Source organism: Zootoca vivipara, chromosome 8 (assembly GCF_965207765.1).
Source record: "Zootoca vivipara chromosome 8, rZooViv2.hap1.1, whole genome shotgun sequence".
Lineage (NCBI taxonomy): Eukaryota > Metazoa > Chordata > Lepidosauria > Squamata > Lacertidae > Zootoca > Zootoca vivipara.
The window spans coordinates 87,057,062-87,125,241 of NC_142591.1; the positions used below are offsets into that span (position 1 = coordinate 87,057,062).

At 50.7% G+C, this 68,180-nt stretch overlaps 4 protein-coding genes across 11 annotated transcripts; 2 read left to right on the forward strand and 2 right to left on the reverse strand.

Annotated features, from left to right (window-relative positions):
• Positions 1–5,950: 5,950 nt before the first annotated feature.
• CATSPERQ (catsper channel auxiliary subunit theta) lies at positions 5,951–14,241 on the reverse strand. 2 transcript variants are annotated; one of them, XM_088676440.1, is made up of 6 exons: positions 14,103–14,241; positions 13,843–14,025; positions 11,399–11,496; positions 9,364–9,556; positions 6,529–6,614; positions 5,951–6,171 (listed from the first exon to the last, which is right to left on the reverse strand). In XM_088676440.1, exons 2-6 carry the CDS (start codon positions 13,967–13,969, stop codon positions 6,010–6,012), a joined length of 666 nt encoding a protein of 221 aa, XP_088532566.1. In that variant the 5' UTR covers positions 13,970–14,025; positions 14,103–14,241; the 3' UTR covers positions 5,951–6,009. The 2 variants fall into 2 exon arrangements, with proteins under 2 accessions (XP_088532566.1, XP_088532565.1); XM_088676439.1 differs by having other exon boundaries at positions 13,843–14,022; positions 14,103–14,233.
• A 738-nt stretch (positions 14,242–14,979) lies between these two features.
• FBXL6 (F-box and leucine rich repeat protein 6) lies at positions 14,980–23,695 on the reverse strand. 5 transcript variants are annotated; one of them, XR_015951700.1, is made up of 10 exons: positions 23,665–23,695; positions 22,041–22,619; positions 21,071–21,226; positions 20,784–20,883; positions 20,125–20,256; positions 19,845–19,952; positions 18,384–18,497; positions 17,667–17,898; positions 16,619–16,878; positions 14,980–15,454 (listed from the first exon to the last, which is right to left on the reverse strand). XR_015951700.1 is itself a non-coding variant. In XM_088676436.1 (10 exons), the coding sequence occupies exons 2-10, from the start codon at positions 22,565–22,567 to the stop codon at positions 15,286–15,288; spliced, it is 1,749 nt and encodes a 582-aa protein (XP_088532562.1). In that variant the 5' UTR covers positions 22,568–22,619; positions 23,665–23,695; the 3' UTR covers positions 14,980–15,285. The 5 variants fall into 5 exon arrangements, 4 of the variants coding, with proteins under 4 accessions (XP_088532562.1, XP_034980507.3, XP_088532563.1 ...); XM_088676436.1 differs by having other exon boundaries at positions 16,619–16,865; positions 20,820–20,883; XM_035124616.3 differs by having other exon boundaries at positions 16,619–16,865.
• On the forward strand, positions 23,688–44,154 carry SLC52A2 (solute carrier family 52 member 2). 3 transcript variants are annotated; one of them, XM_088676438.1, is made up of 9 exons: positions 23,719–23,813; positions 25,766–25,827; positions 26,143–26,270; positions 31,817–31,875; positions 34,675–34,770; positions 36,253–36,391; positions 37,964–38,825; positions 39,974–40,097; positions 41,156–44,154. In XM_088676438.1, exons 6-9 carry the CDS (start codon positions 36,262–36,264, stop codon positions 41,366–41,368), a joined length of 1,329 nt encoding a protein of 442 aa, XP_088532564.1. In that variant the 5' UTR covers positions 23,719–23,813; positions 25,766–25,827; positions 26,143–26,270; positions 31,817–31,875; positions 34,675–34,770; positions 36,253–36,261; the 3' UTR covers positions 41,369–44,154. The 3 variants fall into 3 exon arrangements, with proteins under 3 accessions (XP_034980528.2, XP_088532564.1, XP_034980526.2); XM_035124635.3 differs by lacking the exon at positions 31,817–31,875; XM_035124637.3 differs by lacking the exons at positions 25,766–25,827; positions 31,817–31,875 and having other exon boundaries at positions 23,688–23,813.
• Positions 44,155–46,834: 2,680 nt separating this feature from the next.
• LOC118089764 (riboflavin transporter 2) lies at positions 46,835–55,446 on the forward strand. The gene is made up of 4 exons (XM_035124638.3): positions 46,835–46,970; positions 51,159–52,183; positions 53,134–53,257; positions 54,713–55,446. The coding sequence occupies exons 2-4, from the start codon at positions 51,216–51,218 to the stop codon at positions 54,923–54,925; spliced, it is 1,305 nt and encodes a 434-aa protein (XP_034980529.3). The 5' UTR covers positions 46,835–46,970; positions 51,159–51,215; the 3' UTR covers positions 54,926–55,446.
• Positions 55,447–68,180: the final 12,734 nt, after the last annotated feature.

The following is a 68,180-nucleotide window of genomic DNA, read 5'->3' on the forward strand; positions in this document are numbered from 1 at the left end:
GCCCCAAAAGGTTGGAGAGCCCTGCAGAACAAACACACCCCTCCGAAATGCAGGAAAAGGACATTGCAAGCAGGGAGAAACTGGAAGACGATGCTTTGCTCCCTCTGTCACAACCAGGCCTTTATTCAGAGGGGAATTAAGGGGTACACAGGACCAGCACCTCCTTTTTTGTTGTTAAAAATGTGGCACTTAATGTAACAACTTCATGGTGAGGTCCGGCACCTATTTTTCTAGGAATAAAGCACTGGTCACAATACTACTAGATTCCAGGTTCACTCAGGGCAACTGACTGAGTACATGGCAGATTTTATACAAATAATTTTTATCTGATGGTATTCAGTGCCCCAAGTTGTGGCAACTGCAACCGAAGGGTTTTTTTTCCATTTTAAAAAAAGTGTTAGCAAAGCTTTCCACTTTGTTCCTGCTTGAAGCTCAAATGTCCTTCCCCTCCCCATCGCCCTTTGAACTTCTAGCTCTGAAATGGTGAGCAAAAACCCTGTGTTTTTAAGTCAGCATTTCAGAGCTGCAAATTCCGTGAACTTTCTGTTCGAGGATCTTTAGCCGTGAATTAATAATCCCGAAGACAAGCTAAATGGACCCTCCATGGTCCAAGATAGTCTACTGCTCTGGACACTAGTTGCAGGGAGACAAACAAGGGAGGGGAGGTTTGTTGACTTCACGCCCTACCTGTGGGCTTTCCAAGGGCATCTCCTTGGCCACTGGGGGGAAACAGGACACTGGAGCAGGTGGCCTCTTGGTCTGGTGCAAATGCCCAACTCTCCTGCTGTTTTAGTTACAGGTAGGTAGCCGTGTTGGTCTGCCGTAGTCGAAACAAAACAAAAAAACTCCTTCCAGTAGCACCTTAGAGACACCAGGGTCTGGTGTATCGGAAGAAGTGTGCATGCACACAAAAGCTCATACCAATGACAAACTTAGTTGGTTTCTAAGGTGCTACTGGAATGAATTTTTTTTATTTTGTTTCTCCTGTTGTTTGGATGTCCTGGGAGCTCCAGGCAAGATGGATCCTCCTGGAAGAGGCTTCTGTTGATAATGCTCACACACAGGCAAGAATTTCTTTCAATTCAGTCCCCTGTGATGGTGATGTGATGGGGGCAATGGTTGTACCTGGGCAGGAGTTACACCTTCACACACACACCCTCAGGAGAGCAGAGAGAGGAGCAGAGGCCAGGCAAACACACACACACACACACACACACACACACACACACACCTACCTGCAACTCCAAGCCTGATCACACCCCCTTGACCCCAGAGAGCAGGGGTTGAAAGATGGGTGGGTGAAGTTGGCCGCAGCGGTAAGGCTAATGAAAGCAGGAGCCCAGAGAGAGACTCCTCTCCTGGGAGCACCGGGAAGATCTGGGGGACTAGAATGCTGAAGGCCTTGGTCTGGCCTCCACAGCAGACAGCAAGGAGAGTGAAAAGGAGGTCCTTCTTCACGTGGCACACAGTTAACCCGTGGAACGCTCTCCCTCAGGAGGCAGGGATTGCCACCAAATTGGACTGCTTTAAAAGAGTACTGGAAAAATTCACAGAGGGGGAGAGGGCTGCTGATGGCCCCTAGCCAGGCTGGCTCTGTTCCGCTTCCACAGTCGGAGGCAGCCATGCTTCCAAAGGTCTGTTGCTGGAAACCACAGGAGGGGAGAATCATAGAATCATAGAGTTGGAAGAGACCACAAGGGCCATCCAGTTCAACCCCCTGCCGAGCAGGAAACACCATCAAAGCATTCTTGACATATGCCTGTCAAGCCTCTGCTTAAAGACCTCCAAAGAAGGAGACTCCACCACACTCCTTGGTAGCAAATTCCACTGCCAAACAGCTCTTACTGTCAGGAAGTTCTTCCTAATGTTTAGGGAGAGCTGCTCTCGTGCTCAGGTCCTGATTGCTGGTTCCCCGGAAGAGGAATCTTAGGTTTTAATGAATCACAGAAACAGAGGGAGGGAGGAGGGCTCTCGCGCTCAATTCTCGTGCTCAATTCCTGCTTGCTCGTTTCCCATTGAGGCATCTGGTTGGCCACTGTGAGAACAGGATGCGGGACTAGGTAGGCCATTGGCCTGATCCAGCAGGCTCTCCTGATGTTCTTATGCGCATGGAATGATTCCTAGGAAGGGAGTGGAGGTGGGGCTCCTGGGTCTTTTAATGAATCAACTTTGACACCACCTTTGCTAGGATGTGGACTGGCGTTTTGGAGGTTCACAGTCTTCTAACCCCACCCCCTGTGCTCCATGTACATCCAAACTCTCAGAGTCTCTGAATGAGCCCATCTGTCGTTTGGGAACACAGGTGTCCCTAGTGGGGCAGAGGGCCTTCCAGCAGCTTAAGCTGCCTAGACTGGGACAACCTGCCCGCAGCCGCCACCTTTGCTTTGGTAACCTTGAGGTCGGATTCCTGCAATGCGCTTTCTGTGGGATTGCCTGGGAAGTTGGTTCAGAAACTGCAAGTGGTGTGCAATGTGGCCGCCCAATCACAGGCAGGCTCAAGGCAAGCAGCTCCTATTTCACCCATCCTGGCACAGCGGAGCTGTCTGTCTGGAGGTTGCCAAAGCCAATTCAAGTGCTGGTTTGGACCTATGAAGCCAGGTACGGATCAGGACCCCAGTATCTTTCAGGGCGCCTCTCCCAGTAGGAACCGGCTTTCATACCTTTATCTGAGACCTTCCTCTGGGTGCCTCCTCTGAGGGGAGTTTTTTTTGGGGGGGGGCTCGCTACTAATGGAATACCCTCTTCAGTGGGGTCCACCTTGGGCAGCTGCTCCCAAACCTGTTTCCCCCAAACCACCAGTCGGAGAAATGGCAGGGGGGTGGACTCGTGCCCTGCTCCCGTGCAAGGAGAAAATTAACTCGGTGGGGAGATTTTGTTTGGGGTAGCCTATCTAAGCCGCAGAGGAAAAATTCAGGGGCCCCATCCACCACTGCTCTGAGCACATTCAGAGCCTCCCTAACCAGGCTATATTTGAGCATTTTAAACAAACCCTCCCGGTCCTAACCTTCAGTAACTCGCTTCATCCTGCCTCCCACCCGCTCTAGTTTTCCAAATTCCACAGTTTTTAAGCACGGCGCACATGTGCCGGGCCGGGGGCTGGGCTAGCTAGGCGGCCCTTTCGGTCCCCCCCCCCCGACTCTCCAGTTCTCTGTGCAAAGTGGCGCAATCTTGGGAGCCAAGCGGAGGCTCCGGGACTGCAGCTGCTGCCAGGCAGAGGTGCTGGGAGGACAAACTGCAGCGGCGCGGGGAGGAGATCGGATTCAGTGCTGCAATGGACCGCAGTGGGAGAGCTGAGCAGGCGCCTCTGGAAGGTGCGCAGGCAGGCGGCCACAGGGACACCCCACGCGCAGAAAGAGAAAGTTGCCCCCCTCCAGCCCCTCTCTCCTAAAGCCCCCTCTCCCCCCCCCCCCACGCTCGCCCAAGGACAACGGCAAGTCCCCTATGCCCGGAGCCTCTGCACAGCCCTCGTCCCTGCCCGCCCTCCGCCTTTGCTGGAAGGGAGGAAGGAGCTGGGCTGGGGAGCCAGCAAGGTGCTTTCCCAAATTCTCAGGGCTGCTGCAGCCAGAGGCCCCGAGTCAAAGGCAAGGAGCGCCATCTAGTGGGCGAAGGAGGCAGCAGGAGAGCAAGGAGAGAGAACACTCCCCCCCCCCAAAAAAGGCTGCAGGGCTGGGGTACAGCTGTGGCACTCCGGTTGGTGCAGGACTTCAACTCCCATCAGCCCATGGCAGCTTAGCCAGTGCTCAGGGAGGACGATGGGAGTTCTAACCCAAGAAGAGAAAAGTCCCACAATCTGGACTGCTGAAATGGATGCAATTGCCCACCTCTGGGGTTCTGATATCCACACGCAATAAGCAAGCACACCGCGGGTCAGAGGATTGGAATTGTCACGGAAATTACCGGGGGGGGCACATCTTTAAAGTTGTTAAATGTTACAAATATTATGCCTAAATGTATCCTTTCGACTTGACAGCTCAGGGAAGTTACCTAGCTTTAAAAATAATAAAAAATCAACTCCTTTGCCAGTTTCCTCCATTCCAATGCTATTTTGCCCTTGAAAAAGGGACTCCATGAAGTGCCCAGAGGTGACAATTGCTGAGTTGATTGCTGGCCAAGGAAAGCTTAATCTCATCACCAGACTTGCCAAGGGGTCCAGACATGCAAAGGAAGTTCTATTGTACTATTGTTCTATTGTGGTGGGACTTCAGAGGTGTTTGCCTATGCAAGAAGATCAAACCTATCCATTCTGAAGGAAATCAGCCCTGAGTGCTCACTGGAAGGACAGATCCTGAAGCTGAGGCTCCAAGACTTTGGCCATCTCATGAGAAGAGAAGAATCCTTGAAAAAGACCCTGATGTTGGGAAAGATGGAGGGCACTAGGAGAAGGGGACGTCAGAGGACAAGATGGTTGGACAGTGTTCTTGAAGCTACGAACATGAGTTTGACCAAACTGCGGGAGGCAGTGCAAGACAGGAGTGTCTGGCGTGTTCTGGTCCATGGGGTCACGAAGAGTCGGACACGACTAAACAACAAATCCCATAATCAGACCCACCCATGTGACAGACGATGCAAAGCCAGGACCTTATTGTTCCTTTTCTGTGGATACTCAAGAAGTTCCTCCCGGCATTTATCACACATTTACTTTTGCCCTGAACCATTGCCCTTATGTTAATCTTGTTTACCAGTATGTTAATATTGTATGTACCTCCCCCTTTCTGATGTTTAGCTATGTAACAGTGATGTAGGAATGACGCTTTTGAAATGCATTATGGGATTCAGGTGGGAAGTTTTAAAAGTTCTTGTAACCCTGTTCTCGGTGTTCAGTCTTGGCTTGAACCTGCTGCGCAGTAATAAACCTTGCTGTTTGGTGGCTGGACTCCTTCCATTTCATTCCGCAGTGGACCGCGGGCTCATGCCCGACGAGCCGGGTGGCAGAGCAGCCTTGCACCCTGATTTTCCCCTAACAGGGCCACAGCCCCTTCTCCCATTCCATTGAGATCTCCTCAGGATTGAACCTGGGCGGTTGCAGACACAAAGCGGCTCAGAAGACATCTACTGATGGACAGAGAAGAAATTGTTCTAAGAATTCTGAAGACGTGTGCAATGCATGCACACAAAAGCTCATACCAATGACAAACTTAGTGGGTCTCTAAGGTGCTACTGGAAGGATTTTTTTTATTTTGTTTAGACTACGGCAGACCAACACGGCTACCTACCTGTAACAAGAATTTTACGGTCATGTATATGAAAAATAAATGTTCATAACTGTATATATAAACCACATGTCTGAAACCCCATAGAAAAGGTCCTGAACAAACTGACCTCAAATATTTCTCTGCAAGGTCAAAGTGGGAAACCTCCCCATTGTCTCTTTCCTCACAAATCCTGCCTTAAGAGCACATTCAAGATATGAACAGGGTGTGAGCCTATGACCTCATAGATTCAGGAATTATGTAGTTATAATAACAAAACAGTGGCCAAACCCAGATAATGCAATCAGGTAACTTGCCAGACAGGAGATAAACAACACACTCAGATTTCTGTTGTAGGCCGCCTCTTCTGTGATGTAGGTATGCTGTATTTTGGGGGGTGGTCTTGGGCTACACCCCTTCTGTGATGTATGTATGATGTTTCTGGGGATGGTTTTGGACTCCAGGGCGGGCAATTTAAAATGTCTATATTAGGGCTTTCACACCTTGGTTCTGGGTCCTCCTCCTTTCTCCTGCGTGCGAGGGGAGCACCCTGTTGCAACAGTTTAATAAAGATCAGGCTTACTAGCTGCTTTGCTTCTCAATATTCTCTGGATGGCCTCTGTTATTTTCTCCTACCGATAGAGAACCTACAAAAGAACTCTGTATGGGCTCTTGGGTACCCCATAAGGGGAAAAGGAGCATTTATATCAAAAGGAACCAGGCAGGGCCTGGCAAAGGACACACTTTGGACACAACCATCTCCCAGAACAGAGTGCCCACTTTTAATAGCCAAGCACACACCCACCCCTGCCCGCCCCCCTCACACACTCATGTTGTCCCCGTAGTCTTCGTCGTCTTCGTCTTCGTCGTCGTCCCTCTCCGGCGGAGCGTGTCTGATGACATGGCGCGTGGAGACGTCCTCATAGTCAAAGAAGTTGAGGTTGAGGTTGCGGGCGATGCGGCGCCCCACGGAATCGAGAAGCTGGGGGGAGACACAAGCAAGGTGGGGCAGGTTGAGCAGGCCTGAAAGGATGGAGCCTGTTCTCATCCCTGCAACTCTCAAAGGTGGGGAGAGCCGGGCATGGAGCCCCAGGGGGCACCTGAGGCCTGCGGGGGAAGCAGAGGTACCGGTAGCTCCCTAAGCCTCATCGCCCCTTCTGTTGGACCTCTGCAGTTACTTGACAGAAAGGCACTTTTGACATACAAATGTTAGTCAGATCAAAAAGTGAAAATGAAGAAAGACAAGGTGGCTGCTGGGAAGCGAACGCCATCAAAATCAGTAGGAGTAGACTTCAGATAAAATAGCAGTCCTATAGTGGTCGTCCCGTCCCCCCCATACCTCAAACTGGTCCGTCAGCGCAGCCAGAGTGAGCACCTCCAGGCGGTATCCATTGATAATGAGGCTGTAGTAGCGTTTTCCGGAGGCTGGAATGATGAGGAAACAAGAGTGTTACTTTGGAGGGCTGCCATTGCTGTGTCTGAGCTCTCCTGTCCAGGATGTGGGGTGGAAAATATATAGATGTAGATCACCTCTGTGGGGTAATTAATAAAAGAATTGGCTGGATCCCTAGATCCAAAGTGTGGGGCTAAACACACTTTAGAAAGAGACCCCCGCAGAGTATTAAAATCACAGAATCATGCAGCGCAGTGAAGCGTGAGGAATAGAGACTGTTTGACATTTTAAATATCCTGTTTAGTATGCTTACTGGGTCCATTTTTTAACTCCATCTTGAGCAATTTTCATATTATATCTTAAATCCTTTTAACATTTCTTTTTCATATTCTTTCAATTTTTCCTAATCTATAAACATCAATTATTCCTAACCCATAATTAATTTCCCAACCACCTATCTTTCTATTTCACCCCTTAGCCTAAAATTAATTCCCAAAAATATCCATAAATTCAAACATTGCTTCTTCTATCCTAATAACATTAAAACATTTACATCTGATTCAGCCCCGCCCCGCCCCCCCGGACTCGGAATTTCCCAGGCGGTTCAGCCAGATCCATAAGTCAATCCAGTTTCGGACCGTCTTGACCAGTCAGTAAATAACATTCAATATTACTCCTCCCCCCCACTCCCACTCTGTCGCAGCCAAACAACCACACTTCCTTCTACATCCCCTGCTGTCTGCCCAATTCTCTAACTGTTACACAGTACCATCCACCTAAATTTTCACTTTTCAATCCTTTCACTATTTTTTCCTCCCTTAGGTTCTGACCCCCAGTATCATAGTTGCCAAGTCTCCCATTTTTCGCGGGAAACCCCCGTATTTAAACCCGTTTCCCGATTATTGGCTCCAATATCATCAGATAAATGAAGTGTTTAAAATGGATAGAGTAATTGGTTTTCAAACAGAGAAGTCAAAGGTGGAAACAGAATTATTAGAACCCAAGACGAAAATACTTTCTAGAATGTACAAATTGTTGCTAGAATGGCATACAAAAGATGAACAAACTAAAAATGCTATGATTTTGTGGGCAAAGGATGTGGGACATAACATCATGATTGAGGATTGGGAAAAGTTGTGGAAGGAGAATATTAAGTTTACTGTGTGTAGTTTATTAAAGGAGAATATAATGAAAATGATGTATAGATGGTATCTTACACCAGAAAAGTTAGCAAAGATTTACCACAATCACGACAACAAATGTTGGAAATGTAAGAAAGAAATAGGTTCATTTTACCACATGTGGTGGACATGTCCACTAGTGAATGACTTCTGGAATAAGATTTATAATGAACTTAAGAAAGTGCTGAAAGGCACATTTGTTAAGAAACCAGAGGCATTCCTAGTGGGCATTGTAGGAAAGGAGATCCCTAAGAAGAAGGTATCCTTTTTTATGTATGCCACTACAGCAGCGAGACTTTTGATTGCTAAATACTGGAAGCAGCAAGCATTACCAACGATTGATGAATGGCAGATGAAGATGATGGAATTCATGGAACTGGCGGAGATGACCGGACGAATCCGCAATCAGGGAGAACAAGCGATTGAAGAGGAGTGGAAAGATTTTAAATTGTATTTAAAAAAGTATGCTAAAGTAATATTTTAGATTAGAAATTAAGTGGTAAATAAAACTGTGGAATAGTTGAAGAGGTTATTTAGAACAGGAAAATAAGAGATGTATCATAAAAGGTGATTATTTGAAGGTAGAATTTGCTACTTAGAAATGTGTTTAAGAACCACAGGGACGGGAACCCGAGGAGGTCCCAATTTACACTGTGATGAAGATAAGATGTACTGTTTTCTACTTTTTATTTTTCGTTTTTCTCCTGTATTTTTGTATTCTTTTTTGTATTTTGTATTTTTGTTTTGCCTTTTCTTTTTCGATATTGTTTTAAAATTCTGTTAATTCTTTTTTTCTTTGTGGAAAATCAATAAATATCTATATAAAAAAAATCCCGTAAATCCCCCCGATTTCCTACCTGCCAGGGAGGCTCCTTCTGCGCATGTCTGGACATGCGCAGAACCGATTTTGGGTGCTGCTCTGCCCATGTCTGGGCACTGGAAGTCGCTTCTACGCACGTCCGGACATGCATAGAAGTGACTTCCGGAGCTGCGCCACTGCTGATCCTGGATTTTTCTTATCGGGAGTTGGAGGGTATGCCCAGTATGGATCCTGCTCTCCCTCTCTCACTGGGAGGGCATTATTCCATACTAGTGCTTCTTTAAAAAAAACCTTTACAATTTTAATTTTGTGTAGGCCGCTCAGAGGCACATCCAAAGTCCATTTCGGGGGCCTAATCCGGCCCGCTGGTCAATTTAATCTGGCCCCCGTGGCAGTATATGTCCTGGGGTAAAATCCTTTCAAAAGCTCAGCAACTTCAATCCTAAAAGAAGCTCAACAACTTTGATCAGCCCTCACGCATGTTCAAATCTGGGCCTCTCTGAAAAAAGTTTGGGCACCCCTGGAATCAGACGGTTATTAAATGTTATTAGTTAAAATGCAAAAATAGGATAAGACTGAGTGGGACTTAGCAAGTACCGGTAGCTTAGCAGAGGGGAGAGATTTGAGGAGAGGGAAGGCCTGGACATAATGGGAGAGGAGGAGGAGGAGGAGGAGGAGGAGGAGGAGGAGGAGGAGGAGGAGGAGGAGGAGGAGGAATTTAGCAGAGGAGGCGACAAGTGTGCCCCCCCCCCCCGCCATGCCTCGCCATGCTGGTGGTACCATCGGACTGGGCTATGAGCCGCACGTAGATCTGATGCAGCGGCCCCTCCTGCCAGAGGATGCCTTTGATGTAGAACTGGTACACCTCCTTGACGTGGTTGATGATCAGCCTGCGCTTGTGGATGTTGCTGATGGTCAGCCAGAGTCCGGTCAACATGCCAAAGACGAAGAAAGCTGTGAAGTCTTGGGAACCCTGAAAGGAGAGCAAAGGGTCCAGGAAGAGAAGGTTAGGGGTGCCGGGGTGAACCTTAGAAAGAGGTCCATCTGCTCAAAATGACAAAGCCGCTTCTGGCGAGCCAGAGCAGCACACGGAAACCCCATTTACCTTCCCTATTTATCTACTTGCACTTTGACATGCTTTTGAACTGCTTGGTTGGCAGGAGCAGGGACCGAGCAATGGGAGCTCACGCCATCGCGGGGATTCGAACCGCCGACCTTCTGATCAGCAAGCCCTAGGCTCTGTGGTTTAACCCACAGCGCCACCCACGTAGTGGAGGGGAGCAACTTTATCCGTGAAAAAGCTTTGCACTCTCTTTGCAACCCTCCCTTTCTCTGTAAGGTTGCAGGGGGTCTTTACTGCTACGAGGAACTGCTCTGCTGGGAGGCATTCTTCAGACATAACGTGGAACCTGTTGGCTGCCATAATGGACCTCACACTGGCCTCAAAATGCGCTCCGAGTGGTGCTTGGTTGGGTGTGGTCTGTTTTTCTACCGTGACGCTCAGGCCAACGTCTCTGCAGCTTTGATGACCATAACTGAACCCCCGAGACTACCGGCTCCACTCACTGCCAGGCATATAAATGTAGGGCCAGCTAACAAAGGAGCCTGCTCCGGGGGGGGGGGGGAGTTTGGCAGGCGTGAGAGTTCAGAAGCAGGGTGAGGAGGCCAGGGCACCCCACTCTGCCCAACAAAACCCCAAACTCTCAACAAAGTCACACAAAAAATCAGGTGAAAAGCCAGCAAGGATAGAGGGGGGGGTAGGGAGGGTCATTTTAGGGGGTGAAATCTAATTTCTTCAGTGACAGGTCTTAAAAATAAGTTCTGCGGTGTAAGGAATTCAAATCTGCTATTCTGTTTGTGATTGGACAACATTCAGCTTGGTAAGTCAACATCCGATGAAAAAGCACATCAACTGATTTTGGAAAACCAATGAATTTTAATTTTACCTCCTGAAAATGTCATGTAATGCTATAAATAAATAAATTAAATAACTGCAAGCACTGGGCAATCATTTTTTATTATTTCTATGCAATTTTACACACTGTTTACTTACCGAGCAAAATCAAATTATATTAAGTTTACCAAAATATCTTTTGAATTCCCCTAATTTTTGGAATTTGAAAGTTGAAAAAGTCCACCCAGTGTCCCAGTGTTTTGCACTGTCTGTATCGTGAGCTTACAGGTCAGGAGGTGTATAAAATTAAGCAGGACATGGATATAGTTGATACAGAAGCACTAGAATTTGTGGACGTACAATGAAGCTGAATGTCTCCTAGCCAGTGCTTTTTTTTCTGGGGGGTACGCAGGGGTATACATACCCCTAAACATTTTGTGAATCTAAGTTTGGCCTCATTGAAGGGAGAACAGGATGCTGGAATAGATGGGCCATTGGCCTCATCCTGCAAGCTCTTCCTAATACCAATTTGCACAAACACACACACACGGACCCTCAGCTTCACAAAAGAAGCACAGTTGAGGCTGTGTACTTCGTGGCATCCGTTCCCTAGACGCAAAACGGGAGCAATGGTGGCCTGCCTTACAGGACAAACTCCCTTTTAGATTCCTATTCGATTCTGTGAATGTACCTGGTAGTTTGTGGAGGAAGAAGCTGGTTCCCAGCTGCAAAGCGGTGTCAGGAGAGACAACAGAAAGGAAGGCAAAGTCAAGAGAGAAACAGACCCTTTGGGGTGTGGGCCAAGTGACTAGCTCAATACTTTCAGGGGAAAGCTGTGTTCCCACAGTGGGGGAATTGTGGCAAGACAAATACATCTAGTTGGGACTTGGCTATCAATAGTGGCAAGAATCCTGTGCCTACCCGTGCTGATTTGAAGTGAAGTATGCTGATCACCAAAGAAACCAGGAAAATCAACAGTCCTTTCCAGATCATGTCCTTGTAATACTCCATCACAAACACTGTAGTGGGGGAGGCAGAAAGGGCAAAATTCAGGGCTAAGCCCCACGGAGCATACAGGCTGAAATGGCCAGGGCTGGCCCTTCTTCCCAAGTCCCCCACCTCCCTCCCTCAGCCCAGGCCACAGAACCCAGCATCCCCGTGGCCAGAGCTGGGAAGCACAGAAAACACAAAATGAGACCTCCTGATACAATTGAAATTGTGTTTCATATTTCAATGACACAATTCTTAAGACAGATTTTTGCAGTTCCACCATGTGTTCCAAATGCTGCCTTACGCCTGGAAGCAAGCCTGCCCTCTGTAGAAACCCGATCCTGGCAAAGAACACTGAACTACTGGCTCCGCTTAAATTTAAATCCGTCCGGCCTACTGCCTCTAGTGTTACAGGACTCTCATAAAAGTTCGTGGTCCAAACTAGTGCACCAAAAACTCATTTCCTGCGGACTCCATCCACAACAGCTCCTTATGATGGGCCATACCAATGCAAAAAGGCTAATTGGAGAGCGCCTAAAAGACCTTGAGCAACAGAACAACCTGGCCATCATAAAGAAATCCTGCCCTTGGTTTACCTTCTTTTCCCCCTCCCAGCTGGAACCCCTGTCACGATATCTGTATAAACTAACCATCTCAAAATTCAGACGTGCTTTTACATTAGCCAGATTGGATGTGATTCAAAAGATTCCAGCAGAAAAACGACTCTGTCCCTGTGGAATCGGCAACACAGAAACAGTGGCTCACATCCTTCTGTCATGTCCTCTCTACAAAGACTTGCAGCTCGATCTCATTACACCCCTACTTCTAAGGCCGCCCAATCGAGGCCACGTTGTTCTTTCTTCTATCAGATCAAAATGACCTGAGAACAACACAAGTTGCCAGATTCATCGAGGGTGCAATGAGACTAAGGGCCACCTTTTAAACGACAACCATAGTCATATGATCTTTTTATCCTTGTTGTTTTTAATTCTATATTGCATGTATTTTGTTGCTATGGCTGTTGGCTATGCAAATAAAGTTTATTGATTGATTGATTTCAATGACACAAAACATGCAACAGTGGAGAACTGTTTAGACACATTAGACACATTTTTTGGGGGGGGGGTCAGCAAGCTAAGACACAGATTCCCCCTTGTTATCATGAATATACCACCGTATTCTGAAACACGGAGGTTTAAGCAGCTCAACTTCCCTGCCCAACCCCTGACATGCATCTTGTATGAGAGTAACTCCGGAGAGTAGCTCCCTCTCCTGTCTTCGCCCGTGTCAGAGGCAGGAATAGGGTTGGGTTTGTGGGATAAAAGTAGATCTGACCCACGTGTGGGTAAATTGACAAAAGCATCAGCTGGGTGCCTGGATTCAAAATGCGGGGTTTTGCACACTCTCATGGGGGAGACAGCCCCCAGCAGGGTTAAAAAGTTATCCAGCAGCATAGTGTGGAATAAGGGTTATTAGACCCTTCTACATATCCTGTTTAGTCTGCCTTAAAACACACGTCCCCTCTCTCTACCCCAGTAGCAATGACACACACTGTTAAGTTATGTTTAAAGGCTTTCCTTACTAAATCCAAAGGTCTGATTCCTGCACTGATCCATGCAGCAGCAAGGATAACAGAGGCAGATTACTCTTGGGTGCAAAATGCACCATGAAGTTTCAAACATGCCATCTGAACTTGGTGCAAGTTCAGACCTGTCCGTACTGGTTGGTTACATGGCTGGAAGAGTGTGAGAAAGGAAGAGAAGCACTTACACTTCCTCCCTCGCAGAGGAGGCATGGCCTAGCTGAGTCTAGGAACATGGCTTTGTTGTCTTAACTCCTTCATGCATCAACTAGCCCTCATGCAGAGTTAGGTTTGACTACAGTTCCCAACACTGAGGAGGCGGGGGGGGGGAGATACCGTTTGATGGTTCCCTACGATATGTGCAATGGTTGCTAGAGCAGACTTCAAGTGTATAGAATCATAGAGTTGGAAGAGACCACAAGGGCCATCCAGTCCAACCCCCTGCCAAGCAGGAAACACCATCAAGTATTATTGACATATGCCTGTCAAGCCTCTGCTTAAAGACCTCCAAAGAAGGAGACTCCACCACACTCCTTGGCAGCAAATTCCACTGCTGAACAGCTCTTACTGTCAGGAAGTTCTTCCTAATGTTGAGGTGGAATCTTCTTTCTTGTAGTTTGAATCCATTGCTCCGTGTCCGCTTCTCTGGAGCAGCAGAAAACAATCTTTCTCCCTTCTCCATATGACATCCTTTCATATGGAGTGTAACGTTGGCCCATCTCAGACAGTCCTCCCACAGTCCTCAGCACAATCAAGAAGACCCAAGAAGCCTTCCTAAGGCTTTGCTCCTCACCTTTGGGCTGCTGCACTTGGAACGGGAAGTACTTGTTCTCCTTGAGCAGCTCAGGGAGGTTTCTCTCTCTTCTGGCAAAGCTGCAGTGCCAGAGGAGCAGGGGGCCCTTGAGTATAGCCTTGGCCATCCTGCTGGGTCTTTCAGGGAGCGCCTCGGCCCTTTCTCCTTCCTGGAAAAGAACTGCTGGGGAGAAGAGGGAGGACCCTTGTCACAGACTGTGGCTGGAACTCCATGGTAAGCATTTGCAGCTTCTTACTTACCCCTTAGGAATCCGACTTCCTTTCCTTCTAAAGACTGCCTCTGTCTTTCAGAGAAGGCGTCACTAAGGAAAAGCCAGGACAGGACCAAGAACCAGGACCAACCAGTGCCCAAATTATTTATGTGCACCCTTTTCCACCTGGCCTTGCAGCAGGTGTGGGACAGTCACTGGACAGCTTCCGTAGCAACAGTGGCCAACAGAATCCCTCATCCCCATGGAAACCAGGCTCACACCACAGACAAGACCACAGCTGCTGCCCTCTGCAGAATCACACAGGAAGGGGCTTAATTCAAGGAGTGACCGTGCCTCTCGCTTCACTTTCTCCTCCCCAAGAGCTGAACAGAAGACCACCTCCCACCAACCTGAATGGGAAGCATGCATGCTAGAGCGAAAGTACAAGGTCATTCATTCATTCATTTATTAAAAACAATAAAAGCCATGTTAAGAAGATAAAAACAGACACCAATTGACTATTGTGGAAAGGTGTATTCTTAATTGCCTGCATAGGCCTGGTGGAACAGGAAAGCTTTCAGCAGGCATATGAAAGTTGGCACAGAAGGCACCCGCTGAATCTCTAGTAGGAGAGAGTTCCACAGGACTGGGCTAATGACACTAAAAGCTCGCTAAAGGATCTTCTAAACCACATCCCTGACATGGGTAGGCAAAACAATTCAATGGTCAATGGCAGCAACTTCCCCCAGATGTTACAAATAGCAGCTCCCCCTATCTTCTTAGTCTAGAGTGGGCAAAGTGTTTTGGGAGGGTCCAGGTGCAAGGATAAGAAAGCATCCGGAAGTTGCTGGATAACTCCTGTTTGAGCAACCAGCTTTCTACAACCCAGACCCAGAGAGAACACAGAGTCACACCCACTGCGGAAATTTTAGAAAACTCTTTTATTCTGGTAGAGTTTGGAGCTACAAACAATACAAAAGACAACAGAAATAAGTTATAAAAAAAGGTGGGGACAGAGCAACTAGAATGTTTCCCCTCCCAGCAGCGCAGCGAGAACATCACAGTCTCTTTTCTCCTTGCAAGGGACGGCTCCTGCACCTCTGCTGCCTTGAGAAAGGCGTAAGACCCCTCTGGGAAAGGTGTAGGTAATGAAAAGGACAGGAACTTGGCTTGCTGAGGCAAGGAGAGACAGAACTGATCCTCCTATTACAGTATTCCTGGAGAGGCAGCTGCTATGAGGGACCCCCTGGTGCGGCTGGCTCTTCCGAGCTGGTCAGGAGCTGCTGCAAACACCGCCGGATTTCATCATAACCCCGGTACACCTTCTTCATGCCCCGTGGCAAATGGCGGCAGGATGACAGGTTGAGGTAGCTGAGACCAGGGCAGCTGGCAATCAGGGTGCTTATGGGGAGAAGGAAAGGAGATCTATGTTAAGCAGCGCCCCAGGCTTGCTCCTTCTTACCTTGTTAGTGTGGGGAATTGGCAAAGCATTAGATTATCACAAGGCCACTCGTAATATGAAGCTCAGCAACAGGATAAAACACTACCAGGGTTCCAACGGGTTGACATGCCTCTGCTTTTCCCCTGAAGGCCACAACCCTGATCATCCCAAAGCTTGGAGAAACATCCACCTGCCTTCCAAAATGTCCCAAATGGATTTAAAATAAGAGATACCGTAAATGTGAAAACAGTGCAAAGTTCCTCCCAACTACTCAGAAATGTGGCTTCCGTCCCATCGGGGACAGGGGGCTTGGGGGTGGAAAAGCTGGCCTGAAAAGCAGCCATTATTTGGGCCAGGCCTGCCGACAAGTGAATTCTGCTGGTTGCAGCATTCCAGGCCTGGAGCTCAAGCCACCGGACTGTGGGGAGTCTGGGCATTCCCAGGGCAGACTTGCCTGCCAGGCACACTGAAGCTCCAGCACAGGGAGCAGCATTCAGCAGAGGTCATGCTGTGAGTGGCGCTTGCTACTTTTCGGTCTAACCATAATCCTACACAAACTGGAAGAAACCCACCGCCTCTGCTTTTGTACTGCTGGCAGTCTGTGATGAGAGCTGCAGCCAGAAGAACTCTCCCAATTTCACCACTCTCCGCCACAGCAGCACAAACATTTGCCTTACCTGTGGCACCCCACTTGTGGAATGCTCCCCTGGAGAGGCCCCTCTGGCAGAGGGTGTTTTCATTTCCCCAAAGATCCAAATAGTGATGAAACTGTTTTCGACTACTGCCATTTTATCTTGCTGTCTTATTTTCTTTAAAAAATTATTGAGATGTATGTTTTAAGCCATAGTGAAATTGTTTGCTTGTTTCTACTTTGAAGGTTTAGGGATATTAAATGATTATATGCCTAGATATACGGTATTCAACAGTGGCAAGACACAGCGCAGAAGCGGTTCTGTCCAAAGAATAGCAATTCTCACCTTTCCTCTAAGGAAGGCAGCATGCAAGTAGTATATAAGTGGCCCCCACACCCACATTGTTTTCCTCCAGAGTTGAAGAGAGCTGGGTTGGGACCTAATTGGGGGAGGGGAAGAGATCATCTCAGGGGACACGCCCTCTCGGCTCACCTGACTGTATGGAGGGCAACCTTGGTTCCCGTGAGGTTGAGGGAGCGCAGGGCTGGCTCCCCTCGGGTGCTTTCTCCCCGAGTGAAGGCAGCCATTGCCTGCTCCAGATCATCTTCACTGAAGCTCTGCCCGGTCAGATCCAGCTCTCTCAAGCTGTGGTTCCACTTCCAAGTGATGAGGGGGCTGCCTTGGAGGGGCAGGTGCAGGTGGCTGGCACTATATAGGCCCAGGTAGAGTTGCTCCAGGTCTGCGGAAGACATCTGGTGTCAGGTGGGATGAGCGTAGTGACAACAAGGAAACGTACAATGATAAAATAATAAAATCACATGATACAACCGCCACCTGAATGTATCTTACACCAAACAGGGTTGGAAGGCCAAACTCATTATCCAGTGATATAGCCATGTTTCACTGAAACAAATATCATCACTACCGCCACTGGTTTTGACTGGGGAGGTCCTGTTAAGACCAACAGATAACTTCTAAACATCTTATGTACCATCCTCTTGCCAGGCCGAACAACTCTGCTAAGGGCCCCTTATGAGGTGGCCAAGAGGACCTTCCTACATCCAAGATCTGTGTAATCTCAACTTCATGTGTCTGAGAACTCTAAAACTACACACGACAACAGCAGAGCTGTGTGCTCCACACAGTTTACTTCACTGTGGTTTTGCATTCAAACTCCCCTTTCCCCTCGCTGAGTTCTTTTATCTTTTGGGGGAATAAATGCCTGAAAGAATGGCTGCACAGAGATAATGCACGCCTAAGGGGAAGGCTCAGCTCCCTATACAAACAAGGCACCCTTATTGAAGAGGAGACCCTATTCCCTCAGGCAGCAGCCCAGCAGTATTAGGTAATGATCCAACTCAGCCTAAGGAAGCTCCTAAAAGGAGGAGTCCCAACCCGCATGCTATAAAGGACTGAGCCAGGCCTTGTTTTAAACAAGCAGATTTGCCAACAAAGGTATGAGCATGAGTGATGGGATGATGATATGATGATGGTTAGGCTGCCCAGAAAACACAGAGGCGACAGATCCTTTCACACCCACCTGGGCAGGGCAGTAGCTCCAACCCCTTGGGTGTCACATGGAAGCAGCCGCGCAGGTCGAGCACACGGAGTCGGCTTGAAGTGCACAGGATCCGTTTCAGCACGCTGTCATCGACGAAGGTGAAAGAGGTTGTGGCCAGGCACAGCTCCTGCAGCTGTGGGAAGCCAGGGGAAGTCGGAGCTGAGCGGGGAATGGGCTTTGGGTAGCAGATGAGGTTGAGCAAGCGCAACACCTGGAAGGAAGAAGCAGAAGAGGAGGGTCAGGAGAGCAACCCTGAATTACTCATCAGCCACAGGGCAAGGAGACACCAAGCCCAAATCCCTGCCCTGAGGGGAAATCTCCCCACCTGAGTTCCTCTCTCAGACATACCAACAAATAAACCCACACCCACTGCGCATCTGTGGAGCGGTTAAAAACTCCAGGTGACTCAAGCAAGAAAGCCAAGCCATGCCATCTGTTACCAAATAACTGGAGTTGCCTCTCCACACCACAAAGCAAAGACAAAGACTCTCCGCTGCACATTACCAAACCACTCACTCACTCACATACCATGCAGAGGTATTTTTCCCTGTCCTGGCTGAAGTCTCTTGCTTGTGACCCCTGATCTGAACCCATGGGAGTCAAGGTTAGGCGATTGTGGGGTGCTCCAAGGTCTCCCAGTTACACATCTCAGAATAAGAGAAGGCAGCCCCACAACCCAAGTGAATCCTCACACACCTGCAGCTGTGGACAAGCTACTTGAAGCTGTTCAATTGGAAACTGGAAGTGCTGCGTACTTTGCTGTATCTCTGTGTTCACCTCTAGAAGCTGCAGTTCTGGGCAGCTGCCATTCTGAAAAGCAAAGTCAGATATAAATGACAACTGAAAATGGCACTGGGGTCCAGCAGGACTAGTTAAAACCTAGATTCCAAAAGAAGGTCTGATCCTGCATGCCCACCAGCCTAGCCTCAGACGACAGTGGGGTACGAAGTCAAGCTTTCTCCAAAGATCTCAGCTGGTGATCAGCACCATATGCCAAGAAGCATATGAGCCAAAGCTGTTCTTAATACAGTGGTACCTCTAGTTACGAACTTAATTTGTTCTGGAGGTTGTACATGATTAGAAGTAAAAAACAGCATTTTGAATTGGGGCCCGGAAACTGACCGTGAGCCAACTTTCTTCTCCAGTACCTCCCCTTATGATAAAGAGACATTTCCTACCTTGTGAACCCATTTAGTCTATCCCATTCTGGCACCTTTTTATTTAACTTGTGGCACACCAGATGTTAGACATCCAACTCCCATTGGCTTCAGCCACATGGCCAATGGTGAGGGTTGATGGGAGATGTGGCCTCTGTGCCCCCCCCCATTCCTGGTTTAAGAATAAATACATTTACCCCCAGTATTTCCATTGACAAGTTCATGGGAGGGGAGCTTGGATAAACTAAATGCTTTTAGCTGCTAGGGTGGACAAGAGTCAAGCATTCAGGTGATTTGCCTCATCAAACTTCCTAGGATCTTTTTCACATTCTCAAGCTGAACAAACTGAAAAAAAATATGCATCAGAAAACCTCCAGAGTGTAGTCCTTAAGAGACTTCCAACTACACATCATTAAAATCATTACATTTTTATACAATACTCCTAATGGGCAAAGTTTTTGCGCACATTACGCCCTCTCATCTGTCTTTACAACTCTATGGAGTTGGCCACCATTGCTCCCAGGAAGAGAGTAAAATAAAAAAATTCCTTCAGTAGCACCTTAAAGACCAACTAAGAGAGGTACATGACAAATGCAGAATGACCCTGAGAGTCCATTGGATAAGCAATTCTATTACCTTGGTTCTTCCAGATCTACATCCAAGGCTCTACCCATTGGACCACACTCTCTCTGCAACCCTAACCTTAGGAACAAAAGTGTTACTATGAGGCCAACTGAATGAGAGACTGCAAAGCACTTTCTTTCCAAAAAATGGAAAGGTTTTCAATCACAGCCTAAGGATTGCATCTGCCGGGGGTCTTTCAGTTCTGCATGTCCTGCACTAAGTCCCAGGGGGCTGAACTCAATGCACTATGCACCCACTCTATCATTTGTGAGCTGCCCCCTCAGGGAGGATTTCTCCCCAGCCAGAGATTCAACATTGTTTACAACAGTTATTCTGTGACAAGCCAATCCCTCCATGGGGTTTCAGCTAAGCTTACCAAAAGCACAGAAAAAATGGCATTCAGACGGCTGCTGTACGTTAACCATAAATGGCGAATCCGAGAGCCAGCAGCTTCCAGAAAGCTGATGACGGCCGAAGGGTCAACCTGGAAACGCAGAAGAGAGACATCAGTTATGGAGCTCAAGATTGCAACCAATCTGCAGCTGAACATCTACAAGAGAAGGCAGTGGGATCCAGGCTCAAGCCAGCGGGATCCAGGAACTCTGCCCTCTCCTTGAGACACTTCCTTGCAGTTGCTGAGCACAGGCACCATTCACCTGAGAATTCTGCAAGTTCAGGCTTTCCAGTTGCAGGCAGCATCCAGCCAGTGTGCACAGAGACTCAGTGGTCACCCCACGGCAATAGGACAGCTTGAGAGATGCAAGGAGTGGGCAGGATTTGCCAATTGCCTAAATAGTCCAGGACAGGAAAGGGAGATTAGCTGACAGAAGGTACCTTGCCTCCGGCATCAATGTACTCTATACATTACAGAGAAACACAGCACTATATCACAAAAGTTAAACAAAACGGTAGCAGTTGTCTTTTTTTTGCATCTTTTGCCCACTTCCAAAATTCGGGTTTTTGTGTGCCAGGGACCCAGGTGGCGCTGTGGTTAAACCACTGAGCCTAGGGCTTGCTGATCAGAAGGTCGGCGGTTCGAATCCCTGTGACGGGGTGAGCTCCCGTTGCTTGGTCCCAGCTCCTGCCAACCTAGCAGTTCGAAAGCACGTCAAAATGCAAGTAGATAAATAGGTACCGCTACAGCGGGAAGGTAAACGGCGTTTCCATGTGCTGCTCTGGTTTGCCAGAAGCGGCTTTGTCATGATGGCCACATGACCTGGAAGCTATACGCCGGCTCCCTTGGCCAATAATGCGAGATGAGCACGCAACCCCAGAGTCGGTCACGACTGGACCTAATAGTCAGGGGTCCCTTTACCTTAAAAAGGCACAAGACTGCAGTAGCCTCACCCACCTTCAGGACAAAAGGCACGTGGCTTTTCCAGTGGCAAAGAGCAAAGTCTCGGAGGTGAGAAAACCTGCAAGGAGCAAGTGCATAAAATGATTCCGCATTCCAGACCTGATGCATATAGTCTCCAGAGGAGCAAGGAGACGGATAGGGAACCCAGAGTCGCTGCCAAAGAAAAGGCGGTGAAATCTGGCAGGTGACTTATGCTCCTCGCATACGAAGACTGCATCCCCCACAAAGGAAAAGCAAATACTCACCGGTTGGCAACCAGCCACTCCATTGTGTCCAGGACTTTCTTCTCCAGAACAGAATGTTTTTGGCCTGGGGCTACCCAGCAGTGGCCAATGGACACCTTCTGCCAAAGTACAGGGTTGGAAGCTGCTCCATACCAGAGCCGGCACACGCGGGCCACCCTAGAGATAAAACCAGCAATGACTGTCACGTCCTCACGGGGCCACCGTGCATTACAGGTACTCACCGTGAGTACCTGCCAAAATAATGCATGCTCTACGGCTGCCTTTGCCAAGCTGGTGCCCTCCAGATGTTTCAGACTACAACTCCCATCAGTCCCAATCATAGAATCATAGAGTTGGAAGAGACCACAAGGGCCATCCAGTCCAACCCCCTGCCAAGCAGGAAACACCATCAAAGCATTCTTGACAGATGGCTGTCAAGCCTCTGCTTAAAGACCTCCAAAGAAGGAGACTCCACCACACTCCTTGGTAGCAAATTCCACTGACGAACAGCTCTTACTGTCAGGAAGTTCTTCCTAATGTTTAGGTGGAATCTTCTTTCTTGTAGTTTGAATTCATTGCTCCGTGTCCGCTTCTCTGGAGCAGCAGAAAACAACCTTTCACCCTCCTCTATATGACATCCTTTCATATATTTGAACATGGCTATCATATCACCCCTTAACCTTCTCTTCTCCAGGCTAAACATACCCAGCTCCCTAAGCCGTTCCTCATAAGGCATTGTAGAATCATAGAGTTGGAAGAGACCACAAGGGCCATCCAGTCCAACCCCCTGCCAAGCAGGAAACACCATCAAAGCATTCTTGACATATGTCTGTCAAGCCTCTGCTTAAAGACCTCCAAAGAAGGAGACTCCGCCACACTTCTTGGCAGCAAAGCACAGTCCAAACCATGAAGGTGGCACCAGGTTGACAAAGGCTGCTGTACGCCAAGATGGTTTCCTTCTCCTTGGCTGCGCCCACAGCGCTCCATTTACCTACAGAGGAATGGCACTGAGCCTTCCGATGCCACAACGTGACGGAATATCTGGACCAGGATCTCCACTGGGAGGCACTCGCCCCAGGAACTTCCAGTTGCTGGCTGGGTGCTGAGGGGGAATGCCTTGCTTTCTTCTCCTCGATCCTCAGCAGCCACATGCTGGTTTGCCAAAGTCTCCCCTTTTACGCATTTCCTCCCGTGTGTTGCCTGCTTCTTCAATCCCTTCTTCTTCTGCTGCTTCTGCTTCTGCTTCCCTTTCTTCTTGGGCACTTTCCGGAGCGGCCGCTGTCGTGCCTCCTCCACGTTGGAAACTATCAGCAGCATGTCATTGTCCGTCTCGTGCACAAGGTAATGAGGGGCAACTCTCCGAGGGGCTTTGCGAGCCGCCTTCTTCTTCTTTGCTGGGGGCTGGCCGGCATGCCCCGTCTTCCCACTCACTTCTGCCCCCCTCTTGCGGGGAACCCGTCTCAGAGAGGCGGGGGGCATCCCTGGAGACAGCTCACTCCCTCCGGGCTTCTCATCCATGCTGGCCTTCTCATTTATGGTTGATCATAAGGGGGTGTCCAGTGAATTCTTCCTGGGGAAATGTGAAAGAAGAACAACCATTGTGGCCAGAAGGGATAACAGTTTATTTACACCTGGTGTTTATACAGTTCTTTCCCCCAAGTTATCCAAGTCCTTGAAATGTACTATTTCAGTAAGTTGTAAAGCAGGCCTGTCTCATTATTCCCATAAAACATTATTCCCATGTTTTCTGTGTGTACGTGTTTGCGCGTGTCCATGGCACTTGCTTAAGGCCACATCATGCTATTACGGCTCAGCTGAGCTGGGGCCTTCCACCTCACAGCTCCTATTTCCAACTAGAATCTTCTCTATATTCAAGGAAGTCTAAGGTCTGACTCTTACTGGCCTTGCCTAGATCAGGGAGCCACCCCCTTCTTTATTATGGCCACACCTGAACCACTGAGGATTACAGGCTTCCTGCTGCCAGGGCACATGCGGGTTGAAGCTGCCTTCCAGAGCCCCCTTTCCTGCCGAATGCCAATGGAGTGGCTGGGGAAACCCAGCCAAATGGGCGGGATATAAATAAAACAACAACAACAACAACAACAACAACAACAACAACAACAACAACAACAACAACAACAACAACAAATGCCTACAGGGCACGAGAGAGCAGCACAGGGACCCTCTTCTTCTTCTTCCCCTGGTGCCCAGGCGCTGCCTCATCCAAGCCCTGTCCCTCCACTCCTGCCAAGGGCAGCCCTGAGGACTCTGGGAAAGAGGAGATGCTCCCTTGGATCCTTGGCCAAGGGTGCCGCGGGGCATTGTGGGGAGGCAGCGCAGGGGATGCTGGGAAAGAGCCGTGAGGGCTGCTCCTGAGGGGGAGAGGGAAACAGGCCGCCCAGGCCAAGGCACCGCCGGGCATTGTGGGAAGGCGGCTGCGCTGCCCAGCCAGGCGCGCGCGGAGGAGCATTGTGGGACGCCGGGAAGGAAGGCGCTTCCTGAGGATGGGGGGGGGGGCCAAGGGCCCGCGGGGCATTGTGGGAAGGAGCGCGTCCGCGCGGGGGATGCCGGGAAAGGGGCCAAGCGGAGGTCTGCCGCGGCGCCCGCGCGCTTACCTGGCCTGCGGGGCTTCCGCCGCGTCCCGTCAGCCGGGGCGGGGCTCCCAGGATGAAGGGGCGGGACTTCCGGCGGAGGGCGGGGCCTCAAGGCCGTCCTCCTCGTGGCCAGGCTGCGTCCCGGTCGACACCGCCGCCGCCGGCAGCACGTGAGTCGCCCGGGAGCACGAGGGGGGGCCCTTCCCGGGCAAATGCCGCCTCTTAAGCCGCTCTTTGGGGTCTCCCTCCCGCCGGGAGACTCCGGGGCCAGGCGGGCGCCAGCGTCTTTCCTCCGAGGAGACCCCTTGGAGCTCCTCCTCACCTTCCTGCAGCAGCAGGACGCGGGGGGGGGTTGGGGTGAGGAGAGGCTTCGGTTTTCGGCAGGATGGGACCCCGCGGGGTCATCCAGTCAACGGGAATCTCCGCTGGGTCCTTCGTGCTTCCAAGCCTCCAAGTGAGGAGACCCCCCCCTGGCCCTCAGAAAGGGCTCCCCGGTGTTAAGTCACCATCTCCTCCTTTCTTGCCACTGGAAGCCCTGGGTTCGGGTCCTGCCCTCCGGAGCAGGAGGAAACCAGCTGGCTCCGCGGGGTCAGGCCAGGTCAGCCCTTCGGAGCTTCAAGGCTCTGTCGGCAGTTCCTTAAGGAGGGAGGCCATCGAAGGGCCTGATCAGAGCCAAAGTCTGCCTGGTGCAGTGACCTTTGTCCCTCAGTGACCAGCCAAATGCTTCTGGGAAGGCCACAAGCACGACAGGCGGGATAAAAATGTAAATAATAGTAATAATAATAATGGCTGTTTGTTTTCCCCACCTGACAGCACAGTCATTGATATTCAGTGGTATGGTTCCTCTGAAGACGGAGGTTCTGTTTAGACAGAACAGCTTAGTTCTGTCACCCTCCGTGAATTTGTCTAATCCCCTTTCAAAGCTGCCTCGGGGCACTGAGTTTCATAATTTAATTCTGGATTTTGTCTGCTCTGAAATCAATTTTGCTGGCCTGAATTCTAAAATTATGAAAGAGGGAGAAAAACTTGTCTCTGTCCACCTTCTTTACGCTATGCATAATTTTGTAAGTAATCGTGGCTTTCCTTAATCTCCCCCCCCCCCCAAACCAACTTGAGACACACATGCCAAGCGCTTTAATCTTTCCTAGTAGGAAGGTGCTATTTGCCCCTGGTCATTCTGGTTGCCCTTTTCTGCATCTACAATTCATTTTTTGAGATGTGACCAGAACTGTACCCATTATTCCCAGTGTGGTCACACTGTAGATTTGTGTAAAGCCAAGATTCTGACAGTCATATTTTTGGTACCTTTTCTGATAACACCTAGCACAGAATTTTCCTTCTGCCTCACCCTGAGCTATTATTGCATATTAATTTGACATTTTCATTGAGTTACGCACCAGTGATCTCCTTCCTTGTCAGTCGCTGCCTGTTCAGACCCCAGGACTGTGTACACAAAGGGGTTTGGGGGGGGCGGGGAGTGTTTGCCCTTTTAATGCCCATTCATCCACTTTGGAGAAGGGCTTTTGGAGCGCTCTGAAGGCCACTTGGCCTAAGCCATCCTGAATACAGTAATTTGTTGTTATCTACAGACTAGGTCACTGTGCTGCTTACTCCTGGCTCCAGATAAGTCGCATACAAGTTCAAAAGCACAGATCCGCTAGACTAGAGGCTCAACTTCTTACTTCCCTCCATTGTGGGAACTGTCTGCTTCTACCATCTGCTTCCTATTCTTTGCCCAGTTGCTAAATCATGGAAGGCCCTTTTCTTTCATCCCTTGTGTTGTGCCTCTTAGACTTTTAAAGTGTAGAAAGATTCTGTTTTTGCTGCAGCAGACTTACTCGGTTTCCTGTGTGGAAGCTCTTGATAACTTGGAGTTGTAAAAGGCAATGAGTAACTTAAGGGATGAGGAGCAAAGTCTGCTGCTCCTGTTGTGCTACTGGGGAGCTTGCTGCTGCCTGGTTCAGAGAAAGGCTGATGGGAGCAGGGATGTCCCGATTTAGGTGCTGAGGGTATTAGAGAAATTACGGTTAATGGCTTGGTGGAGGTGGCAAGTACCGTAAGAGAATTGCAGAGGGCATCAAGAGAACCTGGAGAGATTGACGAGAACTCCTCTGTTTTGTAGTACCCCAGAATGAAGATTGGGCTGGAGGAGAGTGCAGGGGAAGGAGAACATGCACTGGAAGAGTGAGTTACCCTTTTGGTCTTACGTCTTACATTTGCATCTTAGCCTTATTCTTACGGCAAGTCTAAGGAAAACACGTGGCCCTCCTGGGATTTATGCGCTCCACTCCTACCTGCCCTGCCCTGACCGTGGACCGTTCTAGCTGGGGCAGATGGGAGTTGGAGTCCAACACCGGGAGAACCACCGTTTGTGCAGAAGGAGACAGGGACCTGTCCAAGGCCATCAAGCTGAGCAGGAATTGGACTCTGATCACCCCATTCATTCCAGCAGCACATGCTGGCTTTCGATTCTGCTGCTGATAGGCTCTGTGCTTCCAGGTTCCTTGACCCGGTGTTGCTGTGACATCGCTTGAACTTTCCATCCTCCTCCTTGGTTGCCAACCTCAGAAGTGATGCTTCTCCCTCCGCAGTCTCCCAGAGGGGTCTGTGCCTGAGACTAGTGGAAGGTAAGGATTCTGTGACACTTCTCTTCCTGCCTCCTTCCACATTGGCAGTTGGGAATGTTTCAGGCAGGAACGCAAGAGAGCGTTGTGCAACTATTTCTGCAGATGAGGCCCATCCCTAGAACGTGCAGGAATAAATTTTTAAAGTGCCGTGAGATGGGGGCAGTTTCTTGCCTGTTGGGGCTGGATTTTGGCAGGGAGAGCAGATGTTTGTGATGCCATTCTGGAATTAGACATGCTCCCAATTTCTGTTCCTTTCAGGCAGGATGAAACTTGCTCCGTGGTAGACGAGGCAGCCTGCCTGCCATTTTCCCTTCTAAGACAAACTTGTTTTGGTGAAAGGAAGCTGTGCTGGAGCATCATTCCTGCACAAGGGGCTTCTTTGATCAGGTCAATATCCTCCTCTGCTTTCATCTGCAAATCCAGGTGCCTCGTACCAGGGTCCAAAACTCGCATTGTTCTAGGCACATTTTGCGACAGGGAATTTCATTAGTGCAAGCAGTTTCTGAGCTGTGGGTGCAGTACTGTGCCTGAGATTTCAGAGTAAAACTGCAGAGTGGAAGGAAAGGAGGACCTTTTTCTGCCTCCCCACTTCCAGCTACGCTCTGAAGACTGGAGAAGAAGAGACCCTCTTAAGAATATTAGGGGGGTGGGCAGAGGAATGGCCAGACCATGTGAAAAAAAGAACACAATATTTTTGCTGCAGTTCATTCATTTCAGCTTTGTATTTTTGTTATTAAAAAAGCACGCCTAGACATTCCATGGTGGCGCCCATAACCTTGGTTTAAAGTGCCCTTTAGCTCCTGGCTTTTCTGTCTCCGTTTCTAACACTGCCTGGTACACGTCACTTGGAGAGAGAGCACTGCGGTGATTGGGCAGGGAATAGGTGGTGGTTCTGGACTGGTAAACAATCATGGAATATGGAGGGGAATTAGATTGGCCTGTGCCAACATAGGAGTGGTGGCATTAACCTCCCCTGTAAACGTCCCTTTGTAAAGTTCTTATTCAAGTTGGGGGGGGGGAACTGAGGGGAACATTTTGGTTCCTTTGCAACCGTTGCTTTTGCAAGAACAGGTGGAGCAGTCTCTCTTTAGCAATCCGTCTCCTTGACTGAAGGGAACATAGTTTACTCGGAGAGTAGGAGCATTTGCCTTCACATGTTCTCAGAAGGTGTGGAGAGAGGAGGGAGGCCGCATGCACAAGTCCTACCCCCATCTCAACCAACTCCACCTCCAACCTTCGCACATCCAGAAGGGAGATTTGAAGCGAGGGTCTCTGCAGGTTCAGCTTGCCATCCTCCCATGCCATCAGAAACCCCAGTGGATTTCTGATGCATTAACTTCCCTCTTCAGGCCTTCCCACTTTGCATGCAAAAGTCTGAAGCCCTAGCCAATGGGGATCCCCAGTCCTGTTCCTCCCTAGAATCATAGAATCATAGAATCATAGAATCATAGAATCATAGAGTTGGAAGAGACCACAAGGGCCATCCAGTCCAACCCCCTGCCAAGCAGGAAACACCATCAAAGCATTCCTGACAGATGGCTGTCAAGCCTCTGCTTAAAGACCTCCAAAGAAGGAGACTCCACCACACTCCTTGGCAGCAAATTCCACTGCCGAACAGCTCTCACTGTCAGGAAGTTCTTCCTAATGTTTAGGTGGAATTTTCTTTCTTGTAGTTTGAATCCGTTGCTCCGTGTCCGCTTCTCTGGAGCAGCAGAAAACAACCTTTCTCCCTCCTTTATATGACATCCTTTTATATATTTGAACATGGTTATCATATCACCCCTTAACCTTCTCTTCTCCAGGCTAAACATACCCAGCTCCCTAAGCCGTTCCTCATAAGGCATCGTTTCCAGGCCTTTGACCATTTTGGTTGCCCTCTTCTGGACACGTTCCAGCTTATCAGTATCCTTCTTGAACTGTGGTGCCCAGAACTGGACACAATACTCCAGGTGAGGTCTGACCAGAGCAGAATACAGTGGTACTATTACTTCCCTTGATCTAGATGCTATACTCCTATTGATGCAGCCCAGAATTGCATTGGCTTTTTTAGCTGCTGCATCACACTGCTGACTCATGTCAAGTTTGGTCAACCAAAACTCCTAGATCCTTTTCACATGTACTGCTCTCAAGCCAGGTGTCTCCCATCCTGTATTTGTGCCTTTCATTTTTTTTGCCCAAGTGTAGTACTTTACATTTCTCCTTGTTAAAATTCATCTTGTTTGCTTTGGCCCAGTTGTCTAATCTGTTAAGGTCATTCTGAAGTGTGATCCTGTCCTCTGGGGTGTTAGCCACCCCTCCCAATTTGGTGTCATCTGCAAACTTGCTCAGGATTCCCTCAAGCCCATCATCCAAGTCATTGATAAAGATGTTGAACAAGACTGGGCCCAAGACAGAACCCTGTGGCACCCCACTAGTCACTACTCTCCAGGATGAGGAGGAGCCATTGATGAGCACCCTTTGGGTTCGGTCAGTAATCCAGCTACAAATCCACTGAATGGTAGCATTGTCTAGCCCACATTTTACCAGCTTCTTTACAAGAATATCATGGGGCACCTTGTCAAAGGCCTTGCTGAAATCAAGATAGGCTACATCCACAGCGTTACCTTCATCTACCAGGCTTGTAATTCTGTCAAAAAATGAGATCAGATTAGTCTGACATGACTTATTTTTCAGGAACCCATGCTGACTTTTAGTGATCACAGAGTTTCTTTCTAGGTGCTCACAGACTGTTTGCTTAATGATCTGCTCTAGAATCTTTCCTGGTATTGATGTCAGGCTGACTGGGCGGTAATTGTTTGGGTCCTCTCTTTTCCCCTTTTTGAAAATAGGGACAACATTTGCCCTCCTCCAGTCTGCTGGAACTTCGCCTGTTCTCCAGGAATTTTCAAAGATTATTGCCAGTGGTTCTGAAATCACCTCTGCCAGTTCTTTTAATACTCTTGGATGTAGTTCATCTGGCCCTGGAGACTTGAATACATCTAAACTAGCCAAGTATTCTTGTACTACCTCCTTACTTATTCTGGGCTGTGTTTCCCCTGCTGAATCATCTGCTCCATATTCTTCAGGTCGGGCGTTGTTTTCTTTCTTGGAGAAGACTGAGGCAAAGAAGGCATTGAGGAGTTCTGCCCTTTCTCTGTCCCCTGTTTGCATTTCACCATGTTCTCCTCTGAGTGACCCCACTGTTTCCTTGTTTTTCCTTTTGCTACGGACATACCCATAAAAGCCCTTTTTGTTGCTTTTAACCTCTCTGGCGAGCCTGAGTTCATTCTGTGCTTTAGCTTTTCTGACTTTGTTTCTACACGTGCTGGCTATATGTTTGAATTCCTCTCTGGAGATTTCCCCCCTTTTCCATTTTTTGTACATATCCCTTTTAAATCTTAACTCAGTCAAGAGTTCTTTAGATAGCCAGCCTGGCTTCTTTAGGCACCTTCCATGTTTCCGTCTCATTGGTATTGCCTGAAGTTGTGCTTTTAATATCTCCCTTTTAACAAACTCCCAACCATCATGAACTCCCTTCCCTTTTAGTATTACTGTCCATGGGATTTCACCCAGCGTTTCCCTAAGTTTTCTGAAGTCGGCTTTCTTAAAGTCTAGAATTTGGACCTTAGTATGCTTGGTTGCTCCTTTCCGCTGGATAATAAACTCCAGAAGAGCATGGTCACTCCCACCTAATGATCCTGCCACTTCTACCCCACCAACCAAGTCATCACTATTGGTTAGGACCAGATCTAAAATGGCTGATCCTCTTGTTGCTTCTCCCACTTTCTGGACAATGAAGTTGTCTGCAAGGCCAGTGAGGAATCTGTTCGACCTTATGCTCTTGGCTGAGTTTGACATCCAACAAATATCAGGATAGTTGAAATCCCCCATTACTACTATCTCACTTCCTTTGGAATGCTTGGCCATCTGTTCCAGGAAGGCATCATCTGTGTCCTCAGTTTGGCTTGGGGATCTATAGTAAACTCCCACAATGAGATCACTGTTGTTTTTCTCTCCCTTAATTTTGACCCAGATACTCTCAATTTGGCTTTGAAGTTTTAAATCCTGGATCTCTTCACAGGTATACATATCCCTAACATATAAAGCTACTCCTCCTCCTTTCCTGTTTGGTCTATTTCTCTTAAATAGATTGTATCCCTCTATTACTACATTCCAGTCATGAGACTCATCCCACCAGGTTTCAGTGATGCCTATTATGTCATATTTAGTTTGCTGTACCAAGAGCTCAAGTTCATCTTGTTTATTTCCCATGCTCTGTGCATTAGTATACAGACATTGAAGACCGTTGATCATTCCCCCATGTCTCTTATTTAAGGATATTTTCGTCCCACCACTAGGTCTGCATGCTGCTTGCTCCATTTGGTCCTTGACATTTGGATGATCATCTTCAGCATTTGATAGACTCCTACCTTCAGGACCACTGTCTCCCTCCCCCACATAAGTCAGTTTAAAGCCCTCCTGATGAGGTTTTTGAGTTTTGTGGCAAAAACATTCCTCCCAACTTTTGTGAGGTGCAGTCCATCACTTGCCAGAAGTCCATCTTCAAGAAACTGCAGACCGTGATCTAGGAATCCAAACCGTTCCTGTTTGCACCATTTGCGAAGCCAGTTGTTCACTTCCCCTATTTTTCTCTCTCTCCCTGGGCCATGTCGTTCAACTGGGAGGACAGAAGAGATGACAATTTGTGCATCTAATTGCTTCAACTTCCTGCCCAGAGCCTCATAATCATTTTTGATCTTCTGTAAGCTATGGCTTGCAGTGTCATTGGTTCCCACATGCACCAAAAGGAAGGGGTATTTGTCGGTGGGTTTTATGATTCCTTGCAGCCGTTCTGTTACATCTTTGATCTTGGCCCCAGGTAGACAGCACACCTCTCGAGACATCTTGTCAGGCCCACAGATCACTGCTTCTGTACCCCTCAGTAGGGAATCCCCAATCACCACTACACGCCTCTTCATGGGCTTGGTTGGGATTCTTCTATGTGCTGTCCCTTCCAAGGTTACCTGCATATTTCCCTCTCCATGTACGCACTGAATGCTGGGGGAGGGGGCTGTTGGCTTAGGAGAAACTCCAGTTGCAGCAGCCTATAGCCTTTTCTGGCAGACAGAACTGGAAGCTCCTGACATTAAGGACAGAACTCAGGATGCCACAGGCCTTTAAGATCAAATCAAATACTGAGTGCATGGCAAAGTGATATAAACTCAGGTCCACAATGCTTGCTTTCCAGACGTTTAGTCTGTCTGTCTTTTATTCAGAAGGATGTCATCCGACAGGGGTGGTGAACCTCCAGCCCCCAGGCCAAGTGTGGTCTCACACGAGTCCCAGTTTGTCCCCCAAGACTGTTTCCCCCAAAGCATGCCCACCCGTCCCACAACTTTCATCGCGTTCCCCGTGATTGCACAGCCAGTCACTGCATAAAGCAGGCTTGAAGCCCATCAGCTGATAGTGGTGCCTTCAAGCCCACTGGGTCAGAGGCTTTTCAAAGCATCGAGCAGGGCTCTTTGCCAGCCCCGTGGTAATCACCATGCTTGAATTCTTAATCACAGATTATTGAATCTGACCCTCGCCTATCAACCAGATCAGCTTCCCACCCCTGCACCCAGAGGTTAGGCAAACCCTACAGCCACCTTGTCTTTAAGCAAAAGCCCGGAAGCCAGAAATTGGATACAGACAAGTAAATGGAGAAGGAAAGGAACTCCCTGCCCTTCCTCTGCCAAGAAACTGGAGAAGGAAAACCCAGCATCAAAATGCAGCTCGGTTTTTAATGTTTGAAGTTTTGTTCTGTTTTTAATGTTTTGTTGAAAGCTGCCCATAGTGGCTGTGGAAACCCAGCTTGATGGGTGGGGTAGAAATTATTATTATTATTATTATTATTATTATTATTATTATTATCTATGTTCCTCCTCTGCCAGCTGCAAGCAGTCTCTAGTGAATTAAAAAAACCAGGCTAGTAAAGTTTGTGAGGTTATTTACTAGGCTTACCTAGAGGGTTTGAACTTAATTGTACATCATGTCATTGCATGTTAGCATATCCTGTAGTGATGCCTATGCATGTAATTAAGGGGAATTGCAGCTCCTCTTTAGTTTGTTGCACCATTAAGTGCCATATTTCAGAAGTAAAGTTCACTACAACCACTGCTCTGCCTGTTATATTTCCAAGTAAGGCACCCTTAATGATTTCCACCCATATAATACATAACAGATCATTAGCTGCTAGTCAGTTGCATGGAACAGAGTTGCAGAGAAATCTGCAATGTCATGCTCCTTGGCAGAGAATTTACAATTTCATGCTCCTTGCTAGAAAATTATGCTTAGGAGCATCACATCTAGATAAGGAAAGTCAAGAAACGCCTCTCTTGTCTCTTTGTTGCTGATTCCACACCCTCCTCAAAGGTAAGGTTGTTTCCTTGGGGTGGCACAGGAGGGGGTCAGTGGGCAGGGAAGATTCCTGTTTTGTGCTGCATTTCTGTGCAGAGGCTTAGCTTAAAATGATCTTAAAATGAAAGGCACAAATACAGGATGGGAGACACCTGGCTTGAGAGCAGTACATGTGAAAAGGATCTAGGAGTCTTGGTAGACCATGAACTTGACATGAGCCAACAGTGTGATGCAGCAGCTTAAAAAGCCAATGCAATTCTGGGCTGCATCAATAGGAGTATAGCATCTAGATCAAGGGAAGTAATAGTACCACTGTATTCTGCTCTGGTCAGACCTCACCTGGAGTACTGTGTCCAGTTCTGGGCACCACAGTTCAAGAAGGATACTGACAAGCTGGAACGTGTCCAGAGGAGGGCAACCAAAATGGTCAAAGGCCTGGAAACGATGCCTTATGAGGAACGGCTTAGGGAGCTGGGTATGTTTAGCCTGGAGAAGAGAAGGTTAAGGGGTGATATGATAGCCATGTTCAAATATATTAAAAGATGGCATATAGAGGAGGGAGAAAGGTTGTTTTCTGCTGCTCCAGAGAAGCGGACACGGAGCAATGGATTCAAACTACAAGAAAGAAGATTCCATCTAAACATTAGGAAGAACTTCCTGACAGTAAGAGCTGTTCGACAGTGGAATTTGCTGCCAAGGAGTGTGGCGGAGTCTCCTTTGAAGGTCTTTAAGCAGAGGCTTGACAGACATATGTCAAGAATGCTTTGATGGTGTTTCCTGCTCGGCAGGGGGTTGGACTGGATGGCCCTTGTGGTCTCTTCCAACTCTATGATTCTATGATCTGAGGCTTTTTGAACTTCTCAACTATGAATGTTTCACTCCTGTAACTAAATGCAGGGTGTTTGATCACTACAACCTTACGGTAAAAATGAAGCCATCTTCTCAGTTCTTATTTTTTAAATATTATTCAAAGGGGAAACTCGTGAGTGTGTGTCTGAAAGGGAGAAAGAGAGGGAGAGGCACACAGGATTGCAATTCACTGGAGGAAGAGGACACATCCAAACCAGAAACCATGACGGTGCACCAACCAACAAATGAGGGCACCTTCCGGATGGGAAAGGGCCATAGCTCAGCGCCAGAGCATCTCTGCCTTGCGTGCAGAAGGTCCCGGTTTCAAATCCCAGTGGTATCTCTAAGGAGGACCAAGAGAGCTGAGCGCCTCAAATCCTAGAGAGCCATAGCTTCCAGTCAGCGTAGGCGAGAGAACTGAGCCAGGCAGACTGCAGCTTCCTATGTTCCGCCTGCCTCTTTCGACTCGCTGGAGGGCTTGGAGCAGCTCATTGCCGTGGGTGACCCAACGGGTCAGACCAGCCAGGCAGCAAAGGACAGGAGCCCTCCCTTCCTCGCGGGCACAAAGGGCTCGGCTGCTCCTTTCCCAGGCAGCCACTGGGCAGCCTTTCTCCTTCAAGAGCCGACTCAGCAGTTCAGAGCAGTCTTCTGACTTGGAGCCCTCCTTACTCTGGCCATGCAGCCTCCTGCCCAGGTGACCATCTCCATCTTTCCCCCCGCTGACCACGGAAGGACACTAAAGAGAGAGCCGCTAACTGCCTGTCTCTGATTCTTTCTGCACACCAGCTGATTCCCAGCACATCATCTTTTGTTTAATAATAATAATAATAATAATAATAATAATAATGTAAGTGATGTACATGCAGCAACATATTTGAAAAGACAGAAGTACTACTTGGAAGCTGGTGTTTGTGTCCAGTGGTTTTGCTCAGATAAGGAGGGAGATTTTGACTACCTGAGCTTTGATAGTATCACTCTGGTTGTGGCCTTCTGCTCTTTCAAACAACTGCTCTTGAAAAGTAGAATACGCCGCCACCTCTTAATGTTGGGTTCAGAGTGCAGCTGCAGGCAAGGGAGAATTCTTGTCTAAATTGCATTCATTTCCTTGGAAATTTTCTATCATCACCTGAGCATTGGGCATCTGATTAAATAGAGGTGCATTTTCCCCTCCCTCTAGGGATGGCTAGCGTTGCCCAATAGAGTCTCCTGGCATTGCTTATGCTGCAAGATACAGCCCTGCTTCAGATTCCCGGACTGGCTGTCTTCACTCAAGGTAAAAGCTGCATTGCTCTTGACTTCCCATTCCTCGTGGTTCCAAAAGTCAGTTGTCCCCACAGAGCAGGCTCGCATGGGCTTCCTGAAGCAGGGCATAGTGTGCCCTGCCAGGCATTCTGCAGGCCTCTGAGTATCCTATGTGCAAGCAGGCAGGAGGGATTCACACAGCATACTGCAGCATAAAGCTGTGTGCTTGGAGGGAGGGAGGCTCTGCCCCAAGGAGCTTGCACTCTAAGTCAGTGCTTCTCGAACTTGGGTCTCCAGCTGTTGTTGGACTACAACTCCCACCATGGCCAACCACTGGTCCTGCTAGTGAGGCATGATGGGTGTTGTAGTCCAACAACAGCTAGAGACCAAAGTTTGAGAAACGCTGCCTAAATCTTCCTTCCCCAGCCTGATCCCCTCCAAATGTTTTGGACTGCAGCTCCCTTCAGCATGGCTGAGGCTACCAGATTTAGTCACTCCATTCATAACCTGCCCTTCAACCTGAGGTCTTGCAGGGCAGTACACAGCTGAATTACTTTCTTTTAAAAAACAATAAACTAAAGTTAAAGAAGATTCCACCTCAACATTAGGAAGAACTTCCTGACAGTAAAAGCTGTTCGGCAGTGGAATTTGCTGCCAAGGAGTGTGGTGGAGTCTCCTCCTTTGGAGGTCTTTAAGCAGAGGCTTGACAGCCATATGTCAAGCCATATTTGATTCTATGATTCTATGATTCTAAAGCTTAAAGTATGACACACGCGTAATGGATCTTGTGAACCACCCTGAGACCTGTGGCTATAGGGTGGTATGCCAATAATAATAATAATACATCAATCTTGCACTAGAAGAGAGCAGTTCTTCAGCTCAGCCTTCCCCAAATGCCAGGAAGGGAAGGTACGTCCTATGCTGACTCCAAAAACAACAAGGCGGAAACGCCACCCCTGGGGTTCCATGACCATGGAGGCCCTTCTCCGAGCTCCTACCTGCGAAACTATATTGGTTGGTCCCTCCTGCAGACCTGAAGGCATGCAGGTCGGCAGGTTAGAGGAGAGGCACTCAGTCCCAACCCGCCATGAACTCCTTTAAACTCCAGCATCAACCCCTTAAATTGGCTCTGGTAGCAAACAGTCAGCCGCTGCAGATCCTTAAAGATCAGGGACCTATGAGCCCCCTGTGTGGCACCTGTCGGCATCTTGACTGCCACATCTTGCACCGCCTGCAGCTTCCGGGTCATCTTCCAGGGCGTGTTGCAATCGTCTGGCCAAGAGGTTACCAGAACATGCCCTCCCGTGGGGGTTCTGCTCCAATATATCCCTCTTGGGGTGGCTGCTCTAGTGTTTGCCAGTGAGGAGAGAACAGGAGGAGGGGCGGGACCAGCGAGGCCAGGATGGCACACAAGGGGGTGTATGTGGAAGGTTACGCAAGCTTGAATTCCTTTGCAGGTGAAGGTGAGGAGCCCACTGAGTTGTCTGTCCTCCCTCCCTCTCTCTCTCGCCAGGCAAAGAGGATGTCGGCCTCACTGAGCAGCCAGACCGTGGTCTCCCACCTCCTCGTGGCCCTCTTTGGGATGGGCTCCTGGGTCTCCGTGAACTCCCTGTGGGTGGAGCTCCCCGTGGTGGTGAAGCTGCTGCCGGAAGGTGAGGAGCAGGGGCTGGGGGCGGGCTGGCCTCTCTTGCGGGAGGAAAGGAGCTTCAGCTGCAGCAGGACAGGAAGGAAGCGGCTCCTGTGGGGAGGCAGGAAGGGGCGAGAGGGATCAGCCAAGCTCTTGAGGGGCAGGACAAAGAAGGAGGGCCTGGAGGGGCGTGCTGGCCAAGGCCCCCTCTTTCTTGGCCTTGGGAGGGGCTTGGGTGTCCTGCCTGAGGAGGCTCCACAGGCTGCAGCCCCTGCTGGGCTCTAGAGGCCAAGGGCAAGGCCCCACCCACTTTGGCTAGACCTGGAAGCAGATGTTCTAGGTGTTTCCCCTCCCCCTGTGGAAAAGGAGCCAGCTTCTCGCTTTGCACCTCAATTGCAGATGCTCAGAGGCACCAGAAACTGCTGTTGTCATGTTTCTGAAAAGTCCCCTCCCCGAGGCTGCCTCCATGCAAGCCATAAGACTTGGGGCGGGTTCCTCCTCTTAAAGACACGCAAACACAGTGTGTGTAAGAGACACCACGATAGAAGCTTCTAAAACTCTGCACGCATGGAGAAAGTGGATAGAGGAAGGTTTCCCTCCCTCCCTCCCTCACGTAACGCTGTAACTCGTGGGCATCCAAGGAAGCCGATAGTTGGGTGATTGAGGACAGATCAAAGTACTCCTTTATTCGGTGCGTAGTTAAACTGTGGAACTCCCTCCCACAGGAGGCAGTGGGGGCCACCAACCGATAAGGCTTTAGAAGACAATGAGACACTCATGGAGGAGCGGGCGAAGGGTGGCTCCTAGCCAGGACAGCTCAGCTCGGCTCCCACAGTCGGAGCAGAAGCAATGCTTCTGAATCCCAATGGCTGGAAAGCACAGGGCGGAGAGTTGCTCTTGCCTTTGGGTCCTGCTTGCTGGTTTCCCTTTGGGGCACCTGATTGGCCACTGTGAGAACAGGATGCTGGTCTAGGTGGGTCAGTGACCGCATCCAGCAGACCCTTGGGAGCGAGTGCTGAGGCTGAGGGCCTTAAGTCGTCTCCATGGCGGCCCCTCCTTCCTTCACAAGCTGCACACGCTGAACCCAGTGATTGCAATAAAACAAGAATGTTCTTTGCCGTCTTGCCTGGGGAAGGGAGGGGATAAATACTGCTTTCCTTTAGAAAACAAAATAAGGCAGGGAGGTTCCCTGTGATAAGCCCTTCTTTGTGAGAACTCTTTGTTCTCGGCAGAAGCTGCCCTGCCCAGCGTCTCTGTGGAGGCATCATGCTTGCTCCTTCATGGGGGGCGCAGGGCCTGGGAGACAAAGGAGGCCTTTCTTGCTCCCTTATTTTGCTCGGCCCTTCGTGGCTGGGTCGGGGGACATCCTGTAATTCCAGCAGAAAAGGAGAATGTTTCTCCACGTGTTGCTACAAATGTCCTGGCCTTGCACTGCCTCCTTGAATGGCCGTGGATGGGCTTCTGCAGAGTTCTAGCTGTGGGGGGGGGGCAATAAGTGTGTCAGTTGATGAATGACTGGAGAGCAGGAGTTCAGCTGCAGAGAGAGGAGAGGATGATGCAATAGCCAAAGTCACCTAATGGAGCTTCTTCTTCCCAGGCTGGAACCTGCCTGCCTACCTGACCGTCCTGATTGCCCTGGGCAACGTGGGCCCCGTGAGCGTGACCCTGGCTCACCATTTCGCCCCCGGGCGGCTGAAGGAGCGCTGGCTGATCCACGGCATCCAGCTCTTGGCCGTGGTGGCGGCCTTCTTCCTGGCCTTCTTCTGGAGCCGCATTGTGGTGGTAGCCGGTGAGCCCCACAGCCTGGCCTTCCTGGTGCTGGCCTTTCTGCTGGCCCTGGTGTGCTGCACCTCCAACGTCTCCTTCCTGCCCTTCATGTACCAGTTTCCCCAGCTGTACATCCGCACCTTCTTCATTGGGCAGGGCCTCAGCGCCCTCTTCCCTTGCGTGCTTGCCCTGGGCCAGGGCGTGGGGCAGCTGGAGTGCCGGAATGGCACCAACGGCACCCAGCCGCACTTTCTGGAGGAGAACTTCTCGGCCACCACTTACTTCTGGCTGCTCCTGGCCCTGCTGGTTGTCTCCGCGCTGGCCTTTGTGGCTCTGGTGCTCTGGCACAGCCGCAGCGGCATTGCGGAGGAGAAGAGCTCTTCCCAGGACAGCGTGAAGACGGAGGAGTCTTTCCCGCTGCAGTCCGAGAGCGTGCCCGCCTCCAAGCACGTCACAGAGGATGCTGCGGCCGGAGAGCCCGCCAAGCAGCCGGCTTCCACCTTCTGGACGGGGAGAAACGTCTACCTGCTGGTGCTCCTGGGGGTCTCCAACGCTTTGACCAATGGAGTCCTGCCTTCCGTCCAGAGCTACTCCTGCCTGCCTTATGGGGACATGGCCTATCACCTGTCCGTGGTGCTCAGCAACATTGCCAACCCCGTGGCCTGCTTCACCGCTATGTTCCTGCTGTGCAGGTGGGTGAGCAAAAGCTGGGCAGGGCTGGGGGCTCCCCTTGGGACGGGGGCCGCTGGGCCATTGGCTGTGAACCCAGCAGGAACAGCAGCCGCCTTCATTTCCCACAAAACAGGCAGCTATCAGGCAGGGCTGTTTCTCATCCCTTGCCTCATGGCACAAGCACAAATGCCCAAGCCACATTCTAAGAGATGCTGGTACAGCGTGAACTAATTTACTGTAATAGAGTTTTTCTGGTCTTAGAAGATACAAGAGAGATCCACTACCCCCCTGGCTCGCCATGCTCTTCTGAACCAAACAGCATGTCACCTTCATCTCCTCCTCTGAGCAGATCCCTCTCCCTCTTGCCAGTGCTGCTCAAGGCGGAGGGGTCCTGCTTAGGCCCTTTGGGGCATCTGGCGTGATAACCCTGAACAGAACCCAGGCGTTGCAGGGGGGCTGATCAAGATGGTGTTTCCTGCTTGGCAGGGGGTTGGACTGGATGGCCCTTGTGGTCTCTTCCAACTCTATGATTCTAGGATTCTAAGACATGGACCAATTATATCAACAGTCCCAACACAGTTTTCTGCTTCAAATGATTATCTCCCCCCCCCTCTCTCTCTCTCTCACACACACACCACTTCCTGGTATGACAGCTGCTAGAAGTTGCTTATCTGTATTATCTGGTCATGCTATACCATGACTAGTTGAGAAGAAGGCCCACAAGATTTCCTCACTTTGGCCTGTAACACCTCTGGGGTGAGGAATGGCTCGGGGCTGTGCTGGGGGGGGGGCAAAGGGCTAGACTTGCCCTGCAGTCCTGCTTCCAATGCCTACCGGCCCAAGGCTGCAGTTTGGCCCTGAAATAGGGGAATTACTCCCAAGTTAGAGGGAAATTCTTGGAGCAACTTGCAAACCCCGAAGGTTTCTGTAGGGCGATGGTGCCCCGCTGGACCACAAGGAGGCAGCATGTGGCCAATGTTTCAGTGGGGAAAGGCTCTGCTTTCGCCGCTGGCGAGATTTCTCCTGACTTCAGGGGAAAATCTGGGGGGGGAGAGTATGTGTCCCTGGAGACAGGGAGAGCGAAACTTGGTGCTTGAGTTCAAGCCATCTTCTCTGCAGCAGCTGCTCCAGGTGTCAAGTGCTTTCCTGCTTCTCTGCCTCCTGCCAGGTCGTCCCTGGGTCTGGGCATCATCTCTGCCGTGGGGTGTGTCTTTGGAGCCTATCTGATGGTGCTGGCGGCCTTCAGCCCCTGCCCTCCCCTGGTAGGCAGCCCTGCAGGAGCTGCTCTGGTGGTGAGTATGGCAGCTTCCCTGGCTGAGCTATTGATCTCTGGGCACAGGGGGGGGGGCAGTGAGGATGTTGCTCCTTCCCCCAAGGAGGAGCTGCGGCAGTGAAAAGGATCTAGGAGTCTTGGTAGACCACAGACTTGACATGAGTCAGCAGTGTGATGCAGCAGCTCAAAAAGCCAATGCAATTCTGGGCTGCATCAACAGGAGTATAGCATCTAGATCTAGGGAAGTAATAGTACCACTGTATTCTGCTCTGGTCAGACCTCACCTGGAGTACTGTGTCCAGTTCTGGGCACCACAGTTCAAGAAGGATAGTGACAAGCTGGAACGTGTCCAGAAGAGGGCAACCAAAATGGTCAAAGGCCTGGAAACAATGCCTTATGAGGAACGGCTTAGGGAGCTGGGTATGTTTAGCCTGGAGAAGAGAAGGTTAAGGGGTGATATGATAGCCATGTTCAAATATATAAAAGGGTGTCATATAGAGGAGGGAGAAAGGTTGTTTTCTGCTGCTCCAGAGAAGCGGACACGGAGCAATGGATTCAAACTACAAGAAAGAAGATTCCACCTAAACATTAGGAAGAACTTCCTGACAGTAAGAGCTGTTCGGCAGTGGAATTTGCTGCCAAGGAGTGTGGTGGGGTCTCCTTCTTTGGAGGTCTTTAAGCAGAGGCTTGACAGCCATCTGTCAGGAATGCTTTGATGGTGTTTCCTGCTTGGCAGGGGGTTGGACTGGATGGCCCTTGTGGTCTCTTCCAACTCTATGATTCTATGATTCAGTGGCGGCGGTGGTGGCTGAGTCCATACCCTTCCCCTGGCCAGGAGCAGATCCTGCAGGTTCTTCCGCAGGCCCTTTTCCAGGTCAGGCTGCAGTGGCCGCAGCATTGCCCCCAGGGGGAGTCTTCCTCTGTTCACCAAAACAAGGGTGAGCTCCGACCCCCAAGTCACAATAGCGGTTCAAAACGGTGAGCCCCAACCCAAGCCCGCCCCGCGTCCTCTGCCTTCCCCTCCTCAGCTGCCCAGGTGTTGCTGCTGTTTCAGCGGAGGGTTTCTTCTCTCGGCAGGTGATCTCCTGGATCCTCTTCATGGGCCTCTTCTCCTACCTGAAGGTGGTGATTGGCAGCTTGCTGCACGAGGCTGGCCACGCCGCCCTGGTCTGGTGCGGCGCCATCATCCAGGCGGGCTCTCTGCTGGGAGCGCTGGTCATGTTCCCCCTCACCAGCATCTACCAGCTCTTCTCCAGTGGGAAGTACTGTGTGGACAACTGCAGGCTGTGACGGCAAGGAGGAAGAGCAGGGAGGCGATGCTTCCGAGGAGCCACCCTGGGCCGCCTCTCTCCAGGGCTGTGAGCACTTGGGGGGGGAGCAGTCCTGGCTGCAGGGGGGGGGAGACATGTCTACTCTTCCTGGCTCCCCTCCAGCACTGCCAGTTGAACCATTTCGTGCTGTTTCCCCCCAGGCAGAGGAGAGAGACTTAGGGGCGAAGCGCACAGACCCCCTTGCTTGCTCGCAGCCCCTCTCTCCTCTGCTCTTCATCATGGGTTAGTTTGAACCATCTTGGGGCAGAAGCCCAGGATGACTCTGAGGAGGGGGGGAGGGTCATCCTTCCCTGGCAGCAGTCCAGGTAGCAGCTTCCTGCCTTGAGGGGCTGCTTGGCCACATGCTTAGGAGGGTGGGGTGCTGCTACAGACACAGAGGCCTTAACCACCATGCCTTAAGAACCAAGCTCTATACCCCCCATCTGGGACCAAAACACTCCCCCCCCCACACTAACTCTGCAGGCCTCCTCCCTGTTGGTGATCCAGGCCCCTTGAACCTCTCGGGAATGGTGTCTTCGCGGGGGGGGGGGCGGACAACAGGCTGCCATGGGGGGAGGTGGGCTGCATTGTGGAAGTGAGGAGGGAGAGAGGGAGGGGCACCACCCTGTGACTGGCGACTGGCTTCAGGGGGCAAGTGGGGGCAGTCAGGAATACTTTTGTTTTTTAAGATGGCCTGGCTACAGTTCCATTGGCTTTTTAACACAAAGCACCCACCCAGTGACACCCAGAAATAAATTAGGTAACCGAGACACATTTTACCTACCTTGCATTCTGTGCAAAATCTGCACAATTGCTGTTGAGGTTTTACACTAAACGGGGGGGGGGGCAAGAGTGTTGGACCTGGGAGTTTGTCCCCACTCAGCCATGGAGCTCTTACTGAGTGGCCTTACTGAGTCAGCCCCTGCCTCTCAGCCTAGCCTACCTTCCAGGGTTGTTGTGAGGATAAAATGGGGAGGAGAATGAACGCTACCTGGAGCTCCTTGGGGAAAAGGTGGCCTAACTGTAATGAAGCAGGAGGGACCGCTAACAGAGGGCTGGGACTCTCAGGGAAGGCAGAGCAGAGAGCAGAATAAGTCAGGAAGGTCCCAGGGCGGGGAACTTGAATTTGCTGAAAGTGGCCCACCCCCAGAATTATGGAGCCTCCCCTCAGGCCTGTTCTATGTTAGTCTCAGGTAGAGAGGCTGTCCTTTGTTCATATTTCCCTGTGACTCTAGAAGGGCTAGAACAGGGCAGACCAACATGCGGCCCTTGAGGCATTTTTTGTGCCCACCTGCAGCCCTTGTGCCGCCTCCCCAAAGCTGGGCAAGGGAGGCGCTGGGCTCTGGGAAGGAGGCGTGAGGGCTCCCAAAGGGTCCAAGTGTCCTGCCCCCTCCTTCCCAAAGCCTAGTTAGCGCTTTCCCAGCTTTGGGCAGAGCTCGGAGCGATGGCATGGCTAAAGAAAAGGGCCTCCTTGGTAGCTAATCATCTCATGAGAGGGACAAGGATATGGCTGGACTCCTTCCGATAGTTGAGTCCGAGGCCGTTTAGAGCAGTATAAACCAGTGTCGGCCCCTTGAATTGGGCTCCGTAGTGAATGAGCCCTGGTGCGGACCTTTCAAACCCAACGTTTTGCGATCTCATAGAGCTGTGCCAGTTAAGTCTCTCAGTTTTGCATCAGCTGCAGTCCGAAGCAAAGCAGGAGACAACTGGCTTTTAAGTAAAACGGCACTTACAGTGCAAACTTGCACGGGTCTTCTTGGAAGCGAGTCCCATTGCATTTGGTGAGGCTTACTCCCAGGAAAGAGGGTTTAGGATCGCTGCCTTGAACTGCACTGGTCGGCTAATTAACACTGAGTAAGCCCTAGCCAGCCTGGCAGCGGCTCTGGCAGGGCCTCCGTCGCCCGTGGGGCTGCCCGGCACGGCGTTTTGGGAAGTTCACCTGGCTCAGAAAACAGCAGCAGCCAGTTGGTTAAAGGGGACTTCTCGACCTGAGGACGGTTTGCCAGTCCTTGGAAGATCTGCCCTGGCTTTTGGCCACAACTGAACGTGCTGGTTTGTTTATTTATTTATTTTAACCCGAAGCCCTTAAATGCAGGAAGGGCCCCCACTCCCTGCCAGTTCCTTTCTGGGGTCCTTCCTGGGGTTCCCCCTCTGGCTGGATGGAAGCCACTGCGGACAGGCCCCAGGCACACTCAGCCGCCAGTCACGGATGCTACTCTCCCTTAGGTCTCCCTTAAACCTTCCGTTGCCAAGCCCTGGACAGCATTGAACCTCAAGAAGATCATCCGAGTGGCTATCTTCTTGTCACGGACGGTTTCATTCATTGTAAGCTGCCTTGAGCGGGGCTGGGGACCAAAGACAAGATCAGGCATCCCCAAACTGCGACCCTCCAGATGTTTTGGCCTACAACTCCCATGATCCCTAGCTAACAGGACCAGTGGTCGGGGAAGATGGGAATTGTAGTCCAAAACATCTGGAGGGCCAAAGTTTGGGGATGCCTGGACAAGATCTATTTTGTATTTGCGATATTTTTAGGATGTTATAAAGCACTTCGAGATCTTGGAAATCTGAAGCTTATATATCTATTTGGTAATGTGATGCTTTTCTTTTACGGATGTAATTTTACTGTTTTTCTTATGCTGCACACGACTGGAATATATTTTTTTCCTTAATGTGGATGGGGTAAAAACTTTTGCAAAGAAAGTATAAATTGCCTAAATGAATAATACATTTTAAATGAATAAAATGAATCAGAGTCAGGCTTTATGTGCTGGGTGGTCTTCAATTCATCACGTCCCACATAAAATGGAAAATACACATCTCAGGTGTCAAAGACCAGGGCAGATACCGTAGGTGGGTCTTCAGCATTTGCCAAAAGCTATATATTGACTCGCAGGGACCCAGGTGGTGCTGTGCTTAAACCACTGAGCCTAGGGCTTGCTGATCAGAAGGTCAGCGGTTCGAATCCCTGCAACGGGGTGAGCTCCCGTTGCTCGGTCCCAGCTCCTGCCAACCTAGCAGTTCGAAAGCACGTCAAAATGCAAGTAGATAAATAGGAACCGCTACAGCGGGAAGGTAAACGGCGTTTCCATGTGCTGCTCTGATTTGCCAGAAGCGGCTTTGTCATGCTGGCCACATGACCTGGAAGCTATACGCTGGCTCCCTCGGCCAATAATGTGAGATGAGCGCGCAACCCCAGAGTCGGTCACGACTGGACCTAATGGTCAGGGGTCCCTTTACCTTTATATATTGACTCATCTCTCTGGGGAGGGACTTCCACAACTTGGGGGCTGCCACAGAGAAGGCCCTCTTAGGCTGCCACCATCCCAGGCTTCTGCCAAGGCAGCCCCTTCTGCTGATTTTTAATTCCCAAAAGTGTCTGAAGGAGGCAGCTCTTTAGGTATTTGGGGCCCGAGTCATTTAGGGCTTTAAGCATGAGCCCCTTGAACTGGGCCCAGAAACAAACTGGTAGCCAGTGGAGCTGTTTTGTTGTTGTTTTTAAATATGTTTATTGAGATTTTATAACAAAACAAAAAACATACAAAATACAAACTACAAAAAAACTACACAATACAAAAATATCAAAATACAAAAATACAAAAACACAAAACAAAAATTCTTACAATTCAATCTTCTAATCTAATTTCTAATGGCTTTCTCATTCCTCCTCTTACTGCGTTTCATTATAAATCACATTTAGTAATTTCTAAATCTTATACAACATCTAATTACTAGTTAAAACTATCTTAATTCTATATCTTTAATATCTTTGTATTTTACCATCCCAGCTATTTCATTTCTTTTTATATAATTATACCAATTTCTAACAATTTCTCAACATTATACTATCTACAACCTCTTTGTATCTCCTTCACTTCCATTGTTTCTATCCTATTATACGCTTATTCTTTAAATATCTTCCACCGCTTCTTCACTCCGGTCCCGAAATCTCCCGATTAACTTGACCAATTCCATATATTCTATCAGCTTTTACCTATCTTTAATAATTCCCCTTAACCTAAAATTTATACTCCACATAATCCAAAATTATATTTTCTATCATAACTAACTTAATACATTCCAATCCTACATCAACCCTCCCTTCCCTGCCAGTGGAGCTGTTTTGGAGGGGGGTGTTATGGGAGTTCTGAAGACAACCCAGCCAGTGCTCTGACTGCTGCAGTTGGGACCAGCTGAACTTCCCCAGTCTGCCAGGACAGCCCTTCTTTCTTTCTTTGCTTGGTTGCAGACTCTGGCTGCAAACCACCCCAGTTAGCGGTACCATCCCTTGAGGCCAGTGGCCTTGAGCATCTGCCACAGATTTGCAGTCCCTCACCTTTAAAAGCACAGGGCAAATACTCCCGGGCAGCATTTTCCCAACGTTTTCCTGCCAGGGGAATGCCCAGCAGCTGATGATGGGAAAGGAAGATCTCCCAGGGTGGGAGAAGAAAGGGAAGTGCCCAGGTGAGAGCCAGAAGAGATCACCTTTCTCTGTGTGGGACAAGATCTACCTGTGAAAGAGGACTTTGCAGTCTTTCTACTGTGTTTAGCTGATGGTGATGATGATGATGGTTCTAATGTACTAGGAAAAGTTTTAATACGATCGGGGTTTTTTTTTTAAAAAAAAGGAACCAGCACTGAACTAGTTAGCAGGATCCAGTGATGCTCTGCTCTGCCCGAGATGCCATCCTTTTCACTCCACCCTGATTTCCCAGAGGCTGTTGAGGTCTGGAAAGCCTTTGTGCCAAACAGAGACCCCTCTGTCTGAGGCCACGGGAAGAGGGGTGGGGAGCTATGTCACGGACAAACTCGGGACTGGAGGGCAACCCAGGGCTCTTGAAACCAAGCTCCCTCTTGCAAGCTCTGTGCAGTGCCTCTGGGCCGACAAACGCTCTCCCTGCAAGGGTGACCCACCAGGGAGGGGTTCAGAGCTAGGGCAGGGCTGGAGCGTGGCCACTGCCCTGGTGCTGCGTGGCATGACTAAGAACTTCAGAAGAGCCCCGCTGGATCAGGCCAAAGGCGCCCATCTAGTCCAACATCCTGTTCTCACAATGGCTGAACGAACAGTTCCCTGTGGGAAACTTGCAAGCAGGATCCGAGCACACGAGCCCTCTCCCCTCCTGTGGTTTCCAACAAGCGGTATTTCTGAACCATCTCTGCCTCCAACAGTCTCATTCTCCATGAATTTGTCTCATCCCCTTTCAAAGCCTCCTGTGGCAGTGAGTTCCACAGTCGAATCATGTGCTGCCCTGAATGTTCCCGCATTCAGCTTCCTGGGATGTTAGGAGAGAGGGAAGGAAACTTTTCCCCCATCCACTGCCCCTAGGCCATGATGCAGTGCTTTCTAACCTCCTGTCGTGCCGCCTCTTCTCCAAACCAATGAGTCCCAAAGGCTGCAACCTTTCCCTACCCGCCCCCTGCCCCCCCCGGGGGGAAGGCAGGGTGTGACATTGCAAGCTGACAGATCCGTGGATCCGAGCCCATCATGTGCTCCCTCTGCTCAGCTCTGCTCAGCTCAGTGGAGCCGGGAGCACTAGGGGCCAGGAAGAGGAGGAGGAGAAGGAGGAGCCCCCCTTGAGCAGGTACGAGGTGCAGCCGGGAGGGGGGGTGCTGGGCAGCTCTGGACGGACACCGCAGGTGGTGGTGGCAAGGGGGGGGAGAGACTTGGGATAAATGGGGCAATCTGGCTGCCTCTGTGCCCCTTCTTTTGGGGAGGGTTGTTTTAAATGGCTCATCACCTCCCGAAGAGCCTTTCCGTCTTTTCCTCCTCCAGCTCCCCAGAAGTTAAATTTCTACAAAATGCCATTTCGTAATGCTCCCTTCTGCAGCCATCCTCTGTAATGATTGATTCAGCTTTCTTGAGTCAGGAGCTGGGGAAAAGGTTATGGATAGTTTACTTCGAACTCCCAGCTTCAGAAGGCAAGCGCAACAAACCGATGAAGCCAGGATGGCGCCTCCCCTGAACCGCAGAATTGCAGAGTTGGACGGGACCCACCAGGGTCATCTAGTCCAACCCCTCTCAGTGGTTCCATGGAATTCAGGGTGATCGCCTGGTTTCAGAGTAAAGGAGTTCCAAGTCCACAAAGGCGTCCCCACCCTGTCAGGTGCTGGGACAGAGACACAAGGTGGTTTGGGGTTTACTAGCGGGTGAGTCAGAATTGTTCTTTAGCCACACCTTAATTCCCAGGCGGAGGGGTGCTGGGTCTTAACCTGACGCAGTTTCCCTGCCTGTTAAAATCATGGGCTCCCCCAACCACCAGATGGGGTCGGGGCCCTCAGCTGTCCCTCCCTGCAAGGGGGGAATCATCTCTGCCCTTCCCCACCAGCACTTTCCTGTGTGTGTTTTTGTGTCTACATCTGTGTTCATGGAATCTTTAGAGTTGGAAGGGACACCAAGGACCATCTAGTCCAACCCCCTGCAATGCAGGAATCTCATTTCTCTGCTCATTTCTCTGCCACAGTTGTGAGGAAGCTCTTGTGAAAAAATGAGAAGAGTTGAAATTGGACAAGCAAAGCAAAGTGGTGCAATTTAACTCCCCACCCAAACCCCAGAAAGGGTTTGCCCTCCATTAGGGAAACAGCCCAAGGCTGCTAAGGGGTCTAGTCCAGGCAGACAGTGATGCCCTGGACTGGGCCAGGGGTGTGGGGGGGGAGGGGGCAGCAAATGGCATCTTCTACCTTTAAAGAAAGTAAGGTAAGACGAAGGAAGACAGTGTTCTGGTCCATGGGGTCACGAAGAGTTGGACACGACTAAATGACTAAACAACAAGGTAAGAAAGAAGAAAGGGGAAAGGGAGAGCAGCAACGGCAGTTCTTAATATCCAAGAAACTAGGAGGCAGCTCTTGGGGGATCAACAGATTGGTTTTTTGGAGGAGGGGGTCAGAACTACTTCTGTGCTTGCTGCTTGCCCCTCTGTCCACCCCCACCCCCAAATCCTACCTATGTTTCTTCCTCCCTCAAGGTTCCCCCATAGCTTCAGTCTCTGCCCCAGATTGCAGCAGGCCCCCTTTTGCAGAGTGCAACCATTCTCCTTTTTGGGAGGGGCATGGACAGTTTAAAATGAGGCCCCGATATGGACAAAGTGGCAGGACTTTGCCCCTTCTTGGGCCAAGTCCAAAGACTGTGTCTGCAAGAGGAGGAAGAAGAGACGGCTGCCTGAGAGCTCAAAGGAGAGGAGGTTAAAGCCTAATTCTGCCAGGCTCCACAGGCACAATGCCCCTTTGCCCTTTTGCCTGTGGTTGACCCAGAATAGGGAGATTCCTGGCCAAGAGCAGGAGAGATGGGAGGTCTGGATATTGTCCCTGCACTGGACATAACCAGTCTCCGAAATCCGCTTCAGTTCACATTCAAACATGGATCTCCCTAATTCACGCTTTTCAAACAATAAGGGAATCAAAACACATCTAGCTTTCGAAATCTGCATTTCTCTGAATTTTGCAGTGCAGTTCACCAGCCACATAATACAGTATGTGCAAAAATGCATATATCGGGGAGAAGTGTCGATAACGACGTACACATTAGTGAAAGTAGCATAATTTTAGGGGAAATTGATTTGCTAAAATATGTATTCGGGCAATGTTGCATACTAATATGCACCTTAGGAGAAATTTCTACTAAAAAGCTGGTGAATTTTCATGAGGACATTTTAAAGAAATTGAAAACTGATGTGGAAATGTGGAGAAAGGATCACTCAAGGGTGGAAAAGCAAGAAACTGAGAGAAACTGAAGTTGGCATATTTGCCTCTCTCTGCCCCCCAGCAACACCTTGGGGGATTTGCTCCCCAAACCCTGAAAGGCTTCTTTGCGCTGGAGGAGAAAGACTGGTGGATTCTGCCTGGGTAGCAGCAGGAGCCGGCCTGACCCACAGACACTCTCTGCTTGCTTCTTGGCTGCTTCAAGCCCAAGGCAAGGCTCCTCCGGCACTTCTGCTTTGTGTCCCCCAAAAGGAGAGCCAGAGAAAAAAAGCAGGCAGACGAGTCAGACCAACAGAAGAGGAACAAACAGCAGCAAAAAGGATCTCAAGACCGTCAGTGATCACAAGCCCAACACGAGTCAGCTGTGTGATGCTGGAGGGAGGGGAAACTCAGGGGAGAATCGCCTTGGGGCCTTCCCTTAGGGCAGGGACCGTCACCCTGTTCAGACCCACTTTTATCCCAAACATGCATTGGGGAGCTGCTTCTTAATCCTTTGCCATACATCTGCATGGTGGCCGTGCTCCTGTTGTGGCCCAGCTTGAGTTTGGCCTCGACACGCTTGTGGGTCCCGACCCACCTGTTGAAGACCACTGACCAGGGGGGGGGGCATCTCATTCTCTGCTGGGAGGGGAGCGGGTCCTGGGCCAGATGTGCCCCCTTTGGCCTGATCCAGCAGCTGCAGCCGGGCTTCTCTGATGCTCCCCAAGGCCACTTCCAGACCCATTCATCCGGATTGGTTCAATGTGGCCGGTGGTCTGTTGAGCACTTGGTCTGATTTATTAGCAGGGAGTTGAGCTGGCCTTGGGACAAGCAAGGGGACATGTTCTTGTTCCAAAGGAACTTTAACCATGCAACCAGCTTGAGCTGAGATGGACTTGAATTCCAACCCAGACTAGTGGCAGTCTGCAAGGACCACACATATTTGAAACCCTTTGCCTGAATGGCTCCCAGAAGCAGCAGCACACACACACACCCAACATCTGCAGCTGTTAAGCCTGCAGCTCAAACCCACCTCTCAAAAACCGAGGCGGATTGGCAGAGGGAGCCACCTGACGGCTTGCCTTGCAGAAAAGGCCAGGCATTCACTCAAACCCCAGGGAATCTCAGGGCATTAACCACGTTAACCATGCAGTTAAACTGTGGAACTCCCTGCCACAGGAGGCAGTGATGGCCACCAACCTGGATGGCTTTAAAAGAGGATGAGACAAATTCTTTTTTAGCAGCAGCTAAAAAAGCCAATGCAATTCTGGGCTGCATCAATAGGAGTATAGCATCTAGATCAAGGGAAGTAATAGTATCACTGTATTCTGCTCTGGTCAGACCTCACCTGGAGTACTGTGTCCAGTTCTGGGCACCACAGTTCAAGAAGGATACTGATAAGCTGGAACGTGTCCAGAGGAGGGCAACCAAAATGGTCAAAGGCCTGGAAACGATGCCTTATGAGGAACGGCTTAGGGAGCTGGGTATGTTTAGCCTAGAGAAGAGAAGGTTAAGGGGCGATATGATAGCCATGTTCAAATATATAAAAGGATGTCATATAGAGGAGGGAGAAAGGTTGTTTTCTGCTGCTCCAGAGAAGCGGACATGGAGCAATGGATTCAAACTTCAAGAAAGAAGATTCCACCTAAACATTAGGAAGGACTTCCTGACAGTAAGAGCTGTTCGGCAGTGGAATTTGCTACCAAGGAGTGTGGTGGAGTCTCCTTCTTTGGAGGTCTTTAAGCAGAGGCTTGACAGGCATATGTCAAGAATGCTTTGATGGTGTTTCCTGCTTGGCAGGGGGTTGGACTGGATGGCCCTTGTGGTCTCTTCCAACTCTACGATTCTATGATTCTATGAAATTCATGGAGGAGAGCTCCTAGCCAGGATGGCTCTGCTCTGCTGCCTCCACGGTCGCAGGTAGCAATGCTTGCTGGAAACTGCAGGAGGGGAGAGTTGCTTTTGTGCTGGGCTCCTGCTTGCCCTTTGGGGCATCTGTTGGCCCCTGTGAAAACCAGACGGGCCCCTGGCCTGATCCAGCAGGCTCTCCTTATGCTCTTCTCTTCTTAATCCGCTGCCTCCTTTTACTCTTCCAGAAGCGGCCCCACGGGACGGCAGCCCCCAACCCCCCGCTTGACCCTCCTGCCACAGCGATGAGCTTGGCGGTGCACACCTTGGTCTGCCTGCTGGGCACCGGTTCTTGGGTGGCCATCAACGGCATGTGGGTGGAGCTGCCCCTCATCGTGCCCAGCGCCCCGGAGGGCTGGTTCCTGCCGTCCTGCCTGACCGTCATCACCCAGCTGGCCAACGTGGGGCCCCTGGCCGTCACCCTGGCGCACCGATTCCTCCCGGGGCGGCTCAGCGAAGTAGGCATCATCTACACCATCCTCTCCCTCGGCTCCCTGGCCTGCCTGCTGCTGGCCTTCTTCTGGGGGGAGACCAGCATGGTGGGGGGCTCCCCCCGCAGCGTGGCCCTCCTCTGCCTCTTCTTCCTCCTGGCCCTGGTGGACTGCACCTCCTCCGTCACCTTCCTGCCCTACATGCGGAGGCTGCGGGCGACCTACCTCAGCACCTACTTTGTGGGCGAGGGGCTGAGCGGCCTCCTGCCAGGGCTGGTGGCGCTGGGGCAGGGGGTGGGCACGCTCCGCTGTGTCAACGGGAGCCGGCAGGGCAACGGCACAGGCCTGCGGGCGGAGTACCAGCCGGCCCGCTTCTCGGCCACTGCCTTCTTCCTCTTCCTCTGTGCCATGACGGCCTCTTGCCTGGCATCCTTCCTCCTCCTCAACCACCTGCCAGCCGCCAAGCGGGAGCAGGCCAAGGAAAAGTACCGGGTGCGAGTCCAGATGGAGGCGGCGGGCGGCGGGCGCGCCACGGTGGAGGAACGGCCCAGGCTCAGCGACCCCGCGGGCAGCCTCTTCAGATCCGGGACCTACTCCTGGCACCAGGTAGCCTACATCTTTGGGCTGCTGGGCTGGGTGAATGCCCTGACCAATGGTGTCCTCCCTGCGGTGCAATCTTACTCCTGCCTGCCCTATGGAAACACCACGTACCACCTCTCTGCCACGCTGGCTGCCTTGGCCAACCCCCTCGCCTGCCTCCTGGGGATGTACCTGCCCAACAGGTGAGTGGGCTGCTGGGAAGGGGGGCAGAAGGCACAGGCAGGGCCCTTGGCTGGGGCCAGTTCACAAGACGTGCAGGTGGTCTTGCTGAGTCAGGGCTTGCGCTGTCAGTGGAGGGGCGTGGGGCAGACCTCTGGGATTTCCTAGAATTGGAAGGCACCCCAGGAGTCATCTAGTCCAACCCCCTGCAATGCAGGAATTGCAGCTGAAGAATCCCAAATCCAGAAGGCCACCCAACTTCTCCAACAAAGGAGAACCCCACCACCTTCCGAGGGAGTCAAATGGCTCATGGTCAGAAAATTATTCCTAACATTTAGTCAGAATCTCCTTCCTTGCAATTTGACTGCGTTGGTTGGGGTCCCCTCTCCTCTGGAGCAGCAGAAAACAAGCTGGCTCCATCTTCGGAGTGGCAGCCCTTGAGATGTTTGAAGGTGGCACTCAGATCACCTCTCTCACCCTTCTGTCTTCTCTTCATGCCCTTTGCATGCCACCTTGGGGTCTGTAAGGGCGGGAGACATTTTTTCAACAAGAAATGTAACCAATAACGAAGCAGGCCTAGCAAGAGGGTGTCTGGCATTAAGGCAGCTTGCCCATGTTGTCTCCTGCTGCACCAAATTCCTCAATCATCCCGATTTGAGCGGGACATCCCGGAATTACTGAAGCCATCCCAGGTCCCGAATGGATCCCGGAATGCCCTATTTTTGGTCCCATGTTCTTGCGGGAGCCAGGTGGCACATGCAAGAACTTGAGACCCAAAACGAGCACCTCTGTTTTGATCAGAGGGGTGTTGGAGGGTAAGCAGCACCCAGCAGAGGTGACACTAAACCTGGAGAGGGCAGGATGCCCCAGTGCTAAACCTGGTGGCCTCCAGCAGAAGACCAGGGGTGTTGGGAGGATCCTGAGCTGGGATCCTGAGCCCTTTCTCTCCCCAACTTCTCCTCCCCCCCCCCAGATCCTTGATGGTCATGGGAGTCTTGTCCTTTGCCGGATCCCTGTTTGCTTGCTACATCATGGCCATGGCGGTGCTCAGCCCTTGCCCACTCCTGCTGCACGGATCCCACGGAGTGGTCCTCATTGTAAGTATGAGTGAGGGGCAGGATGAGGCCCTTGCACCCTTCCTCCCACTTCAGCTTCCTCAGGCACCCGGAGGCAACGCCTTCTACCACCGTCTCCCAAATCAGATGCCAAGTTGCCTCACATGGAATCAACCCCCCCCCCAGAAGTCAGTCCTGCCCCCCCCCAGTCCAGCATCAGCAATCAAGCAAGTACTGTACAGGAGGAGCCAGGAAAGTGGGCAGGGGGAGAGAAACCCCCACCTCTCCTTTATTAGGGGACATCTAAACAGATGTAACTACAGTATATAGCTATATCCTTCTTTTCTTTTACTTTCGGGACAGCTCACAGAAACTGAGCAATAAGAATGATAAAACCAACATACAGTGGTCCCTTGGTTCTCAAACTTAATCCATTCTGGAAGTCCGTTCCAAAACCAAAGCGTTCTGAAACCAAGACGCGCTTTCCCATAGAAAGGAATGCAAAATGGATTAATCCATTCCAGGCTTTTAAAAACAACCCCTAAAACAGCAATTTAACAAGAATTTTACTCTCTAACGAGACCATTGATGCATAAAATGAAAGCAATAAACAATCTACTGCAGTCACACAATCAATCCGTCAGTAGCTGAACTGGGTTCCACACAGTCATAAGAACAAAAAAACAGAGCCACAAAAAACACAAAATGACTAGCAAAAACAGACAGACGTCAGCATAACTCAAAACAGAAGTGTGGCACTCAAATTGGAAGCGTAACACTCAAAACGGAGCACGTTCGGCTTCTGAAAAAAAGTTCGTAAACCGGAACACTTACTTCCGGGTTTGCAGTGTTTGGGTTCCAAGTTGTTTGAGTACCAAGGTACCACTGTATTAAGGGAAATATTTTAGCCAGCTGAACCGGCAGAAGGCGCAGGTTGGCAGACATATCCAGTGGGCCCCCATTTAACTCCGTATTGCCTGCATTAACTGACAGCAGTGGATCTCTGGGGTCTCAGTCAAGGAGCCCTTGCTAAGCAAGGAAGCAGCAGGATCAATGGCGATCCAGGTGAGGTTTTAAGAGGCCAGGAGGGCAAAGAGGTCCTCGCCTGAGAGTCCAGAGTGTCACAAGCAAAAAGGCCCTCCCTCCAGGCACTACCAGGCACCGACCTCATTGGGTGAGGGGCACCCAGAGAAAGACCCCCGGCAGCTGCTTTGGAGGTGGGCAGCTTTGTGTAAGAAAAGGCAGCACTTGATATAATGGACTCCGAACGGAGACCAGCGTCCTCTTCTCCCCAGTGTGGACTGTCAGAGCCCCTATGGATCCATCATGCGCATGAACGAACACCTGAAGGTGGCCCAATGTGCTTCAATGAACCTGCATTTGGTGGCCTTGAGACCCTGTGCCTTCACCCACTGCTCATCAAACTCTGGCGTTTGCTTGGGTGGGGCACCCAGAGGCCCTTGGCCACCCCCTGCTGATGCCTGGCTTCCTTTGCAGATCCTGTGCTGGGTGCTCTTCGTGGGCCTTCTCTCCTACGTCAAGCTGATGATCGGGGTGGTCTTGCGGGATGAGGGGCACAGCGCCCTGGTCTGGTGCGGGGCGATGGTACAGCTGGGCTCCATGCTGGGGGCCCTCCTCATGTTCCCCTTGGTCAACGTCTACAACCTCTTCCGCTCCGGAGACCCTTGCAACACCAGGTGCCCTGTCTAGAGGGGTCTCAGAGGCCCCACAACCTCTGGCCAAAACCGCCTATGAGCCAAGGATGGTCGCGCAATCTCAACAACCCAGAGGGAACTTGGCGCACAGTGTCTAGAACCCTGCACAGGTGCATCGGATCGGCTGGACCTGCGACACAGGGCTTTGTACCTGGGGAGATGCTCTGACTGCACCCACCCCCATGACGGTTGCAATTGCTGCGTGGAAATGTGCTTGCAGAAGTGTCGCGGGCACAGATGGTGCATCGTTTGCAGTTCATGGCAAATGGCATCAAGAGCTGCCCCTGCGGAGCCAACTCATGCGCAAGAGCAGCCAGACCAGCCTATTCCTCTCACTGTGCACATGCCTGTGTTATGCATTCCAACCAAGATTTTTGGAATCACGGGGGGGGGATGTTTGCTGTATTCTGTTTCCCTTTGTGTGTTTTTTCTTTGGACTTCTCTCAGCGAGAGGAGACATGTTTTTCTTTTGTTCTGCCTTACACTTAATAAAGTACCTTTTAGTGCACAACCTCAGCCTGGCTCCCTCCACGTTTTATCTCTGCAGGACTCTGAATATGTACTCACTGTGTCCCCAAGACGTGGGTCGTAATAAATCATCGGGAAAGGGCTGTCGGAACTCCCTAGAGCTGCACGCTGAACGCTGATGGGAGAGACGGGCTAGATTCGTTCCTGCATTATGTCTGGGGATCGTTCCTGCCCCCGGCTGACCCGACACAGTCCAGCTCAAAGCAGGGAAATGAAGGTCTCCACTGGGCGGCTGGACCAGCTGCTGCTGCTGCATCATTCTAGCCCAGGGAGGCCACTTTCCTTGCCCTGACACTAGAGATGGATGTGGGAGACAGGACTTGGGGACCAAGTACCCGCGGATTACTGAACTACAGCTCTTCTCTATCCCTTGTGCAAATCTGTGAATTACATTTTCACTGTGTTTTATTTTTTCAAGTTGTTAGAGGCTCGGCTGTTCTAACGTACCACTCGGACTGAAAACGACTAAGCACCCCTCTGCAAAAGCGGACCCCCAAACCCCTAGGGTCCAACATGGGTTCAGATAACTCATCATCATCACCCTGTTTACATGTCAGGGGCAGCACCACTTGATGGTTGAGCATCAATGCCCCTTTCTGGGCTGTTCTTTCCTCCTCACTCACACTAGGAGGAAACAAACCACACAGTCCCTGGGATGCCCTAACGCTTGGATTGGGAACTGTCCTTTAATCATAGAATCATAGAGTTGGAAGAGACCACAAGGGCCATCCATTCCAACCCCCTGCCGAGCAGGAAACACCATCAAAGCATTCCTGACAGATGGCTGTCAAGCCTCTGCTTAAAGACCTCCAAAGAAGGAGACTCCACCACACTCCTTGGTAGCAAATTCCACTGCCGAACAGCTCTTACTGTCAGGAAGTTCTTCCTAATGTTTAGGTGGAATCTTCTTTCTTGCAGTTTGAATCCATTGCTCCGTGTCCGCTTCTCTGGAGCAGCAGAAAACAACCTTTCTCCCTCCTCTCCAGTTTGTTTGGAGAGAAGCAAACCACGCAGGTCACGCTAAGCCAGAGATAGTGGTTTGTTGCATGAACCAGGGAGAGCGAAAGGAGTGAGATTAATCTATGCACACTAAGCAAAGGTTTCTGGCAGGGGTGGGGACTCCCATCAGCCTCAGCAGGCATGGGCAATGGTTGGGGGGGGGGAGTGCTGGTCCAACAACATCTGGAGGGTACAATGTGATGTGTGGACCTGGGCTTCCCAGTGCCTCTGTTGGCAAAGCGCAATATCTCCTACTGCTCAGAATTCCAAGGCTATTATTCCCCCTCCCCTTTCAATTTCCAAGGTTTTGCAAATGCTGCTTTGAAACAAACCGACATCACGTTTTCCTTTGAAAGAAAGAAGGCTGGCAGTTTAGAAAAGGTGTCCGAGTGTTGCCTGCCTTTGTTTACATCCCAAAGGGAAGTTGTTTTTCTTATCCATCTTAACTGACGGTTCTATTTCTTCTCCCCACTGTCCAGCATAGACACCCCTTGGCATTATGATCGCATCTGTAACCATTTCTCTATTATTTCTAATAGTATGAATAAGAATCCTCCTAAAGGTTAGGAGGAAGCAAAATAGAATCTGGCTGAATCTCATAACCTCAGACTCATGACTTGGTGCCACTCAAAATAGTCCTACTCTACCAACACAGTTGGAACCCAGGTGGCGCTGTGGTTAAACCACTGAGCCTAGGGCTTGCTGATCAGAAGGTCGGCAGTTCAAATCCCTGTGACGGGGTGAGCTCCCGTTGCTTGGTCCCAGCTCCTGCCAACCTAGCAGTTCGGAAGCACGTCAAAATGCAAGTAGATAAATAGGAACCGCTACAGCGGGAAGGTAAACGGTGTTTCCATGTGCTGCTCTGATTTGCCAGAAGCGGCTTTGTCATGCTGGCCACATGACCTAGAAACTATACGCCGGCTCCCTCGGCCAATAATGCGAGATGAGCGCCGCAACCCCAGAGTCGGTCACGACTGGACCTAATAGTCAGGGGTCCCTTTACCTTTACCTTTACCTTTACCAACACAGCAATAGTCAGGGGTCCCTTTACCTTTACCAACACAGCATTGATCCAACCACCTCCCAGGCACTTACATCATGCACATGACAAAGAACATACCATTTCCCTGGAAAATACAGCCCATGGGGTACCTGACATGGCGTAGCAAAAGAGTTTCCCTGTGCTCGGGGCCGGATTTAGCTTTGATGAGGCCCTAAGCCACTGAAGGGAATGGGGCCCTTTATATGTCCAGCTGTCCTTTGTCAACAACAAATGGTCACTGTTTTTTTGCATTCTGCAGGCTAGCAGGCAGGGGCCATGACTTACATCAGGGGTGGCCAAGAGACTGCGATCTACTCACAGAGTTAAAGACTGGCAGTGATCTGCCCCCCTTTTTTTGGGGTTCAGGTCAAAGATGTTGAACTTTTTTTAGGAAGGAGGAAGGCCCATTTTAGGGAGGAGGAAAGCACTGTTTTTTTGGGGGGAAGGGGAAAATGTTGAGGCTTTTTTAGGGGAGCAAACTTGTTGAGCTTCTTTGGGGGTGGCAGTGGTCTACCAGTGATCTACCACAGATGTCCAGTGATCTACCGGTAGATCACGATCTACCTGTTGGACGTGCCTGACTTACATCATAGGAGCCTACATAACCCAAAATACTGTTGCTATATGTAGGTTTTTATTTTATTTGGTTTTTTATCTTATATTTTGGAAATATATACCCAGTTTTTTCCCTTTAATTTTTTTGGGGGGGCCCAAGAGAGTGCTTAGCTTATACATAAATCCGGCACTCCCTGTGCTTTATTTAACAGAAGCTGCAGATCGAAAGCAAACTGAAATTCATAGAATCATAGAATCATAGAGTTGGAAGAAACCACAAGGGCCATCCAGTCCAACCCCCTGCTAAGCAGGAAACACCATCAAAGCATTCCTGACAGATGGCTGTCAAGCCTCTGCTTAAAGACCTCCAAAGAAGGAGACTCCACCACACTCCTTGGCAGCAAATTCCACTGCCGAACAGCTCTTACTGTCAGGAAGTTCTTCCTAATGTTTAGGTGGAAGCTTATTTCTTGTAGTTTGAATCCGTTGCTCCGTGTCCGCTTCTCTGGAGAAGCAGAAAACAACCTTTCTCCCTCCTCTATATGACATCCTTTTATATATTTGAACATGGTTATCATATCACCCCTTAACCTTCTCTTCTCCAGGCTAAACATACCCAGCTCCCTAAGCCGTTCCTCATAAGGCATCGTTTCCAGGCCTTTGACCATTTTGGTTGCCCTCTTCTGGACACGTTCCAGCTTATCAGTATCCTTCTTGAACTGTGGTGCCCAGAACTGGACACAGTACTCCAGGTGAGGTCTGACCAGAGCAGAATACAGTGGTACTATTACTTCCCTTGATCTAGATGCTATACTCCTATTGATGCAGCCCAGAATTGCATTGGCTTTTTTAGCTGCTGCATCACACTGTTGACTCATGTCAAGTTTGTGGTCTACCAAGACTCCTAGATCCTTTTCACATGTACTGCTCTCAAGCCAGGTGTCTCCCATCCTGTATTTGTGCCTTTCATTTTTTTTGCCCAAGTGTAGTACTTTACATTTCTCCTTGTTAAAATTCATCTTGTTTGCTTTGGCCCAGTTGTCTAATCTGTTAAGGTCATTCTGAAGTGTGATCCTGTCCTCTGGGCTGTTAGCCACCCCTCCCAATTTGGTGTCATCTGCAAACTTGCTCAGGATGCCCTCAAGCCCATCATCCAAGTCATTGATAAAGATGTTGAACAAGACTGGGCCCAAGACAGAATTTCCTCCAGAAATGCAGAGCCCAGCCATGATCTGCAGTGCTGCATGGAGCTCCCAGGGGGCAGCAGAACCCCCCCCCTCAAAAAAAGACACAGCCAGGCACCCAGAAAGATGTGTGCAGGGGGCATATTCCAGGCAGCAGGACTCGAGAGAGAAGGGAGGCAGTGTTCCTGGCAAGAACACTGAGTGTCCCCATTGTCCTGTGTGGGCTGGGCCACCTGCCCTCTAGAAATGACCCCACTCATGCCTTCCATAATCACTGGAATTAAAAAAAGGGGAGGGGGGACTGGGAGGCACAGCCTCCTTCCTCTCAGTGGCAGCGGCTGGCAGGTGGTTGGGTTTAATTCCACGCTGTGAAAACTCGACCTGAGGACCAGCACTCTCACCTAGCGACGCCAGCAGATCCAATAATAATAATAATAATAATAATAATAATAATAATAATAATAATAATAATTTATTATTTATACCCCGCCCATCTGGCTGGGTTCCCCCAGCCACTCTGGGCGGCTTCCAAAAAAACAGAAATTCTAAAATACAGAAATCCGTCACACATTAAAAGCTTCCCTAAACAGGGCTGCCTTCAGATGCCTTCTAAAGGTCTGGTAATTGTTCTCTTTGACCTCTAGTGGGAGGGCATTCCACAGGGTGGGTGCCACTACCACTAAATGGGTGTTCCACTGGTTGACCTCCAATTCATGTTAGGATAATAATGTCTGAAACTAGAAATCAAAATAATGCTTGAGATATTGGACGATAAGATATAGTCCGCTGTTTTGATATGTGGGCCATTGGTAAAATTAGGGGAATTAAAATTGAGAATAGAAGGGCCATAACGCCACCAAGTTTGTTTGGAATGGAACGAAGGATTGCGTAGGCAAAGAGGAAGTATCATTCTGGTTTGATGTGAGGAGGGGTAATTAGAGGATTTGCTGGTGTGAAGTTTTCTGGGTCTCCTAGTAGATTTGGAGAAAATAGGGCTAGAAAAAGGAGAATAACTAGTATTATTAGGATGCCTAGTAGGTCTTTGTAAGAATAATAGGGGTGGAATGGGCAGCAACAGCGCTCAGTTCACAGGAAGGGACTCGGTTTGTTTCCTGAGAGCCTCAGTTCCCCCAAAGACAACGCTGGGTCTTGTGGCGCTTTGAAAACTTCCAAGCCCTTCCTGGCATAAGGGAGTGGGCCGTAGTCCACAAATGCTTCTGCCACCATATGTGTTAGCCTTCAGGGTCTCACAAAGACTCCTCCTCATTGCTCTAGCAAAGACTAACATGGTTTTGCTCCTCCTCAAGAAACTGGGTTCACACCTGCCTGTGCTGAGCCTGGCAGGCACCCCTCTTTTTTCTTCTTTGGCGATCCTAAGGAGCCGAGTAAGATTGTCTTCCATGAACATGGTCTAAACAGTGAGTCTGTAAGAGACTGTGGAGGCCAATTCTGGATCCACACGTCCTTCCACAGTGGGGACATTGGTTTCCGGGCGGCAGTTGATCACGGTGTGGATTTGACAAGTGTGCCTTCCACTTGGCACGTCTCTCCCTTGTGTCCTGAGTTCGGGTGTCTTCAAACCAGTGTGAGAGCCAGTGTGGTGTAGTGGTTAAGAGCGGTAGACTCGTAATCTGGGGAACCGGGTTCGCGTCTCCGCTCCTCCACATGCAGCTGCTGGGTGACCTTGGACTAGTCACACTTCTCTGAAGTCTCTCAGCCCCACCCACCTCACAGAGTGTTTGTGGTGGGGGAGGAGGGGAAAGGAGATTGTTAGCCGCTTTGAGACTCCTTCGGGTAGTGATAAAGCAGGATATCAAATCCAAACTTCTTCTTCTTCTTCTTCTTCTTCTTCTTCTTCTTCTTCTTCTTCTTCTTCTTCTTCTTCAAGCCCATGACACCAACTGGATGTTCTCCAACTGGAGCGCTTGCAGGCCAGTGTTTCCCAGTTGTCAGTGTTTATACTACATTTCTTTAGATTTGCCTTGAGACAGTATTTAAACTTCTTGTTGACCACCAGCATTAGACTTTCCATTTTAAAGTTTGGAATAGAGTAGTTGCTTTGGAAGACGATCATCCGGCATCCGCACAACATGACCAGTCCAACAAAGTTGATGTTGAAGAATCATTGTTTCAACACTGGTGATCTTTGCTTCTTCCAGTACACTGATATTAGTTCGCCTGTCTTCCCAAGTGATGTGAAAAAAATTTCAGAGACACCGTTGATGTAGTTTTTCGAGGAATTGGAGATGGTGTTTATAAGTGGTCAATGTTTCACAAGCATATTGTAAGGTTGGTAGTACAATAGCTTTGTAAACAAGCATTTTGGTTTCCCTGTGAATGTCCTGGTCCTCAAACACTCTGCACTTCAGTCGGGAGAAAGCCGCACTTGCTGAGCTCAGATGATGCTGGATTTTGGCATCAATGTTGGCCCTTGTGGAAAGATAACTGCCTATGTAGGAGAAGTGATCGACATTTTCCAATGTTAGGCCATTGAGTTGGATATGTGGCGCTGCAGAGGGGTTTTTTGTACTTGTTGGTGCAGCACTTTGGTTTTTTGGATGTTGAGCGATAGGTCAAGCTTTTCGTAAGCTTCTGCGAAGATATTTAGGCTGGTTTGGAGGTCATCCTCTGAGTGTGCATACAACTACATTGTCATGATGGAAGTTATGGTAACCTTACTCTTTGCCTTCAGCCTGCTCTAATCTGAGGCACCCCTCACCCCAATCCAGGTGGGGCAATCCAGGTGGGACATTCCCTACCCCCATGTTGGAGGGATCCCCTTGGTAGTTTTGCAGGAACCAACTCCCCAAACCTTCCTAATGCAACTTGCCACATTGAAATATGAGCTTTGGAGGGGACCTGCATGCAGATGGATTGTGTGAATAGTCCCTCCCGCTTTTGCTGCCCTTGAGTTGAGGTCCAGAGAAGCCCCTTCCTTTGCCTTTGGGTCCAGGCAGGAGGGTCATGCAAGCAGCTGCTGCTGGTGGTCCAGAGCACTGGAAGCGATTCCAAGACTGGCTGGCAAGCTGGCCTTTCATTATGAGGACGGCGGCTGCGGCGCTGCCTCCTGAGCCCCCCTGAGCCCCACACTCCCAATCGCACTCTGCAATCTCCTGAGCCACCCCTCCTGGAGACCCTTTCATCGGGGAACAAAAGCGCATTGAGCCCAGAGCAAAGAGCCCCTTGTTCTGCCAGGCCCGGTGGGGTGGGGGGAGGAATGCCAGGGGGGAGGGGCCGCCGTCCTTCGTCCTTCGCAGACATCCTGGCTACACCTGCCTGCTCAGGAGATTAAAAGCCCCCCCTGCTCCTGACCTCTGGGGCCGCATCCGTGGCCTACCTGGGCGCAAAGAGGGGGAGCCAAGGCTGCGTGTGCAAATCCCCACAACTGCTGAGAGCAGAAAGGTTTCAGGAGGGAGTTTGTTGTGGATTTACTGGAGCATCACCAACCTGGCGCCCTCCTGGTATTTTGGACTACATCTCCCACAAGCTCCAGTCAGGATTTGGGAGCTGTAGTCTGAAACCTCTGGAGGGCGCCAGGTTGAGGAAGGCTGTTTTATTGCCATCTTTTAATGTCAAGAACCCCAGCTGTACCCCCAGAGACAACTGACCTGATGAGACACATCTGATGCCAAAAATACGCTTCAGGCCTGCAAGATGCCTGTGTTGAGAATCACAGGACTGTAGAGCTGGAAGGCCCAAGGGTCATCTAGTCCAACCCCCTGCCATGCAGGAATATTTTGCCCAACATGGGGCTCGAACCCGTGACCCTGAGGTTAACAGTCTCATGCTCGACCGACTGAGCTACGCCAGGCATTTGGTGAGGGGCAGGTGCAGGTGGGTGCCACCCTAAGCTCTCCTCCTGCTCACGAGATTGCCCTCCCGCCCCAGATTGGTGTGGCCCAGGCAGGAGTCCTGCTCGCAGCCTCCCCTCCCCTTCCCCCCCATCACTCGCTCCGGGCTTGGTTCTGCTTATCAGGACCACTGAAGCGCCTGGGCTGGCTCTGAATCGGCGGCGGAATGCGCTGCCCTCTTTGCGCGCTGCCGCCGGCGGCCACAAGCAGCCGAGGTCAGGTGCAGTGGGGTTTCTCAGGGCTGATTCTGTGCAGCTGGCCTCCTTCATCTGGCGGCGGCTGGCCAGCACAACCCCTTTCCCCGCCCAGCGCCTGGAGCCAGGTGTCAGAAGCCCCATCCCGGAGGGCCAGGCCCCCAGGACTCCCTGGAGCCCAAGCACATGGCTGCAGGCGAGAGCTGATCCCGGGGAAGGCTTTACGAGCCGACGGGGAGCCTGGCGGCTGCCTTTCATACCTCCACAGCTTGGTTGCCGGCCAGCTGCTGGGCCGGGGCCTGCACAGTGTTCTCCAGGCAGGTGGGAGGAGGGGGGAGCAGGAAAACCCTCACCCCCAGCAGCTCCCCACTCCTTCGGCTGCATTGTCCTGGGACCAAATTTCCAGGTTACTAAGCATGACTTCTCCTCCTTCAGCACTCGAGGCAGGCTCCGGATTCCTCCAAGCCGTTTGTCTCCAGAGATGCACATCAAAGGCTGCTGCTCCCTGTTGCTGGTTCAAGCATCCCAGAATCAGGGAAGTCACCTTAGTAAGGCCTGGACCAGCAAGCAGGAAGGAGGCAATGGTCACAGCCAGCTGGAAGGGTTCACAAGTCCTCTAGTCTTAGAATCATAGAGTTGGAAGAGACCACAAGGGCCATCCAGTCCAACCCCATGCCGAGCAGGAAACGCCATCAAAGCATTCCTGACATATGCCTGTCAAGCCTCTGCTTAAAGACCTCCAAAGAAGGAGACTCCACCACACTCCTTGGCAGCAAATCCCACTGCTGAACAGCTCTTACTGTCAGGAAGTTCTTCCTAATGTTTAGGTGGAATCTTCTTTCCACCTAAAGAAGAGTCTACCCCCCTGCAGTGTAGGAATCCTTTGCCCAAGGTGGGGCTTGAACCCAGGAGCCTGAGATTACAAGTCTCATGCTCTACCAAGCTTTAGCTAAGTTTCCTGCGTTGCAGGGTGTTGACTAGATGAGCCGGGGGGGGGGGAAGGGACCCTGCTTTGGTTCCACACTCCCATCAGTCTTCCGTCCAGTGGGGATCTGCATTTGGCACCACTTTTAAAAGGCCCCCGGGTACCCTCTCACTTGCCAAGGATAATCGTGATCAACTCCCGCCCGGAAACCTATGTCCCCGCTGCGGAAGGACGTGTGGATCCAGAATTGGCCTCCACAGTCACTTACGGACTCACTGTTAAAACCGTGTTCATGGAAGACAATCTTCCTCGGCTACGAGGAAGCCAAAGAACCAATTGATGGCTCTCTCCGTTTGGGGCTCAGTTCAGGTTTGGTCTGGCTTCCACAAAGAGAGGAATGTGCCGGCAGTGAGATGGCAACAAGGCTCCAACGGCCAGTTGCATCGAGTTCCTGGCCACGTTCAGGGGACCCCCTTGGGCAGCCAGCCCTTTCCCCCTGTGGGGAGGTTGGGGGCTCCCCCTTCTGAGGAAGAGGCAGGGAGACGGAGCACGTCCAGCCCCCACCCCTTGCTTCAGACCCTTTTGGGCAGACAGGGAGCTGGCAGAAGGCGCTGGCAGTGGGGGGGGGGAGCTGTCACAGGGGCCACCGCGGCTGCCTCAGTCCTCCCAGGGGCAGGCAGCCAGGCAGCCCTTGCAACCGAATCCAGCCCCACAGGCCCTACGTCACCCCTGTGAGAGCCTTTAATCCAGGAGAGCCGAGAGAGGCCCTGAACAAAAGCACATTGAGATGCTCCACAGCCACAAAGGGAGCTTTGTTCTGGCGCTGGCACCTTGCGCATTGCTGGGGGGTGGGGGTGGAGAGGTGTACCTGGCTGGGGGCGCATGGGGGGGCTTTATCTGCTCATGAGATCAGGAGGGAGGACCCCAGGCCTGGACCGTCCTGGCAGGCGCTTCCTACAGTCATGGCTTGTGAGTGGGTGGATAGACAGACAGATACTGTATAGATAATCCATCATCGGAGCAAAGTTATTCTCTGTAGTCTTTGCACCCACACTTCTTCTTTGACGATCCCTCGTAGCCAAGGAAGATTGTCTTCCAAGAACACGGTTTTAACAATGAGTCCGTAAGTGACTGTGGAGGCCAATTCTGGATCCACACGTCCTTCCACAGGCTGGTGACCCCACTGGGCGTGGTAGTCCAGTCAGGGAGAAAGGGAGGTAGACTATGTTTAGGGCACCATTTCAAGCCCCTCCCCCTTTTCAGGGTGAGCAGGGTGGATCCTAAAAAGGGCTGCTCAGTCATGGATACATACAACTGCCGAGCTGCTCAGCTGCCTTGTTTCTTGAGTCAGAACGACTGGATCTGTATCCGTCTTAAGCGCCCCTGGCGCCTTGGAACGACGGATCCCTCCGGCGCCCCCCCGCCCCGTTTCCCAGCGTGGTGGGCGGGTGGGCGCAGCGCGGCTGCCACAGGCGCTGCTGCGCGGCGGGCGGGCAGGCACAGCGTGGTTGCTGTGGGCACAGCTGCGTGTCGAACCGGCGGACCGGCCGGCGGGCGGGCGGGCGCAGCTCGTGGCACCCTCCTGGCGGGCCAGCGCCGTGGCGCCCTGCGCCACCGGGGGTCTACCTAGAGCTGGCCCTGACTGCCCATGTGCTGGTTCATGACTAGGGGCTTCCAGATTTCACGATCCTGCCCCCGTTACCATTTGCCGATCGCCATGGGACTTTTGGGGTTTGGGTTTGTGCGTGAATTTGTTTTATGTGTGTAGATCAGTGCACACTAACCAATGCACAGTCTTCGCAGTAAGGCTCCAGCGAGTGAGTCCACCAACACACACACACACACACACACACACACACACCCTGCTCTGAACTCCCAATTGTCCTTTGTGCTAATAAAGGAGTCCTTGCATTCCACCGAACAAACTCCCCTCTTTGCTGCCTGGGTTAATTGATGGGGAGCAAGTGCCAAGGTCCAGGAAGGGCACCTGAGACTTTCATCATGGCGTAAATAATCCCTCCAGTTAAAAGCATCTCAGCTAGCAAAGTCTCCTTGGGAAGGACCCCCCCCCCCTTTCTCTGCTTGAGGAGCTGCAGGCAGCCTGAGAGCAGCAGGCGATGCTGGGGTACCTGTGCCCAGGCTTGGGCTGGTGTCAGGCAGGGCGAGGAAGGGCTGCCCCTCATGGCCGGGCACCCCCCACCTTTGCTGCACAGAGGCAGGTGGGGGTGGGGACAAAGCCCCCTGCCCCTCAGGAAGGGAGCCCAGGGGCTGCTCAGGGGCCTCTGTGGCTCTGCCCCACCCATCACCCTCCTGCCAGCCTCTGGATTGGCTGGCCCCTCGCAGCCGGCTCCCCCCTGGAGGGGACAGACCCATATAATGGGCCTCCCGTGGCTCAGCACACAGAGTGTTTCTGCCTCCCCCAGAGTTCCTGAGACTGGATCCCAGCACCGCCCCAAGCGCCAGATGCCCAGGATCATGCGGGCACAACACAGGTGCGTGCCGACTTTGCTTGGGTGCGGAAAGGGGGCCCTATGGGTGGGCTGGGTCCATGCACCTGTTTGCCCTGGGTGAATCCAGGTTTAGATCCCTGTCCAGGTGTGGGTCTTGCAGGGCATCCCGCAGAACAGGTCAGCCTCCCCTCCTCTCCTCTCCTCAGTTTCCCTCCCGTTATATCTGCAGCCAGGGAGGCCTATCTGCCAGAAAGCTGACCAACTGGGGACCCCACTGGGCAGCGGGTGGTCTGGAGTCAGGCCCCTGTTGAAGGATGGCCTTGTAGCAGGGTCCGTGTGCATCGGGGGCTGGGCACCTGCTGAGTTGCCCCCAAGGAGGTGGGAGGTGGCACCCAGAGGAGGGGGAAGGCAGGGTCTTGCCCTGGCCTGTGGTTCAGCCGTGGAGCTTCTGTTTGGACTCAGGAAGTCCCAGACTCAGCTCCCCATCCAGGGCATCTCCAGGTGGGCCAGATAAAAGACTCCTTTTCTTCCCAGAACCCTGGGGAGCTGCTTCTGTCGCTCAGTATCCGTAGCACTTTTTAATTATTTCCTCCTGCAAATGTTGACCAAAATGCAATAGTTAAGTCACTGTGCTTTATAATCCACTTTGAATTGACAAATTCAAAAATATGTTTTATCCGCAAAGATGTATACAGTGGTACCTCGGTTTACAAACACAATTGGTTCCAGAAGTCTGTACTTAACCTGAAGCGTACTTAACCTGAAGCGAACTTTCCCATCGAAAGTAATGGAAAGTGGATTAATCCATTCCAGATGGTCCGTGGAGTACTCAGCCTGAAGCGTATTTAACCCGAGGTATGAGTGTAATTGGTTCCGGAAGTCCGTACTTAACCTGAAGCAAACTTTCCCATTGAAAGTAATGGAAAGTGGATTAATCTGTTCCAGATAGGTCCACGGAGTACTTAAACTGAAAATACTCAAACTGAGGCGTACTTAAATCGAGGTATGACTGTACCCCAAAGCACTGTTCAGCTGACTATTTATTAATTCATTTAATTTCCTTTATGAATCGCTTCTCGTAAAGCCTCCCAAAGTGATTTCACAGTGAAACCATATGTTTATACAGGCTGGCTTATCCACACCTCCCCTTGTTCTGCTGCTTCCCTCACCCTCCTGGGAAAAAAACCCTGCTCTTTAGTGCTCAATTGGAGCTAAGAGGAATTTGGGTTTTCCCCAGATTGCCATTTGTTCTGATGTAGCACTAAAGAGCGGGATTTCCCTTGGAAGGGAGAGGGGCAAGGGGAAAACTCAAGCGGGAAACTGCCTGGACTCCTGCTTTGAAGGCACAGCACATGCAGAAGTGTAGGTGAGCCCTGTATCATGTGTGGGGTGTGTGTGTGTGTGTGTGTGTGTGTGTGTGTGTGTGTGTGTGTGTGTCTATCTCTATCTAACTGAGATAAAAATAAAAAAAATTCCTTCAGTAGCACCTTAAAGACCAACTAAGTTTTTATTTTGGTATGAG

What these genes read in the sequence shown, in the direction of transcription:
- SLC52A2 (XM_035124637.3), top strand. Translation starts at nt 36,262, where the DNA reads ATGTCGGCCTCACTGAGCAGCCAGACCGTGGTCTCCCACCTCCTCGTG. An exon ending in GCTATGTTCCTGCTGTGCAG is followed by an intron (nt 38,826 to 39,973) that starts GTGGGTGAGCAA and finishes GCCTCCTGCCAG; the next exon opens with GTCGTCCCTGGGTCTGGGCA. An exon ending in CTGCAGGAGCTGCTCTGGTG is followed by an intron (nt 40,098 to 41,155) that starts GTGAGTATGGCA and finishes TTCTCTCGGCAG; the next exon opens with GTGATCTCCTGGATCCTCTT.
- LOC118089764 (XM_035124638.3), top strand. Translation starts at nt 51,216, where the DNA reads ATGAGCTTGGCGGTGCACACCTTGGTCTGCCTGCTGGGCACCGGTTCT. An exon ending in GGGATGTACCTGCCCAACAG is followed by an intron (nt 52,184 to 53,133) that starts GTGAGTGGGCTG and finishes CCCCCCCCCCAG; the next exon opens with ATCCTTGATGGTCATGGGAG. An exon ending in CCCACGGAGTGGTCCTCATT is followed by an intron (nt 53,258 to 54,712) that starts GTAAGTATGAGT and finishes CTTCCTTTGCAG; the next exon opens with ATCCTGTGCTGGGTGCTCTT.
- CATSPERQ (XM_088676440.1), bottom strand. Translation starts at nt 13,969, where the DNA reads ATGGCCAAGGCTATACTCAAGGGCCCCCTGCTCCTCTGGCACTGCAGC. An exon ending in TTCACTTCAAATCAGCACGG is followed by an intron (nt 9,557 to 11,398) that starts GTAGGCACAGGA and finishes CTCTCCTTTCAG; the next exon opens with GGTTCCCAAGACTTCACAGC. An exon ending in CGCTGACGGACCAGTTTGAG is followed by an intron (nt 6,172 to 6,528) that starts GTATGGGGGGGA and finishes GTCTCCCCCCAG; the next exon opens with CTTCTCGATTCCGTGGGGCG.
- FBXL6 (XM_035124616.3), bottom strand. Translation starts at nt 22,567, where the DNA reads ATGGATGAGAAGCCCGGAGGGAGTGAGCTGTCTCCAGGGATGCCCCCC. An exon ending in CAGTCTTGTGCCTTTTTAAG is followed by an intron (nt 20,257 to 20,783) that starts GTAAAGGGACCC and finishes TGGACTATTTAG; the next exon opens with GCAATTGGCAAATCCTGCCC. An exon ending in CCATTTTTTCTGTGCTTTTG is followed by an intron (nt 18,498 to 19,844) that starts GTAAGCTTAGCT and finishes TTTGCTTTTCAG; the next exon opens with AATGGCAGCTGCCCAGAACT.